The sequence below is a fragment of the Malania oleifera genome, chromosome 8 (genome assembly GCF_029873635.1).
Source record: "Malania oleifera isolate guangnan ecotype guangnan chromosome 8, ASM2987363v1, whole genome shotgun sequence".
Taxonomy (NCBI): domain Eukaryota; kingdom Viridiplantae; phylum Streptophyta; class Magnoliopsida; order Santalales; family Ximeniaceae; genus Malania; species Malania oleifera.
Window position 1 is genome coordinate 5,593,874 of NC_080424.1, and position 72,089 is coordinate 5,665,962.

General features: G+C 35.7%; 1 protein-coding gene across 2 annotated transcripts; it reads left to right on the top strand.

Annotated features, from left to right (window-relative positions):
* Positions 1-22,297: 22,297 nt before the first annotated feature.
* On the top strand, positions 22,298-51,214 carry LOC131161649 (TOM1-like protein 4). 2 transcript variants are annotated; one of them, XM_058117565.1, is made up of 11 exons: positions 22,410-22,695; positions 22,815-22,844; positions 23,327-23,482; positions 33,009-33,087; positions 36,683-36,781; positions 36,871-36,984; positions 43,724-43,869; positions 44,911-44,992; positions 46,068-46,153; positions 46,241-46,429; positions 50,244-51,214. In XM_058117565.1, exons 3-11 carry the CDS (start codon positions 23,373-23,375, stop codon positions 50,905-50,907), a joined length of 1,569 nt encoding a protein of 522 aa, XP_057973548.1. In that variant the 5' UTR covers positions 22,410-22,695; positions 22,815-22,844; positions 23,327-23,372; the 3' UTR covers positions 50,908-51,214. The 2 variants fall into 2 exon arrangements, with proteins under 2 accessions (XP_057973549.1, XP_057973548.1); XM_058117566.1 differs by lacking the exon at positions 22,815-22,844 and having other exon boundaries at positions 22,298-22,695.
* Positions 51,215-72,089: the final 20,875 nt, after the last annotated feature.

Below are 72,089 nucleotides of genomic sequence, written 5' to 3' on the forward strand. Positions count from 1 at the left end.
TACCACGCCTCTGATAACGAGATTTTTAAGGCCCTCTAATAATAAGCTTATCCAAAGCTTTCTTAGTAACAAGCTTACTAAGGTGGTTCCAACATCATATATTCAATTTATAATAAAATCATATTAACATGTTTTCATTTCATAAATTATTTATGCAATTCTAGTATCTTTCACAATCTCATTCATTTATTCTTTTATACTTTCATTCTTTCATTCATTCATTCATTCATTTTTTCTTTCATACATTCATTCTTTCTGTGGTATAAATCGACACATATCCCCTCGGTTTAATCCTTACATACATTGTTCTCGGAATCTAACCAACATCTCTTTTTTGCATTTCCTGATAATCATTTGGAACTCTCGTTCCCACATTTCATTAACATACTTTTCATTTTAGTATAATACCATTTCATATCACATATCACACTCATTTGGTCAAATTATGCTATAAAAAATATATGGCTCGTAAAATATCATTTAAATGGAAAACAAGGATTTCAAGCATCTCCTACTTTAAGTTTAAAGCAAATAAAGAAGTTTTGAGAAGTTTTGAAATTATATGCTAAAACCCTAGTTTTTACCAAAACCGTAAAATCATAAAATCGACAATTTTACCCTATAGAATTTTCCAGATGAATAATTATAACGTACATATAAACATAAACTACAGTTCTACCAGTTTAGTTTTCTAAAATAGCTAATGTAAACAGACCCCCTTACCTTTTTACGTAAAAACGAACTCAAGAGGCTTTAAGTGGCAATAACCTAGAACTTCAATCTGGTGAAAACATGTGTACTTGCTAGACCAAGGGGTGAGAGAGACAACCAGGACCCAAAACAGAGTTCGGAAAGGCTTTATAGTGAAAAAGTTCCGAAACCCTAGGAAAGAGAAGAAAGAGTTCGAAACTTTAAAAAAAAAATGAGATTCTTTCTATTTATAGGTGAGTAGGCTCAGAGGAAAATCGGCGCCAGTTTCCCCTGTCTCTATAAAATCGTCGTCGGTTTTGTGGTTGACCCGCCTTGTTGACCTAAAATCGGCGACTGTTTTTCTGCTACTTAGAAAACCGTCTACGTTTTCCCCCCCTGACTTGCCAAATTGCTTCTCTTTCTCTTATTTTCCTTTATTTCTCTCTTCTATATTTTTTTATTTTATTTTTCGGGTTCAAGTTCCTACACTAACACCTTAAATTTTTCGCTCCTCGACGTTCCCAACTCAAAAGCCTAAAAATCACATTTTTACCAAATCATTCAACTCATTTCCCACAACAATTTTTGAATAATACTACCTACATTTCCAATACTTCAAATAAACAATAACACCTTAAAATCTCTTACTTACCCTAATTTTGGGTTGATGCCCCAAAACTCCAAACTGAAAATCTACTCTGCCTATGTTGCAAAGAATCTTCTCAGGAACCTCGTGGCAGTTCCGGATCATCAATATGAGCCTTAGTGAAGCTAGAAATGAAGAGATAAGTGAGAGAGACTCATGGGTCTAGAGAGAGAAAGTGAAAGATAGAAAAAATGCACATTGAAATGACGAATTTGCCCATTTATACCCTAGCATTCGTCGACGAATTCAAATGGTTCGTCGATGAACCCATGAAGGAACTTCGTGGATGAGGAGGCTATTTTGTCGACGAACTTGAAATTCCCTAAACTCTCTTGGTAATCTCTTGTCGACGAGACACATGTACCTTGTCGTCGAAATCTATGGGACGTTCATTGACGAAGACCCTGGATTCGTTGACGAAGCCCTGTTTTCCCCCTTTTTAAAATTTCCCTCCCCCTTCCCTCTCCTTTATCATTATTATTTCCCTTGAATAAATTTTTCGGGTCTCTACAGATGCTTTCTCGTTATTGCCAAGAGTGCAAAGGCAGCAAAATTTCTACACTTGACGCAGACACCGTTGACAATATAGTAGTATGCAGTTAGATTCATTGAACTATCTCAGTTTGCACCGTATTTGGTACCAGATGGGGAGAGGAAGGTGAGAAAATTTGAGGAGGGCCTGAGATAGAGTTTGTTTGAGCAGTTTATAAGCTTTCGGGCCCAGACATTTGTAGAGGTAGTGGATAGAGCTGTAGTGATTGAGGGTGGCCTTCAGAGAGGGTCCATAGGGCAAAGTCGGGGGAAAAGGTCTATACCTTCAGACTTTCAGGTAGGGTCCACCCTAGGGCCTTGGAAAAGGTAGGATAGGAGAGGAGGATGGAGACAGGTCAAGGAGGTGATATGTTATTAGTGTCGTCAGCCTGGGCATATGGTGAGGGATTGCCAAGCACCGCCAGTTGTTACGCTTGCTTATAGACCATACCGAGGAGGTCATCAGGCACCCTGAAGCGAACAGCAGAGGAATATCACCCCAGTACGAGTCTATGCGTTGACACCAGGGGATACTGAGGCGGCTGGAGATGTTGTGACAGGTACAATTTCAATTATATCATTTACAGCTACTATTTTTTTTTTATTTAGGGGCGACTCATTCTTTTATCGCCCAAGAGTTTGTTAAATTTTGTGGGTTAGAAACACAGCAATTGGATGTCAGTTTGTTAGTGGCTACGCAGACAAGGGCGGTAGGGATATGTTAGAAGGTACTTAGGAGCTGTGCAGTATACATTCAGGGGAGGTCTTTATTAGCTAATCTGGTGGTCTTGGATATGCATGGGTTTAAGGTGATACTGGGGACGGAATGGCTAGCTACCCACTATGCCAGTATTGACTGTTATCTGAAAAAAGTAGTATTTATACCTCCAGGAGGACATGAGTACAGATTCGTGGGGTCTTGTGTGCATACCCCACCATAGTTGTTATCCCTCATTCAGGTGAGGCAATTCTTTTTAAAGGGTTGTCAGGGCTATGTGGCTTGTGTAAAAGAGATATCATAAAGAAAGTTGAGGTTAGTGGATATCCCGATAGTGAGGTATTTTCCTAATGTTTTCCCTGAGGATTTGTCAAGACTACCTCCTGATCATGAGGCAGAGTTTACTATTGATTTGGTTCTGGGAAGAACGCCGATTTTGAAAGTGTCATACCGAATGGCACCGATGGAATTAAAAGAATTAAAGGACCAATTGCAAAAACTGTTAGACAGGGATTTATTCAGCCCAGCGTGTCATCTTGGGGAGCGCTGATATTGTTTGTGAAAAAGAAAGATGGGTCAATGATAATGTGCATCAACTACCGAGAAATTAACAAAGTGATTATCAAGAATAAGTACCCGCTTCCCCACATTGATGATTTATTTGATCAGTTACAAGGGACACATACTTTTTTGAAGATAGATCTATGGTATGGGTATCATCAGGTATAGGTTAGAGTAAAGGATGTGTTAAAGATGGCATTCAAGACTCAGTATGGCCACTATGAATTCTTGGTTATGCCATTTGGACTGACAAATGCTCCTGCAATTGTTTATGGATTTGATGAATCAAGTATTCCACCAGTATTTAGATTGGTTTGTGGTAGTGTTTATCAATGATATACTGGTGTATTCAAAGAGCCTAGAGGAGCATGAAGAACATCTGTGGATAGTACTTCAAGTGCTGAGAGAAAGAAGATTGTATGTGAAACTCAAAAAGTGCGAGTTCTAGCTAGAGCATGTTACCTTCCTTAGACACGTGATTTTCAGGGGTGGTATTTCAGTAGATCCGAGTAAGATTGAGGTGGTAGTAGACTGGGTAAGACTGAAGAATGTGCAAGAGATCAGAAGTTTCCTAGGATTGGTTGGGTACTACCGCAGGTTTGTTGATGGTTTTTCTAAATTGTCAGCTCCTTTGACGAGATTGACCAGGAAAGGGGTGAAGTTTGAGTGGTCTGATGAATGTGATCAAGCTTCCAAGAGTTGAAGCAGCGACTCATCACTACATCGGTGTTGACGATTCCTTCAGGTGAAGAGGGTTTCGTGATTAACATTGATGCATCACATAAAGGGCTTGGTTGTGTTCTGATGCAGTAGGGGAGAGTGATAGCTTATGCCTTTCGATAGTTGAAAGAATATGAGAAGAATTACCCTACTCATGATCTAGAGTTAGCAGCATTGTTCTACGTGCTGAAAATTTGGAGACATTATCTTTATGGGGGTAGGTGTGAGATTTTTACTAACCATAAGAGTTTAAAATACTTCTTTACGCATAAAGAATTAAATATGAGGCATAGGAGATGGTTGGAACTGATAAAAGATTATGACAACACCATTAGTTACCACCTGGGAAAGGCTAATGTAGTAGCTGATGCCTTGAGCTGGAAATCAGTGGGTGCATTAGTATCTGCAGTGGCGATACAGCATATGATCCAGATGGATTTGGAGAGACTTGGGATAGAACTCGTGAAGGGTGATCATCAGGCATTTATTGTCAATTTGGTGACTCTACAGGAAAGAATTAAAGCAGCTCAAAGGAGTAATGTAGAGTTGGTAGAGATTATAGGAAAAGTACAGGATGGTTAGGAGGCAGATTTTAACATCTTAGATGATGGAGCTTTGATGTAAAGACCCGAAAAATTAAAATGATTGAAATAATAAAGATAAAAATAGATACAATAACAAATAAATAAATAAAATGAATGACGTGGGAAAAAGAACGGAAAAAAATTTAAAAAAAATTAAAATTAAAGAAATTAAATTAAATAAAGATAAATTAAATAATTAGTTATTAAATTAAACATTTTTACATTGATTTTGAAAAAAAAATTGAAATAAGAGAATATATATATATATATATATATATAGAGAGAGAGAGAGAGAGAGAGAGATAAGAAGAAGAAAGAAGAAGAAGAAAGAAGATGCAGAAGTACACGCCCCCCCTCCCTCTGCAAGTTCCTGCGGCCATGCTCACCTCCATCTCCGTCTCTCTCATTCTCTCAATTTCTTGACGAGTTTGTAGCGAATCGAGAAACGGAAGGCGCCGTTGGATTCTTGGTTCTGCTGCCGACATTTATATTAGAGCAGATTTTTCATGGGAACGACTTAGGCACTGCTCCTGGGGAAAGGTAATTTTCCTCATTTTCTCAATTTCGCTGTTAATATGCGGTTAAATCGACGATCGGGTACCACCACGTGGTCCTAGTCGTCGTCGTCATTTTGACGTAGGTAATTTTTCAATTGTGATCTTCTATGCCCTACTCCAAAGTGAGAGTGAGATTTGGGAAATTTGACAAATTAGTTAAATTTGCGAGTATAACTGTTAAATTGAAAATTATGACCCTAGAAAGTATTTAAATAGTATTTTATTTATGAATAATTTAAATGGAATTAGGGTTTTTGATTTAGGGTTCGGGTGAGCGCTACAAATGTAATTTTGGGCCCCGCAGGCATAATTTAGAAAATTAAGTGGGAGTGTTAAATATTAGTTTAAATGTTAATTTGAGGTGTGTAGAGCCTAGGGAAGGCTAGATGGGTAGTATCTTGGGGAAATGAATTAATTAATTAGGAAAATTTGGTAATTTGGCTATATTTAAGAGTATATTTATTTATTTAGAATTTATGGGCCTAGAAAATATTAAAATAATATTTTATTCAGGATTAATTACATGGAACTAGAATTTTTGATTCAGGATCCGGATAAGCGCAGCAGATATTTTTCCAGAGTCCCTGTTGGTGTAGTTCGAGAATTCAGGTAAGGGGGAAATTTATATATTAAATCATGTTTTTCATTAATTAAAAATGACTATGTGTTATTTATGTATATATGTTTTTATGTGGGTTTAAAATGCTAGCCATGAAATTTATGTTTTCTGAGCTTAGGATTGTCGATATAGTTGTGTATATGTGAAAGTGAACGAATGGAAGTGAAAAGAATTTTTTGATGAATTAAATAAGAAATGAAATGTATTTTGAGCATGTAAATGTTAAATATGAGTTGGCTTATTTTATGAGAAATATGTATGAATTTTACTACTAAATTGTGTGGCATGAGAATTTGTGCAAATTATATGTTAAATGTATGAGATACAGACTAAGTAAGGAAATGAGAATAAAATATGATATGGACAATGTTGCATGTGTATGTTAAATGCAATCATGTAAAGGTACGACAACTGAAAGCCGAGTTAGTAGATTCTAGCACATTTTTATGTGGACTAATTGTAGCAGATTCTAGCGCATTTCTATGTGGACTAACTAATGACGGCTAAAGAGCGGCTGTAGTACAAAGGAATGAAATGAAAATATTATGAAATGAAATGACAAGGAATGACAATGCAATGAAATGAAATGTGAAATGTGAAATGTGAATGATACAAATGAGAAAGAGTCACTTAAAGTGAAACACAATGATATGTTAAATTATGAACAAGAAAGGATGTGAATGATTGAATAAAAATAGAAAGAATGATGTATTATGATATTAGAAATATGTACGTATGTAGAACATGTTATGATTGGGCGAGGCATACCTTTCGCCTGAGGGCTTGCTGAGTAAGGCAAGGGCACTAACAGCTACAGATATGGCAGTAGCCGCATAACATACTAAGGCAGAGGGAACCTACTTGTATGGGTAGGTAGAATTCCTTATCCGTAGGGCCTTTGCCGGTAAACTAGTGTTGAACTGTGTGAGTACGAGATTAATCTACTACTTAAGGGCTTACTAAGTAAGGTAAGTGCTCTGGTATGTTTTAATTGTGACCTTAGGGTTACCTAAGTATCAGAGCAAAGGAGTGCTACTTGTATGGGCGGGTAATCACCCCTACCCTTGGGTAATCTCATGGGTTAAATATTTGCATGTGATTGTTTAAGTTCAGAAAAAGATTTCAATGTTATATGATGATTTGCAAATGAAATAAAAATGATATCTATTTATCTCATGTTAGCCACACGCTGTTTTAATATGTACGTTTCTTTCCTTACTGAGATATGTCTCACCCAAATATGATTATTTCTTTTTAGGACATCCTCAAGGTCGAGCTTAGAGAGCTCGAGGGTTGTTAGCCTTCTAAGGATTGTATAAAGAGAAAGGGTATATTTTTATATACTTTGGGGGAATGTAAATATTTATGTTTTAAGTTTTTATGTTTTAAGCCTGTTGAGAACGGAATGGTTGTGAAAATACTGAAATGCTTTTGGAGATGTATGTATATGTGGAAATGTAGGTGTTGGATGGATACTTTGGATTATAGATAGAAATTAGTAAACTCTGGTATTATATTATATTATATGGAGATTTTGTTTATGTTTTCCGCTACGTATGTTATGAATCATGATTTATCAGGGATTTTATTAGGTATAACGCGCCAGACTCGGGTTTAAGGGTTCAGGGCGTTATATTATGGTATCAGAGCAATGATTTTGGGATTTTGAGAATTTAGGAAATGATTTATACCAGAGTATAGGAATGAGTTATGACAAAAAATAGGAGATGGGTAGGTTAGGCATTGAGAAATAGGTATGGTGTAGGGAAGTATAGGATTTTGTCTTATAGCTTGGAGGCAGAAATCCCTTGGCGGACTTCTGTGATTTTCTGATTCTATCGACGGTTTCAGAAAATCACGGTAAATCCATCGACGGTGATGTTTCCTAGCCATGAGATTGGTCCTTATGTGGGAATTTTGGATTTTATTGGATTTAATTTAATGATTATGTTGTTTGAAGTTATGATATGGAATTCTTATCTCTTCTCTGTCCTTTTTCAGGATGGATTCTGGAGATGAAAATGTAGGAGTTGAAGAAAGGGAAGGTTCTAATACTTCCAGTGAAGAGGACATAGATACCTCTAAGGTGCTACGGGGTATAGTCCGCCAGGTTAGGGCAAAAATGAAGAAGGAACCTAAAGAACAGAACTGTTCACCTGCAAGTCAGGGCTGCAGTATTAAAGAATTTATAAGGATGAACCCTCCAGCCTTTACAGGAAGACCTGATCTAGTGGTTGTAGAAAATTGGGTACAGGAGATAAAGGAGATTATGGCTGTACTCACTGCACGGACGAGTGGAAGGTCTGTTGTGCTGCCTTCAAAATGATAGGAGAGGTAAAGTGCTGGTGGCGTTCTGCAAAGCTGCTAGAGGATCAGAGGGCCGTAAAGATAGCCCTTACCTGGGAGAGATTCAAGGAGCTGTTCTTTGATAGGTATTTTCCTTCATCTGTTAGGGAGGAAAAGATTGAAGAGTTCACCAGTTTGACCTAGGGGGATATGACAGTTGCAGAGTATGCAGCTAAGTTTGTAGAATTGTCATGCTTTGCTCCATTTCTAATCCCAAATGAAGCAAAGAAAGTCAGGAAATTTGAGAAAGGCCTGAGGCACAGGTTTTATGAGCTAGTGGTGGGGTTTCAGGTTCAGAATTTTTCAGAATTAGTTAATAAGGCATCGGTGTTGGAGAAGAGTATTCAAGGCACCACTGAGCCTTCAGAGCATAAGAAGAGACCTGCACCATCTTCTTTTCAGTCTGAAGCCAGTCAGGGACCAGCGAAGAAAGGGAAGGAAACGGTAGGCTCTGTATGTCCGAAGTGTAATAAGAGACATAGGGGCGAATGCTGGTATGGCACTCCAAATTGGTTCAAGTGCGGTAAGCCAGGGCATATCAGGAAGGATTGCCGGGAACCATTGCCTATGGTAGCTACTCAGAATCAAGACCGGGGAAAACAGCAGGTACCACTTGGAAGAGGCGGTCCACCCCGGCTGTACACACTTCAGGCTGAGGAGGATGCTATCAGGGATGCAGGTATGAGAGTATATTTAAGATAATGATGATTTAATTTAATGATGAATGATTGAATGATTAATATGATGATATGTATGTTGACTTTTTATAGTGATAGTTAGCAAATGAATTTAAGTAATATGAAGGGATGATTACTTAGTAAAATTTTGAGGACGAAATTTATTAAGGTGGGAAGAATGTAAAGACATGAAAAATTAAAATGATTGAAATAATAAAGATAAAAATAGATACAATAACAAATAAATAAATAAAAGGAATGCAATGGGAAAAAGAAGGGAAAAAAAATTTAACTTAAAGAAATTAAATTAAATTAAGATAAATTAAATAATTAAAGAATTAAATAATTAGTTATTAAATTAAACATTTTTACATTGGTTTTTTTTATAAAAAAAAACTAATTGAAATAAGAGAATATATATATATATATATATATATATATATATATATAAAAGATAAGTATAATATAAAGTAATATATAAAGCAAAAGAAGATAAGAAGAAGAAAGAAGAAGCAGAAGTACACGCCCCCCCCCCTTCTGCGAGGTCCTGCCGCCACGCTCACCTCCATCTCCTTTTCTCTCCTTCTCTTAATTTCTCAACGAGTTTGCGGCGGATCGAAAAACGGATGGCGCCGTTGGATTCTTGGTTCCGTTGCCGACATTTCTACTAGAGCAGATTTTTCATGGGAACAGCTTAGGCACTGCTCCTGGGGAAAGGTAATTTTCCTCATTTTCTCAATTTCGCTGTTAATATGCGGTTAAATCAACGATTGGGTACCACCACGTGGTCCTAGTTGTCATCGTTGTCATTTTAACGTATGTAATTTTTTAATTGTGATTTTCTATGTCCTACTCCAAAGCGAGAGTAAGATTTGGAAAATTTGGAAAATTAGTTAAATTTACGAGTATAACTATTAAATTAAAAATTATGACCCTAGAAAATATTTAAATAGTATTTTATTTAGGAATAATTTAAATGGAATTAGGGTTTTTGATTTAGGGTTCAGGTGAGCGCCGTAGGTGTAATTTTGGGTCCCGCAGGCATAATTTAGAAAGTTAAATGGGAGTATTAAATATTAGTTTAAATGTTAATTTGAGGTGTGTGGAGCCTAGGGAAGGCTAGAAGGGTAGTATCTTGGGGAAATGATTTAATTAATTTGGGAAATTTGGTAATTTGGCTATATTTAAGGGTATATTTATTTATTTAGAAATTATGAGCCTAGAAAATATTAAAATAATATTTTATTCAGGATTAATTACATGGAACTAGAATTTTTGATTCAGAATCCGGGTGAGAGCCGCAGGTATTTTTTCGGAGTCCCTATCGGTGTAATTCGAGAATTCAGTAAGGGGGAAATTTATATATTAAATCAGATTTTTCATGAATTAAAAATGACTATGTGTTATTTATGTATATATGTTTTTATGTGGGTTTAAAATATTAGCCATGAAATTTATGTTTTCTGAGCCTAGAATTGTTGATATAGTTGTGTATATGTGAAAGTGAACAAATGGAAGTGAGAAGAATTTTCTGATGAATTAAATAAGAAATGAAATGTATTTTGAGCATGTAAATGTTAAATGTGGGTTGACTTATTTTATGAGAAATATGTATGAATTTTACTACTAAATTGTGTGGCATGAGAATTTGTGCAAATTATATGTTAAATGTATAAGATGCAGGCTAAGTAAGTAAAGCAATGAGAATAAAATATGATATGGACAATGTTGCCTGTGTATGTTAAATGCAACCATGTAAATGTACGACAACTGAAAGCTAGGTTAGCAGATTCTAGCACATTTCTATTTGGACTAACTGTAACAGATTCTAGCACATTTTTATGTGGACTAATTGATGACAGCTAAAGAGCGTAGAACATGTTATGATTGGGCGAGGCGTACCTTTCTCCTAAGAGCTTGCTTAGTAAGGCGAGGGCACTAGTAGCTACAGATGTGGCAGTAGCCGCATAACGTACTGGGGCAGAGGGAACCTACTTGTATGGGCGGTTAGAATTCCCTATCCTTAGGGCCTTTGCCGGTAAACTATTATTGAACTGTGTGAGTACGAGATTAATCTACCACTTGAGGGCTTACTGAGTAAGGTGAGTGCTCTGGTATGTTTTAATTGTGACCTTAGGGTTACCTAAGTATCAGAGCAGAGGGGTGCTGCTTGTATGGGCGGGTAATCACCCCTATCCTTGGGTAATCTCGTGGGTTAAATATTTGCATATGATTGTTTAGGTTCAGAAAACGATTTCAATGTTATATGATGATTTGCAAATGAAATAAAAATTATATCTATTTATCTCATGTTGGTCACACGCTGTTTTAATATGTATGTTTCTTCCCTTACTAAGATATGTCTCACCCAAATATAATTATTTCTTTCCAGGACATCCTCGAGGCCGGGCTTAGAGAGCTCGAGGGTTGTTAGCCTTTTGAGGATTGTATAAAGAGAAAGGATATATTTTTATATACTTTGGGGGAATGTAAATATTTATGTTTTAAGCCCGTTGAGAACGGAATGGTTGTGAAAATACTAAAATGCTTTTGGAGATGTATGTATGTGGAAATGTAGGTGTTGGATGGATACTTTGGATTATAGATAGAAATTAGTAAACTCTTGTATTATATTATATTATATGGAGATTTTGTTTATGTTTTCTGCTATGTATGTTATGAATCATGATTTATTAGGGATTTTATTAGGTATAACGCGCCGGACTCGGGTTTAAGGGTTCGGGGTGTTACACTTGAGGTTCCATACTAGGTTGTGTGTACCTACTGGCCCTGAGATTATGAAAGTGATTCTGGAGGAAGCACACTGATCCCTGTATACAGTACATCCTGGTAGCAATAAAATGTATAAGGATCTTCGAGAGTCTTTTTAGTGGAGCGGTATAAAAGGAGATATCGCCGAGTTTGTAGCCCAATGTTTGACATGTCAGCAGGTAAAAGCTGTAGAGACCGGTGGGGTCATTGCAATCGATGTATATTCTTGAGTGGAAGTGGGAGCAAATAGCGATGAATTTTGTCACAGGATTGCTGCCGGCACTACATGGATAGGATGCCATTTGGGTAGTTGTAGATCGATGACAAAGATTGCTTATTTCCTGCCTATCAATATTAATTACTCTTTAAACAGACCTTAGTTCATCAACGAATTCATTACCTTTGTTTCGGTTCGTCGACGAGTCCACGTGTTTGGTCGATGAAGTCACATGGCCAGCTACCTATAAATATGCAAAAATCATATTTTTGGCGAGAAAACCCTCCTTCCTCCGTTTTATCTCTCTAAAATTCGAACTCTCTGACTTCTCTCTATGATTCCGGCTCCGATTCGCCCCGTTTCGATGATCAGAAGTTACCACGATGATCCCGAGGAGACTCTCTACAGCTTAGCCGAAGCAGAATTTTGTTTTAAAAAGTTCAGGCACCATCCAAAAATCAGGGTAAGTAGGTTATTTTAGGATTTATATAGTTAGTAGGTTTTTTTAGATCCATATCTTGTGTTCGATGGAAATATACTGAAGTCTGAGTTGATTAAACTAGGGTGTTGTGATTTGAGGGTTTGGGTTTCAAAACATCACAGGCATGGGTTGAGGATCCCAGCGAGTGTTGTCTTAAGAACTCAGGTAACGTTGATAAATAATTAATAATTTAGGAATTTATGGATAAAAGAAATATGTGAGCTTGGGGAAAAGGTGAGTACGATTGTTATTCTGAGTTGGGTTCATTGAATTAGGAAATGTATATTATTTCAAGGTTTTGGAGTTTGGTATGCTACGGGCGTAAGAATAAAGTAGGAGTCAGGCTTCCCAGTTAGTTAGGTAAGGGAAATATGCTATACCAGTTAAATCATAATTTTTTACCAGAAAAATATAGTATTTGTTTATAGGTTTCCAGGGTAAGATATTATACAGTTTTACAGATTATAGTTAATGAGTATTATTTACTTGTGTGGCATGAGAAATATTGGTATAGTACAATATTCTACATAGTTTTTACAGATTACGATTATATAGTTTATAGCATTATGTTATATAGTTTTATTCAAATATACAATTTTATTCAGATATATAGTTTCATAGTACCATGATATACAGACTACAGAACCATGATATACAATTATTACAGAACCATAACATACAGATATACAATTTACACAGATTAGTTTATTACAGCGTTATGGTCAACACAGTTTTACAAAATCGTGGTTATTACAGTTGAACAGAATCATGGTAAATCAGTAAGATATATAACTGTATTATATAGTATCAGACCCTGATGGAACATATCAGATTACAGAGCATGGTACCATAGCTATTATAATATAGAGTGCAACCACATATCTTAGATAGTGTGTGGATTATATGTATAGTCGTTCGTGCCTTGAGAGAGCTTGCAGACTCCCTGATGGTTTGGGTTGAGGCGATCGATCTAACGATAGAGGTTTCAATTGACTTATCCTGATAGGCCAACCAGTGTTAAGTCCTGCCTATAGGCCGCGCAACCCTATCATGAGGGGTCAAATCATGACATACAATTATCCATTCAGGAAAGTTTTCACAGCTATGTATATATATACAAATTTATAGAAAATAGTAGATATACCTATAGATACTAAAAGTATGAATAAATAGAAAGTTCAGAAACAATTATATTTTAAGCCACATAAGTTTGAGTTATATTGTATTATATTTTACATGTTATCTTAGTTTCAGTTAATTAAAAGTACATTATTCATGTAAACCCAGTTGTCACACACTGGTAATAGTATATTTCATCTTATTGAGAGTTATCTCATCCCAGTAATTTAAACATTTCAAGTGATCTAGCTAAACGAGCAAATCAGGTGGAGATAGAGGGGACATTTGTACTGCCCTGGTATGAAGGGTAAGTGTTTTTGGGGAATGTATTTACTAGTAGTTTCTAGGGGATCTAGTGGAGGATTTTTGGGAATATGTGTATATATAAATGTTTTGGGAAAAATACTGAATTCTGGTATTATAATTATGGTTTTATGATTTTATATTTTTCACTGCATAGGTATGTTATCTTATGAACAGGGATTCCTTAGTGCCCACTCTAGGGCCAAGATGTTATAGTAGATATTATCAGGGATATAGTTTTACAGCCTATAAAAAAAAGTATGAATTTTTGGGTCATCACATATGGATTCTTAGTTTTCGTTCAACACAACATTTTATCCTCAGTCAAATGGGCAGACAGAGAAAACAACATAGATATTGAAGGATATACTACGTGCATGTATGCTGGACTTTGGAGGTAGTTGGATATGCTATATACCCCTAGTTGAGTTTGCGTATAATAACAGCTATTAGACCAACATTGGGATGACACCATTTGAGGCATTATATGGCAGGAGGTGCCGATCCCAGTTATACTGGAATGATATTAGGGAGAGACAGATATTGGGGCTAGAGCTGATATAGCAGACTCATGATAAAGTTATACTTATCAGGGACAAGATCAAAGCAACATAGAGCCGGTAGAAGAGTTATGCAGATACTCGCCGATGAGAGTTAGAATTTGACACTGGGGACCACTTGTTTCTAAGGGTGGCACCGTTAAAAGGTGTTATGAGATTTGGGAGGAAGGGTAAACTAAGCCCTAGGTATATTAGACCATTCAAGATTCTGGAAAGAGTAAGTCCAATTGCCTACAAGTTGGCGTTATCGCCGGTTTTGACTAGAATTCACAATGTATTTCACATTTCCATGTTGAGGAAATACGTCCCCGACCCCTCCCATGTTATCAGTTATGAGGTACTGGATCTTAGTGATGTTTTGTCTTATGAAGAAATGCTAGTGCAGATTTTGGATCAAAAAGAGCAAGAGTTACACACAAAAAACATACATCTGGTTAAAGTTCTATGACACAATCATGCAGTAGAGGAAGCTTCCTGAGAATTAGAGGAACATATGCGCTAGAGATAACCGCACTTGTTCAATGGGAACTAATGTTAAGGTATTTATTTTGATTAGTATAGTATAGGATGTAATGACCAAAAAAAAAAATTTAATTTAAAAAAAATTATTATTATTAATTAATTAATTAATTATTATTAAGAAAATTAATTAAATTAGGAAATTTTCCCTATTCTCGAGGACTTTCGCCTGCATAAATATTATGTACTTGTGCATTTTGGATGTGTGTATGCATATGTTAGTGATGTTATCAGTGATACGTTTTCTCAGTTGTTATTGATGTTATATGAGAAGCAATTTATTTTGAAATATAAATATTAAAACTTAGTTGTCACACACTGTTATAATTTATTCCACCCTTACTGAGAAGTGTTTCATCCTAGTGGATTAACAATTTTTCAAGTTCTTTTGGAGACCGGGTTTGAAGGCCTAGGCTGGGATTGTATTTGGTGGTTTCTTTTTGGGGTATAGTGAGATACTGGTATATATATACATATGTATTTGTACTGGATTATGTTTTAAATGCTGGATTTGGATATGGATATCTGGATGTTGTAGTGTTCGTTTTTGGGTTGTTATATAGAATTCTGGTATTTATTTGAGGTTATTTATTTATGTTCCGCTGCGTGCATGTTAATTATGGTATCAGATACATGTGATTGGAACACATGGCACCCGGGTCCCACTTGGCGGTTCGGGGCATCACATAGGATAGGTAGAGTTTTAGTTGCATATGAATGATTTTGGGGAGAATTTTCTTTCAATGGTTGTAATCTCCTAGAACCCTCTTATGTAACCACGGTATTCTTCTGCCATAAGTGAGGATAATTAATAAAATGGTGGTGTTTTTCTTTAAGAATGGGAATATGATAAATAGCAAATTTTGAGAACAAATTTTATGAGGAGGGGAGAATGTAGAGACCTGAGAAATTTTAAATAATAAAGAAAATAAGAAAAAGAGGAAATTCGGTTTGGGAAGTCCAAACTGTCGACGGTCTGGTGAGGGTTGTAGAAAACCATCGACGATTTTTTATTTTTATTTTTACCGCGCGCTGGTAATGGGTAAAACAGTAAAAAGGGGCGGGTTAAAGACCAAACCGTTGATGATTTTTTTGAATAGTGAATAAAACCTTCGACGGTTTTCCCTACTGCGTGAACTAAAAGGGGGAACTCGCGAGTCATTTTTCATTAAAAAAAAAAAAAAGAAATCCTCTCACTCTCTCCCAAAACCCTACGAAGCTCCCTCCTTCTCTCTTTGATTCCGATTTCATTAAAGCTCGAATTGATAATAAGGAACCACCACGAGGTTCCTGGGAAGATTCTTTGCATCTTAAGCGGAGTAAAATTTCAGTTTGGGGTTCCGGGGCATCATCCCAAAACCAGGGTAAGTGGTGTATTTTAGAATTTTTAAGTTAATTTGGAGTACATGAAACCTAGAAAGTGTTAAACGGAAGTTATTCTAGGAGTTAAGTTGATCAATTTGGGGTAAATGTGAATTTCAGGCTTTTGAGTTGTGAACGCCGAGGAGTGTAAAATTTAGGGTGTTAGTGGACCTTTCAGTAAGCTAGGTAACGGGAATAAATTATAGTAGTCTTTTCTGAAAATTATTGGTTGAGAAATATGAGAAAAAAAGAAATATGATATTTTACCTGAAATTTATTATGATATGAATATCAGATGAAATTTGTGTGGCATATGATTTATACTGATATATGTTTAAAATTGCGTTAAATGCTTTACCTTGAGAAATATGAGTTTATAAAATATGTATTGATATATGGGATTTGAAATGTGGAAAATGATGAAAGTGATATGTACTGAAATATATATCTTCTGAGAAATGATGAATTATGGAATATGGAAAAATATTTTATTAATAAATGTGAATAATGTGAAATGAAATATGTAAATGTTAGTATGAGATGAAATGAGCATTGAATTGATGAAATATCATTGAAATGATGAAATGAGTTGTGAATGCAGGAAATGAAAGTAATGTAATGTAAATCTTGAAATGTGAATATTGATATGTGAATATGAGAAATTGTGAATATTGCAATGTTAATTCTACAATATGAATGTGAAATGAGATTACTGGAAATGTGAAAAAGCTACATTGTTAACTACTGCAATTGTGAAATATTGAGAATGTGGAAATGTGAACCCTGATGGATGGTTATGGAAACTCTAATGATGAATTGTGATATTGAGAACGGTACCATTGCTAATGGTATTAGTGCAACTACACGGGCTATTGGAGCATGTGGTGTGGCAGTCGATTGAGCTATTTAGTAGAATTGTTGTGCCCCCTAAGTTTGGGTCAGGGCTATAGGCCAGCCAGTCATACTACATACCGGGATATATGATATGATATTTTGATCTAACTGAGTTGGCCAACCACGGTTAGATCTAGCCTTCGGGCCGCACAACCCTATTCATGGGGGAAAGCATGACTTGGAGAGATATCCTCAAGGCAGCCATAAGTTACAGACACGGATGTATCGGTTACTGAGGACACTCATGAGCTAGATGTGAAATGGAAATGAAAATGTAAATGAAATGGAAATGAAAGTGGAAACAAAAGGGAAATGAATATGGGACTGAGAATGAAAATGAGAAATGAAGTAGTGTGAGTTAATAATATAAATAATTAAAGCGAAGTAAAACACTCCACCTGAGGGATTACTGAGTAAGGTGAGTGTTTTGATAAGTATCAGTTGTAGTTGTACCCGAGTTAATCAAGTAAGAATACAAACGATATCAGGGCAGAGGGAAGTTACTTGTATCGGTGGGTAAGCTTCCCAATTCTTGGGAACTTCGTTGGTAAATAAGGGTTACGTGTGAATGGTTTTGGAAATGGAATTAAAAGCTTATGAAAGCTTGTGTTATGTATATATATATATATATGATTATGAGTAGAAATGGTATGTTTTCTCAAAATATATTATCATTGAAATGGATATACATTATGATATCATGAAACTCATGCTGCCACACACTGTAGATGATTTATTCCGTCTTATTGAGATGTATCTCACCCAATCATTTAAATATTTCACGAAACTGAGAGAGACCTGATGATAGATGTTACGACCCAAAAATTCATACCATTTTTTTTTACGACTATAAGCTATAATGCTTTGATACCCCTGTAATATCTATTACAGCATCTCGGTCCCAAAGTGGCACCGAGGAATCTCTGTTGATAAGATAACACACCTATGATGCGGAAAATATAAAATCATAAACCATAATTACAATACCAGAATTCATTATATTCCCAAAACATATATATATATATATATATATATATATATATATATATATATATATACATCACTCTAGTATTCACCACTGTATCATCTAGTATCTACACAAAAGTACGTCTCCTAGCATACACTTACCCTTCTGATAGGGTAGTAATGTTCCCTCTATCTCCGAGCCTGATATACTCGTCTAGCTGGATCACCTGAAATATATTAAATTACTGGGATGAGACAACTCTTAGTAAGACGAAATATGCTATTACCAGTGTGTGACAATTGAGTTTACATGAATAATGTACTTTTAATCTACTGAAGCTAAAATAGCATGCAAAATATAATACAGTATAACTCACACTTATATGGCTTAAAATACATTGTCTTTAAACTTTCTGTTAATCATACTTTTAATATCTATAGGCATATCTGCTATTTTTCTATAAATCTGTATATATATATATATATATATATATATATATATATATATATAAAACTGTGAAAACTTCCCTAAATTATTGTATGTCATGATTTAACCCCTCATAACAGGTTTGTGCAGCCCGTAGGCGAGACTTAACACTAGTTGGCCTACAAGGATAAGTCAATTGAAACCTCTATCGTCAGATCGACTACCTCAACCCAGACTACTGATTAGCCTGCAATCTCTCTCAAGGCACGATCGAGTACTCATAAAATCCACACACTATCTAAGATATGTGGTTGCACTTTCTACTGTATAGCTATGGTATTGTGCTCTATAATATGATCTATTCCATCAGGGTCTAATACTATATAATACTCTTATATATCTTACTGTTTTACCATGATTTTGTACAACTGTAATAACCATGATTTTGTAAAGTTGTATTAACCATAACGTTGTAATAAACTAATATGTATAAACTGTAATAACTGTATGTTATGGTTATGTAATAACTATATATCATGGTTCATTAATCTGTATATCATGGTACTATGAAAACTGTATTTCTGAATAACACTGTATATCTGAATAAAATTGTATATCTAAGTAAACTATAATATCTGAATATAACTGTATATCTGAGTAAAACTATATATCTGAATAAAACTGCACATCTGAATAGCTGTAGCTCTGTAAATAAAATTGTATATTCCGTGAGACATAATTCTATAAAACTATATAATCGTAATTATGTAAAAACTATGTCGAATACTGTACTATACCAATATTTCTCATGCCACACAAGTAAATAATACTAATAACTATAATCTGTAAAAATATATAATTTCTTACTCTGAAAACTCATAAACAAATACTATATTTTTCTGGTAAAATATCTAATTTACTGGCATAACATATTTTCCTTATCTGACTAACCAAACTTGTTTACTGACTTCTAACTCACGCTTACGGCGTTCATGATTCCAAAACCCTGAAATTATACATACATACATATATATATATATATATATATATATATATATATATATTCCCCTGTCAAACAACTGAATATCTAGAATAATTTATCATACTCACATCTTTCCTGATCACACATATTCATAATTGCTTAAACTATAAACTATTTATCATTTTACCTAGGTTCTTGAAGATAACACCCGCTGGGATCCTCAACCCATGCCTGTAGTGTTTGAAAACCCCAAACCTTGAAATCACAACACCTTAGTTTTATCAACTCAGATTCCAGTATATTTCCATTTAACACAAAATCAGGGTTTAGAAAACCCTACTAACCATATAAATCTTAAAATAACTTACTTACTCTGATTTTAGGATGGTCCCTGAAAATCTCAAACCAAAATTCTGCTTCAGTTAAGTTGTAGAGAATCACCCTGGGATCATCATGGTAACTTCTGATCGTCGAACCGGGGAAAACGGAGCTGAAATTTTAGAGAGAAGGTGGAGAAACCGAATTTCTAAAGAAGAGAATAGGAACTGATTTCTCGCCAAAAATTTGATTTTTGCGTATTTATAGGTAGCTGGTCACGTGATTTCGTCGACAAAACACGTAGACTCGTCGACGAACCGAAGAAAAGAGTTTGTCGATGAAGGCCATGAATTCGTTGATGAACTTGAATGTCCTATAATTCTGCTCTTGGTATCTCTTCGTCGACGAGACATGTGTTCTCGTTGACGAGTCAAAGAAGTCTATTCTTTGACGAGCTTAGGGCACTCGTCGACGAATTCCTGTAAATTCTTCTTTAAAAATCCTTTTTCCTTCTTTAATTTTATAATTTAAATTTCTGGATCTCTACAATAGAGCTCTAAGGTAGAGGGAAGCGGATACCCAGAGTAGACAGGGTGAGTGTTTTGAGTTAGGGATGTTTGATTCCCCTAGAGTATATTGTGTTAGACTTGTATTTATGGATGATTGATACTCTGGTATGTGTATTCACTGTGATATGTATAATTATATAATGACTTTCGTTGTAAGGTTTGTATATATATGAGAATGACTATGTAATTCATTGAGATCATGAAAATACAATTTCAAACACTTTCTTTAATCTAAATTCTATAATGAACATAAGTTTAATTTTGTGCGTAAGTCAAATTTTATTTTTAAAATCTTTTTTTGTAATTTTAAAGCAATATTTATTTCATAACATTTTATTTAAGAAAAAAATAAAATACACATATATATACATATATATATATATATATATATATATATAATATAGATAATAGACAATATATACAAATTTTAATATGTAATATATATAATTATTTATTATTAATATATACTATTTGGTTAATTTGGTTAACCAAATTAACTGAACTCAAAAATCAAAGCGAAAGCCGAAAACCAAAATTCAATGAGAATGAAAATCAAATTGAACCAAATAAATTTTTAACCGAACAAACAGACCAAATTTACTTGGTTAATTTGATTTAACCGAATTATGCTCACCCCTACTCACTAGTATGCACAAATTGTCACTTTGTTTGGTCTTTCACTTGGTGTGGTATAGGGAAAGTTTGCATTTGCAAACCTAAAGGAAGTTCCATGAAATTTTTAAAATTAGAAGGAGATTCATGTCATTTTGACAAATCTCAAGGGAGGAATTTTTGAAAATTCAAACTAGGTTCACATCTTTTTCTTAAAAGCCCAAGGGAGGTTGATTAGCGTCTTTTACTAAAAAAATATAATGAGTTTATTAACATAAAGGGATTTTTTTCTTTTTTTGTAAAATAATCACTTTTTTTTTTTAAGGTAATCTCTATATATAAAAAGGGTGATGAGATGACATGAACATGAAATTACCCTTATAACTAAAATAGATGAGGTCTAAAATACATTTTTACCTTTTGTTAAATCATTGGGAAGCAAACACATAAAAATAAAGCAAAATCATCAAATTTTAAGCGAAATAGTCTTTAAGAGCATTCTCATATTTTTCCAAAATTTTGTACAAATAGTTAGAAAATTGGCAACATTATTTTTAAAAATTTTCTAGGATTTTAAAGATTTTTTCCACATTTTTTTTGGATATATATATTTTTGAGGCAAAATAACTCAAACATTATTTCTTATTTTTCTTGATTTTTTTTTAAATTTCAAGATTTTCCTTGATTTTTTCTTTTATTTTTCCTAATTTTTTTAAAATTTAAAATAAAAAATTAAAATAAATAAATAATACCGTTTTAAGAAATGAGACCGGTTGGGCTTGATGGGCCATGTGTCCACCCACAACGGTGACAAGTGATTCCTTTTTTTTTGGTTCATTTTTTTATTGTAATAGACTGACATCAATATGACATCACCCGCCACATGCATGACATATCCTGAGTGGCATAGATTATTTGAGTTAGTCGATTTAATTGAATCGAAGGATGGTCACCCCTACTAGTGAGCTAAAAAGAATCTAATGCTGCCTACAAGCCCATTGCCATGTTGTAAAACCATTTTATTTCAAACATGCACCACCAATAAGAGTTGAGCCATGCGGCAATGCCAAAACGGTCTACCATAATCATCCAACTATAATTAATCCCTTAAAAATAAAAATTTAAATAAAATATAAAGAAATTATGCAGTAAGTTCATTCTTATTCTAGTGGATTCTATTTTTTATTTTTATTTTTATTATATAGAAATTAGTAAAGTTTAGTCGAGCTAAAAGGAAACGACTCCAAGAAATAAATACACATTAATGTTATTGAATCCTTATAAACTTACATTGTCATTACGAGTTGGGTCCTTCAATCAAATCCGAACTCACTTATCAAATATGATGATTAAATTAATAAAAACATAAATAAAATATAAAAAAAAATATGATTAATTTAATTCTATTTTTGTGTATTTTATTTTTTAAGATGATGTTGTAGTAAGAAGCCCATTGCCAAGTTGTCAAATCTTCTTTATTACAAACTTGGCAGCACGGGCATGACTTGGGCCGCTGGCAAACCCAAAATGCTCTATGCGAATGCCATGGATTTCAATTCCCAGTTCACACTGGCTAGGGAAAGTCAACACGGTAGAATGGAAATGGCCAAACTGGAAGAAGGAAAAAGAATTCCGCGCCCTCCACCGCAGTCCTGCTCTACAGTGACAGACCAATCAAAATTAAGAACCTGCTGCCGCGGTCAACCTACTTCACCCCTCTTCCACATTGACGACGCCACTGGCTACGCCCTCATCATCTGATCTGAATGTACAAATACTCCACGCGTGACGGTAGCCTTTTGGAAGGAAAATTTGGGAAATAAAAGTCCCTCAAAGGGCCAGGCCAAACGCTCCCTTAAACCCAAATTCTTTTTCTCCTTCTGAGTCTGCAGTACGCACACCCACCCACCAACTCTGCGATTTCTCCTGATTCCGTTCTTATCAGGTAAAGCTTCTGAAGATCCCGACCCTGGTCTTCGAAATGTTCTACTGTTTTTTTGAATTTTTTTTCCTATTGTTTCTGCGCTTCGATGTAATTAGTAAATTGGGTTGGGTTTTGTTCAGTTCGTCAACAAGCCGGGCTTCAATTCTCTGGTATTTTGTTTTTTATTTTTTATTTTTATTTTTTTAAAGATTTTCTTAAGATCAGCATATGGGCAAGCTTATTTTCAACTTTGTTTGGTTTTTGTTTTAGCTCTTTGCTTTATTGTTGCTGTAATTTTGTCTGCTTTTGGCCTAAACTAATTGCGCTTTGATATATTCGGCAGAGATTGCTTGTGATATTCGGCAGAAATTGTTGATAGTTACTGGTCATGTTTTCACTCTTATTGTGTTAAATTCTTCTGGTTTTTTATTTTTCTTATAATTATTTTGATAGTCCTGAGTTTAATTCTGATTGGATTATGGAGAAATCAATGTGAGGACATTCTAAGACTAGCTAGAGAAAGTTATTGGTGATAATAAGTTAATCAGTATTGATTTGATATGCTCTTGTCTTGTCTTGAACAAATTTATTATTTGGCTTCTTATTCATGAGATGGATTGAGCTTTGATTGAATTTTGTGGTGGGGCTGCAGTTGTAGGAAAATTATAGGAGGGGGCTGAGAGAAGGGCAAGGTACAGATGGCTAATAATGCAGCGGCATGTGTTGAGCGAGCAACGAGTGATATGCTGATTGGTCCGGACTGGGCAATTAACATTGAGTTATGCGATATTATCAACATGGAACCTGGGTGGGTATCATTCTTTTTCTGTCTCATGTCTTTAGTTTGTCAGATTGATATCTGCACTTCAGTGCTTTTATGTGAATCAGTAGCTCCAGCCATGCTCAGCTGGAATAGAAATGATTGTGTTATGTTTGATTTGTGAAATAGAATATGGTAAGAATAGAATAGATATTATATAGGGATACAATAGTTTATAAAGAAGATATCTGAAGCCATTTTAAAGCAAATGATCATATTAAAGTTGGTGTTATTCCAACCAACATGCAATATTCAAAGAATGCGAATATCAATGGTTATATTTGGGACAGGTCAGTTCTTGTCTATTCCATATTGGTCTTAGAATAGTATCAACTTTTGCTTGATCAATTTTTTTAGAATGAAACCACTTTTTCCCATTCTCACCCCATTTCATTCTATAAACTGAAATCAATGTTTGTTTATTAGTGCTTAGTATTTGTAGAAACTGAATTGTCCACTTGATAATGGTTGAAAAGTTGCGATGCAACTGGGTAAGGAACTGGTGTGTACATGCAGATGCTGATTCCATGCGAGCTGCCTGGAAGGTCCGTCACTTGGACATAAACTCTTGGCAAAATCCAATTGAAATTATTATCCAGGTTCCTGAACATGCAGGAAACTGGCAAGGAATTTTTAGATTGATCCTGCGGTTCCACCACATTATCCTTCCTAAAATAAGAATGCCTCCTGCATTTTCAGAAGCTCCAAGAGAAATCCACTTGCAATTCTTTTTCCCTCTCATGCTGTTGATGAGAAAGCTATTCGCCGAGTCAGTGAAGACCAACAACGTTTCCTCTTCATTCCTTGATAGAAAAACTTGTTCGAAGTCCTCTAAGATATATCATAAGGCCCCTTACATTTTGTGATATCAATTTTCTCAACATAGGTTCACTGCTGCTTCCTGGGTGCTCTCCAAATCAATGGTCTCTCCATTCTTGTCATAATTTACCCAAAACTTCGATCTCGAGTTCCCTGTTTGCATCCTTATTCACGCTGTGATGTTTTTTTAACTATAAAACTTCCTTCTTCTCTTCTCTTTCTCTATTTCTTCAAATAAACTCATGGTCCTAGTTTCGAAATGTTCATAAGGTACTTCAATTGTCTTAGTAACCATCTTCATTTTGCAAAGGGCTGAGTTGGACACCTGATCCTTAAAACAAGCATCGGCAATGTCCAGCCCTTTTAACTCTTCAATACCAGGAGACGGAGGGCTGTCCTGTGTGTCAACAAAGCATGTAAAGGTGCTGCAACTAAAGCAGGAATTCTTCTTCCTCCAAAGAATTCAGGGATTGTAGGTTGAATTGTCAACAAACCTTTATTAGCTGCTTGAGCTGTTCCTGCAGTGGAGGGAGTTCCTGGAAAACTCGAGTGGGTTCCTAAAGCACTGAACATTGTTGGCGCAGGTCGGGCCTTGGCGGCAAAAGAGTTGGGACCAGGGGGCTGAGGAGGGAAGAGAGCAACAAAAAAAAAAAAAACCTCACCAGTGAGGCCCGCCCCTATATCCCCGAAGCAAGAATAGACCGTGGGCCTAAAGGGGGTTTGGCCCAGAAATTTTAAAAAATGATCATTTGGAGCTAGCTGTTCCAAGCGCTCCAGCCCAATGACATGTGCTAATGATTGCGTACTTTCGTTTGTGTTCTCCAAAGTTTTATTTCATTTTTTTTTTTTACATAATGTATTATTTTATTTGTTTAACTGGGGGAACCCTTACATTTTAATTCTATTTTCTGCCATTGTTAATCTATTTTGCAACAGAAAATCCCTTCAGATTTAGGGACACCTCAACATCCTCTCCAAAATATACGAGTGTCATTGCACTTTTTTCACCAATATTCTTATTTAAGTGTACCCATCGCATTCCATATTTTCGAGCTTGTGCGATACTGTGATCCTATTCCTGTTCCATGAACGAGAATGTTTCACTCTCTTGTAACATTAGTAGAAACTTGGAGTCCATTTCCAAGTGGAATCACTTGTATTCCCAGCTCTGCTGCTACATAGGAGATTTTGCTCCATCCTTTCTATTTGAAGCCTCTGAAAAGGCTGCCTACAGCCAGCCTCTGGCATCGAGGGCTAGGAATTTACTGAACCTATTCTTCTTGAGTTGGGTGTCAAGGTTTTCTCCTTGTTCCTGGTATGGCAAAGTCACGAAGAAGGCACAAGCCTCTCCTTTTCTGCAACTACAGAAGTCCTCTTCCTATGCAGCTAGGAACCACACAATATCTTCAAACTCCAGAAAAATTGAGATTTTCCTTCCCTTTTGGTATTCAGTAATTCTTAGGAGATTGACATGCTCATCGTTGAGAACCAGGTCGAAAGACTTCTAGGATAATTTCTTATTACAAATTATAATCTAGCCAATGTTGCTGAAAACTCAAGGTGTCCTGTTCCCTTAATGCCCCAAGACTACTGCCTCAGATGATCGAGGGGCTCATGTAAGTAAAAGGAGGCAATGGTTAAAAAATAGTTAATATTTTATGCAGAAGTAATTCATGTGGAAATCAATAAAATCATCAAGTTAAGACAAAAACAATAACCTCCCCCAAGCCTCCTTTTACTTACATGAGCCCCTGCTCATCAAGTTAAGACAAAAAACAACAACCTCCACCAAGCCTTAAATCCCACTAGGTGGGGTCGCTACATCCTTTTCTGCCAATTTATGAGATCTGTATGGGTGTTATACCTAAGTCATGGATTTGTTCATTCCTTAATTATCTTTTAGAGGTATACCACTTGTCAACCTTAGCATTCTCATTTTTTGGCAACTTTTTCTTTTGTTTTTGATTGAAAAGGAAAAAAATATTATTAAGGAGAAGAAGAAGTACAACAAGGAGCATAAGAAATCTTCCTTAAAAGATAAAAGAACAAAAAAAAAGAAAAAAAAGAAAAAATTCAAAAGAAATCAAAATAGCATAGCCAGCCAATCACGCTGTAAATTAGAAAAAAAAAAATAAAAAGGCCACGAGGAGGCTAGATACTAAATCCTGTCCCAAAGAATGATCTAAAACATCCTATTCCTTGTGAAAAAAATAAAAATGCAAGCATTCCTCTCCAACCAAATCCCTCACAAAACTGCAAGAATCACACACCTCCACAATGTCAAACCATCTTTACCCCTTCTGAAACCTGAAAGTGAAATAGCCAACAAATCCTCCACCAACCCCAGATACAGCCTACACTCTTCAAATAATCCAAAAAGTTTATTCAATACCCTCCATGAAAAGAAGCATTTAAGGAACAGGCTGAATTTTCAAAAAAACAAAGAGCATACATCTGGAGATAAAGCCTTGAAAGGCCTTCTACTCTGCAGGTGATTGTTAATGCTAACTTTAGTGGGAACAGCCAACCAAACAAAAGCCTTAATCTTAGTGGACACTTTAGCCTTCTAGATAGAACTATGAAGCGGGAAGACATGTTTTCATTGGTCAAATGCTCAAAAAAGACTTAAGGGGCATTTGGTAAATTAAGAGTTAAATGTTTAACACTGAATTCAAATTTTGATTTTGTGAACCAATTCTGTATTGAACTTGAACCGGTCAAAAGATCTAAAATCAGAATTATTTTAACTGTTTGGTTTCTAATATCTGAATACATATTGGTTTCATATATTTAACTAATAACTATAAATAAAAATAATATAAGTTATTGTTTGTGAAAAAGAGAAAATTTATTATTTTAATGAGTTTTTTTGTCATTTTTATTTGTTTATAAGGGATAAAATTGGAAAAGGGACCTCTGAATCTGAATCAAACATGTTTCCATGTTTGGTTTTATCAGAAGAATTTTAGGAAAATTTAGAACTGCCACCAAATATTCTGATGTCTAACTGGTTCACTTATTTAGTGAACCAATTCAGGCATAGCTTGCATTCATTGAAACAAACGATCCCATACAAGAACACTCCCTAGAAGAATCAAGAATGCTAATCTTTCTTTGTGAAAAGAAGCCTACTGCCCAACAAAATTAATGAGGGAAGCTCCATCACCTCCCTATCATTAAAAGCCCTACGAAAATGGAAATCCCAAGAGAAACTAGTCCCATTAGAAATGAAGAATGAAGAGATAGATTCATCGTGCAAAGGGGACAATTTGTACAAGCTTGGGAAAGATGAGCAGAGCGAAGAAACCCCACCCAAAGGGAAGACTCTTTTAAGGGAAAATGCCACGACCATTTTCCCATTAAAGCAATGTTCTTAGACATCAACTTTCAAAGACCCCCTTCCCTTCTTCTTCTTCTTTTTAGACCTGCAAACTTCCTCCCAACTAACCAAAGGATCTTTTCTCTCTCCCAACTTGGACTAAAGAAAGGCCCTCATAATTTTCTCAAATATTATTGGAAATCCTCACAGGAATTCTAATGGTAGACTAGAAATAAAGAGGAATGCTAGCATGGTAAGCTTGAAGAGTGTAATATCCCCATCTAGAGAAAGTAAAGCACCCTTCTATCCATCCAACCTCTTTGATACCTTCTCCACCGCAGGATCTCAAAACTCAACTGTTCTACCACTACCTCCTAGAGCAGACCTAGATAAATCAGAGAGTGAAGAATACTATACCCAACTAAAGTGGATAAATCCAAAGATCTAGAAATATTCAAATTAATGCAAGGTAAACGGCTCTTCCCCAAATTTATTTTTAAACTAGAGACAGTCAAACAATTGCGAAATATTAAGCACATTTAAAAGAGACTCCCTATGATCTTCCAAAATGAAAATAGTATCATGTGTAAACTAAAGATGAGAAACCACAACCCCATGAGCCAATATACTCAAAAACGTTTACTAAAAGAGCGAACAAAAATGAGAAAGATGATTACCCTGCCTAATTGCCATCAAAGCCCCTAATCGAGATTTAGGTCTTCCATTAATAAGAACAAGGAAAGAAGCATTAGACAAACAGCCCTTCATCCAAGACTACCACCTTTGACCAACCCTTCCCCGAAAAGACTTTATCAAGGAAATTCCAACTTCTTCTACGAATATCCTCAGTAACCTCTTTTGCTACAAAAATATCATTGAGAATCTGCCTATTTCCCCTGCAAAAGCACTTTGAGCCTCCGATATAATGTCTTTTATAAAAAAACTTAGCCTCTAAATTAAAACCTTTGCAATAATCTTATACACACTAGTCAATAAATTAATACGCGGAAAATCTGCAACTTTAATAGACCTATTCTTCTTAGCACTAAAGTGATGAAAGTTGAGTTAATGCTTTTATCCAAAATCCCATTAAAAAAGAATTTATTACAAAATAATTCACTGAAGATCTTCATTAAATCCCTCTAATGATATCGCAACAATCTTGAAAGAAAGCTGTACCAAACCCATTCGGACCCCCAGAGCCACATATTTTCAAATCCAAACGGAGACGTATTTTAAGTCTAAATAGAGTTGGCCGTAGTGATCTGACCATTATGCAAATGAAAAGACCTCAATCCACAATGCTTAATAAACTTACCAAAATTCTTCATACTCAAGGTAATCCTCGTGCCCCGTTTCTTTTTCCTGGGAAACCTCACCACATTAAAATCTCCCTAAAACCCCACTTGGGATAACAAAAACCATACACAGAAAATAACTCGCCTGACAAATAAGGTGTAAGAGCATGTCTAGAAGGACCATAGACTGACCAGAACCACCTGTCCCATTTCTTTCACTTCCAATAAGATCGACAAAGAAGGAAACCCCAAATACTACGAATCATTCCATCTTCACTCAAGTTCAGTTTCCTGGATGAAAACAATATCAGGAGAACTCCCTATTTATAATTTCCAATTAGGCCTCTCTTTCTCACAACCCCTATCTATAATTCACCGAAGCTGCTAACTTATTCAATTCCTTTTGCATCTTCTTTTTCTTCCTCTTATATCTTTTAGGGAAAACTACGGGTTTCATCTCTTTTCCGAAAGTGTTCACCATCTTAATTTCCGTCTTCTCAAGGACTTTGAGGGTCCTGGCGTCTTTGTCATGCCCTAATGAATAGCTCACAACCCTTCCCTAAAAAGATGTATCCTCTAGGCACAAAGAGCTAGGAGTAGAATTTGGCTAGCAAGTTATGTATAATATACCTCTTTGGGCGTGGGGGCCTCTTGATCTTCCGTGAAAAGGTCATTCCCAGCCTTACCTTGCTCTACTACTGAGCAGACCTATTGACAATTCGAATGGGATGACAATATCTTAAAGGAACAATTGGCAAAAAAAACCCCCCTCTTCAGCTAAGTTTTCTATCTAATTATCTATGCTCTTCAAATGGTCAACACTAGCCTGAGCATCTTTGGAGGCCTTTCAGAAACTTCATCCCATGTGTCATGCTGTCCATGACTCCATATAAGAAACAATCACTTAAGTCCATTGAGTTATTAGATTATACCTCAGGATTGGCAGATGGTACCTCACACTGTAGCCTATCTGGTGAATAACCCAAACAACCTTGTCTATCCCTTGTTCTCCATCAACTAGTCGAACAATAAACCCTTATAATGAAAATCTCCAAATCATCATCAGACTCATACAAGCTTTCCTTCAAACTTTCCATCCTCTTCCAATGAAATCTCCTTGTGCTGCTCATTAATTTTTCTCAGAACCATCCAAAGAAAATAATAGAGAAGACGTGGCTTTTGCACAGGAATAGTCATCTGTCAATTGTTAGGTTGCACACTTTTAATTTTTTATTTTTTTTCTCCCGCAATTGATAGCCCTTTGGTATCATCTTCAACAATCCCTCGTAGAACATCTATTCCAAGCTTATTGCTCGCTTTTTACACTATTCAGATCTTTATTACAAATATGCTGTTCTGCTTCTGCAATTGAGTGATCCTTGCCATTACCACTCTGTTTTTCCAATTGGGTTTCTTTTATCCCAGCAACTCCATCTTGAGTTTTTTTTTAACCACAGCCCAACTCCTCCACCTTTCCTTAGAAATAGGCCATACTAGTTTACCACAGCTTCATTCTTAACTTCATTAGGCTCAATTGTGTTAAGCTGATTAGGGCAAAAACCAGATCTTAACTTCTTTATAATTGAAATCCCCAGCCCAATCTGGAAATCCCCTCCCCTTCCCATCATTATGCCCTATGATTGAAGAGGACCCCAGATTATTTGCAATTGGGTGCCGGTGGTCATGAATCACCCCCTCGCCATATGAACATGGCACTCTTATCTGAGCTGATCAAAGAACTTTAGCGTCAGAAGTATTCGGCCTTTTCGATGCCATGGCACACCTGCTTTTCTCGATCCTTCACAGATTTGTGGATTCACAATCAGCCCAACAGAATGTCACCCCCTAAGCCTTCAAATTTCTCTCTTCTCAACCAACAATCATCTTCAAAGTACGGAAAATGAACAAAGCTGCCCTAATATCCCTTTCAGTACCTCTCTGAACACAAAAATCTTCCCCATATGTTCCCAAGTAGCTTTAGATGAAGAAAATCTCCTTCCACTTTGAGAAGTACACCCTCAATATATTTATTTTTTTGGATCAGAAGAGATTTCATTTTACATAAAGGACTAAAGGAGAATAAGACATCTCCCAATAAAATCTGGATCAAATGAGAACGAAAATCTAAGAATAGCAAAAGAAAGAAAAAAGAACAATTTAAACCACAACTCCCAAAATCAAAACAGCAGATTACTCCAATCTTGCTCAACTTCCAGAAAGCTCACATCATTGAAATACTCAAACATAACACACCACAATGATGCCAAATAATGAATCTTTTTCCAAATCAACAGCCAATTCAACTCCTCCCAAAAAGATCCGTGCATTACGCTGCAACCATTATCCCACACCACTGTAACTACATTTCCATAAAGCGGCCCCATCTTTCCTCCTGCCAACCCCCCCAAATGAAATATCCAAAAATTCCTCCAGCTAATCTGAACAAATCCAACTTCTCCCAAAACACCAAATAACTTGTTCCATATTCTCCATGCGAAATTACGATGCAAAAAAAAAAAGGAGAAGGGGAGATGTAGTCTCTAAATTATTATAACAAAGCACATGAACATCTGGAGAAGAGTCTTCAACAGTCTCATAATCTGCAACAAGTTGTTAGTATTGATTCTATTAAGCACAAGAAACTAAATAAATCATTAATTTTTTGGGGTACTCTAGCCTTCCAAATAATAGAATAGAGAGGAAAGGACGAATTAGAATGGGTCAAGAGCACAAAGAATGATTTACAAGAGTAAACTGTTAAATGATCGAAGGACCAAGAACAAAATCCCTCCCTATAGCAAGGTGACAATTATTCAATACTCGACAAGGAGGATAGCTCAATCAACTCTATCATTAAGAAATCTCATAAAATGAAAATCTCAAGAAGCCAAAGGACTATCTGAATCAACGGAAAAGAAATAAATAACACTATTGTTTTGTGAGCTCAAACGGAAGAGATGAGGAAAAGATGTTGATGAGACATCATTCCCCAACCAAGGGTCTTTCTAGAAACAAATTTGAGATCTCCAACCCACTATAAATTTAATGTGAGGACTGAGGAGTGATTTAGGGATAAATATAAGAGATAGATCCCTGCGGATTCTCTGAAGAACACTAAAAACTAGCATATGTAATCCACTCATTATCACTCAACCAACTTGCTTCTAATTAATCCATGCCAAAGGGTAGAATTATCTAGAAGAAAATACCACAACCATTTCTAGAACCCAACACCCATTATAATCTAGACCAGCACACCACATCCCCAGTCACTAATGATCCCAACTCCAGACCACAAGAAAGCTCTCATGATCTTTTCAATCTTGCTAGCTATCCCCACAGGAATCGTAAAAGTTGACAAGTAATATAATGGAATACTAGGCTCACGATGATGGTTACTCTACAATTTAAAGACAGCGTCACACAGGAGGTCCTAGTTTTACTGGGCTGAAGTCCGTGGTCTTAGTTGATTGATTTCAAAATTCATGGGGACCTTGATATGGTGATGAAACTTCTGCATGGTGCCATGGTAATAGCATTCTGTCTTTATTTTTTGTTAAAGTTTATGTAACATTTATTATTTTGTTAATAGTATGGGATTAGTTTCAATTATGTTATCACATAAATCTATATTTTATGCATTTGTTTAGAAGAATGAAATTTCATATTAAATATGCTCCCCACTAAATGAAAGTCTTGGATCCCCCCCTGATTCTGATCTTTTCCCTTGTTAGCTAGCTGTTCAAAAAATTCAATGCTGTATGGGATCAATTAATTTTTATAATAGAACTTTTGCTAATATTTTTCACTTGAATTTAGTATCATTGTGTAGTGAGGTTCCTTGTATGCTATGGTATATCCCAGCTGCCAGTTTTGTCATGGTTTTTAATATTTCTGCACTGCAATTTTTATTTGAATTATCAACTTTGAGATCTCATTTCTTGGAAGTTCCTGAGCTGTTCTCTCTCTCTCTCTCCCCCCCCCCCCCCCCCTGGCAGTTCCTGTTCTATGCTGTTTTTTTTTTAAATTATCAACTTGTAGTGATGCTGATACTCCTTTTTCTTTCTGCCAATTGCAGGCAAGCAAAAGATGCACTGAAAATATTGAAGAAGCGTCTGGGGAATAAAAATCCTAAAATACAACTTCTTGCTCTTTTTGTTAGTATTTCTTTCTTTTCACATCTGCTAAATTTATGTGTTGATTCATTTTCAGTTTGGGAGTAGAGCTAGAGTCTGTGTTCCATTAGCACATGGCATGCCAAGGTTCTGGGTGTCCATTGTTTTAGAACATTTCAGTCTGTATAAACTATGGAAAATAAATTGAGATGGTGAGTGCTAAAAGCAATAGCAGTACACAAATTAATATTATTCTAGTATGTAATGAGATCTTGTGTTGGTGTTTAAAATTTACAAAATAGTGACATTTCTATACCATACGCTAAAAGTGGCTACTGTTCTGTGGTGTCTTTGGCCTCTGGAACTCTATTCAAAATTTCTAGAATTTTAGAAGTTCTAATTCAAGAAAATACATTTGGCCACAACCTGTTTTTTGACATGCCTTTTCCACTTAATAAAAGATTAATATGTTTTTGTATTAATTTTATTGATAATTTCCATTCTCTAATTTCAATTTGATCTTCCCTAAATTTTCTTCTATGAAATCTTTGTTTATTTTTTACTTCTCTCTCTCTCTCTCTCTCTCTCATATTTTAAATTTAAAGTTAATAATAAGATATTCTAACATGGAAAGAAATTGATTTCTCAATTCCTTCCATAATGTAAAACAAAGTCAATTCCTTTTTCTATAATAAAGTGCAAATCTTTATTAAATAGATATGGATCCACTGACGGTGCAACCACAGAATTGTTTTCCAGTAGAACAAAATACTGTAGTTTGTATTTTTTCTCTTATGTGCATTTTCATTATTTTCTTATATTTAGTTGTTTCTTGGGATCAGTGAAGTGGTAACAATATCATTAAGGGTCACCATGGGGAGTCAACCCGTGAACAAAATGATTTACATGGCAAAAGATCAAATAGCTCAAGAGCTTCTGCCTGTCATGTCAAGTTAATTGAAGGTGGTAAAAACTCGGAAACAGCATGTCAAATGTTATCTTTCATGTTGGAGGTTCTGTCTTCTTTCAAGAATCACTTGTCTGTTTGTCTTAGCGATCTAAAACAAACTTTCCTTCCTGTTGTGAACTAGAATCATTTAACCTAATGAAGACGGGACAAAATGTTTTCTAGTTTTCTGTTTTTCACATAATGGTGCTCTGAAAGACAAATCAATTTAGGCATTATTATTGACATTTCTAAACAAGTAGAGGTACAAAAACAGTTCTCTTAGAACTCAATAGTGATGGAGAAAGAGAAGGCAAATTCATTGTCAGCAACATGATTATGTTGACAGTAATGGTATGGTTGGTACGGGAAATTTTTTAATGCAACAAAATTAAAGGCAAAGATCTACGTTGCAAAATAAAAATAGACAAGTCTTATTGAGAAAAAGGCAAAAGACTTCAAAGCTTGTTGATAGACACAAGAAAAGACTTCCTTTTTTACAATCAAGAATGCAAACTTGACGAAGAAATTAAATGGCTGGAAGGGGGCCCTTTTCTCTCTTGGGGCTTGAATTATGCTTATCCAGGCCCGTCTTTCTAGCATTCCTCTGTATTTCTTGTCTGTTTTTAAGATTGCAGTAGGGATCGATAGTAAGCTTGAGAGAATCATGAGAGATATCTTGTGGTCTGGTGTGGGGAGTCGTAGGGGCCATTTAGTGAGTTGGGTGGATGTTTTGTACACCTGAAAAAGGAGGGGGGGGGGGGGGGGGGGAGGGGTTTGGTGTCTAAAAACACCACACTTTTAGCTAAATGGTGTTATAGCATTTCCCCTTAGAAGAAAATTCCTGTGGCATAGAGTTATACAAAGTAAGTTTGGGTTGGATGAGAATGGGTGGAATGCCAATGCTAGTTTTAGATGTTCTTTGGAAATTCGTGGCGGTCTATTTGTCAGTTATATCATCTATTCCTCACACTAAATTTTAGGTGGGGAGAGGTTCCTAAATTCGTTTTTGGGAAGGGATGTTCGTACTTGGTCTCTTGATCATTCGGGGGTGTTTACTTTCAAATCATTCTATGAATTCTTGCCCTACTCCGATTCTTCTTTTCCTCTATTTTATTATTTGGAAGGTCAAAGTCCTAAAAACAGAAGCTTTTACTTATTTGGTTGTGCTTAGCAAAATTAATACCAATAACTTGCAATAGATTAGGAGACCTTTGAAGGCTCTATCTCCAGATGTTTCCATGCTCTGTAATAGGAATTCTGAGACAGCATACCATTTTCTTTTGCATTTGATTTTGCATGGAGGATTTGGAAAAAACTGTTTGGTCTTGTGGAAGAGAGTTGGGTTTGTCCTGATTTAGTGGAAGACTTGTTAGCCATCTCACTTGCTCGATCTGGGAGAAGGATAGGGCAGCTCTGTGGAAGAGTGGCATTTGCTGTCTTATGTGGTACATGGATGGAGCGTAATGGCTGGATATTTTCTGGGAAGAAGTTAAATTGGTCACTAGTGTGGGAAACAATTTAGTAGATGGCTTCTTTATGGTGTATCAGGTTTGGAATTTTCAGGGAAGCTAGTTTTCATGATTTACATTGAGATTGGAGGAACTAGTTGGTTTGATGTTTCTATCTTTTTGTTGTTTTATTTATTTTTTCTGGTTTGTACTAGATTTTCTTCGGGAGATATCTTTTTCTCCCTCCTTGTAAACTCTTTCCCTATTAATGAAATTTCTTTTGCTATAAAAAAATAAAAAAGTTATTAAATAGTGCCAGAAGTTCTAGTCTTTTTTTAAAAACGGAAGTTCAGTAAGTAAATAATGTTGGAGGGTGTGGAATAATCTTTTTGGCTTATTTGGAGAGGGTGGGTGTGCTCGGTTTCGATAGGAGTTTTTTTGGCTATATCATTTTCAGGTTTGGGAGGAGTAAAGATGGTTTGGCATTGTGGAGGTGTGCTATTTTTGCAGTTCTGTGGGGGATTTTGTTGGAGAGAAATGCTCAAATTTTTACAGAAAAGAGGATGTCTTGGTCATGCGTTGGATGGGATTCAGTATCTGACCTCTTGTGAATTTCTGCAGCAGGATGTTTCAAAGGGTTTGTTTTTCTGATTTACAGCATGATTGGCTGGCTGTGCTTCGATTTTTTTAAATTTTTTTTTTTTATTGATCTTGTAGCTTTTAAGGAGAATTTCTTATGCTCCTTGAACTTCTTGTTCTCCTTAACAAAAAAATTCTTCTTTTTTGATATATATATATATGTGTATATTTATCACGTCAAATCAGGTTGAAGTTAGTAATGAATTTCAAATTTCTTCAATTTTAGCCCTTGTGTAACTAGCAATCTCTCAAGTTTAGGGCTGGTCCCTTAAAACTTAGAAGACAATTCTCCATCTAGTCCTCCCTTTATTCAAGAAATAGAACTACAACTGAAAGCGGAACTGCTTCTCCTGTCATTGAATACCCCACCTACCTTTTCAAATCTTAATTAGACTTTGTACAAAACCTCTTTTAAGTTTGCAATTTTAGTACAATTCTAGCATCTTATCAATTATATTCCTGCTGTATATCCTTCCAATAATTTTTTGTATTTATTATTTGCATATTGTTCTTCGCTAAATGTGTTCTCTCTCTCTCTCTTAAGTATACAAAAAATGCAACTATTATGTAAGATGTGTTATTCTGGAATTTTCCATTGCAGGTATTGGAGACTCTCAGCAAAAATTGTGGGGAGAATGTATTTCAGCAGATTGTTGAACGTGATGTTTTGCATGAAATGGTCAAAATAGTGAAAAAGAAGGTGCCATTTATCTTCATAACATTATGCTTTAATGTTATGTTCTGATGCTAATCTTCTCTCTATGGCGTTCTTTTAATTCAATTTTACAGCCAGATTTGAATGTAAGGGAAAAGATACTAATTCTGATAGATACATGGCAAGAAGCTTTTGGGGGGGCGGGTGGAAGGTATCCTCAGTACTATGCTGCATATAATGAACTGAAGGTAGTTTCCTTTTTAGTTTCTCTCCATTTCTTTTGTTTAGCATACCATATGTTTCTTCTTCTTCATCTCCCCCAATTTCCCCCCTACACACACCCTCCCCTTCCCGCCCAGTAGAAGTATCTACGTGTCTTTTGCTATGCTGAATACTAACCATGGTTTTAACTAGCAGTAGTGTGTTGTGTAGCATAATGGTAATGGAAGTAGTGGGAAGTAGGGATGGTGGATCTTACATAATGGAAAGTGGGTGTAACAGCCATGATTTTTTATTTTTTTAATACATACACAATCTTATGCATATTTGTATATTTACATGTTTTTAGCTCTTAATCCTTCTTTATAATTTTTTTTAGTTATTTTGGATCCTTTAGTTTGAACATTGTTTAGTGAAAGCATACATTTTAGTTTTGATTTAAATCACTTTTGTCAGAATTTGTTTTTCCACTTTTTTGTTAACCATATGTGATAAATTAATTAATGAAAAAAATACATTATACACTCCATGGATCTATTATGCTCATAATCTATTCAAAATTTCAAATAATACTATGAATTAAGCAAGTTCTATTATTTTATTGTTTAAATTCAAATAAAAATCTAAATAGACTAACAAGTTATTTCGTATACCTATAACCCAAGCTTCAAATTATATAATCATAAATTTATTATAAAAAAATAAAGTACTTATATGTAGAGAAGAAATATTAAAATCTAGAGAAGAAAAGAAGTTTGAAATTGAAAGATATAAAAAAGAATATCAAATTACTAACATTATCAAAATAAGTATTTTCTTAACAAAATAGTGTGAATATAAAATTGTTACCTAATGCATCTCTTCTGCATATTACGCCCAAATAAAAATGTATTATTATCATCCTCATTATAATCTGCACACCCTCTCTTCACATAGCTTATGAAAAAATATTGAAAAATAAAAAATAAAAATGAAGAGAAAAGTGAAAATAAATAAATAAATTTTGCTGTCACAACAGTCCTGTGGCTGTTATATAACAGCAGTATTGGTTGTTAGGTAGCAGCATCTATATGGCTGCTGTGGCTGTGATTTTTTCATCCACAATTTAGCAGTGTGTGACAGTATCAGGAACCCAAGAATCTTATAACCATTGCTGGTCACTATTTAAAAACATGATAGTCCACAATAGATCTTGTTTGTGCATATGGGAAGACGTCTATGTACATGACATGCACTAATTGGATCGTGATTGAAATCACTTGGTGCCACCTCCCTGAACCACTGCATGGAGGGATATGGTTGGAGTCTTGTAGATGATATTTAAGTTAAAATGCTCTTGTTACTTTCTGATTTTTTTAATATTTATTTATAAAAAAAATATCTTCCAAGTAGAGAGTGTGGCGAGGTTTAGATCATGATTGTCATTGAGGGATTATAGTAATAACAACATTAATCCTCAACTAAAAAGGTGCCAAGGGGTGACTTCTGTAAAAATGTGAAAGCCTTGTTGTATAATGTGTAGCCTTTTTGGGAATTGATGTTTTAGACTGAGCCTCAAGGTGTTTTAGATGTGTCTCATCTTGAGGTGAGCCTCAATTGAGCCTTTTAAAACATTGATCTACACAAACAAGCAGAAGTATCTTTTAGCACTATGATGGTAGCATACAAAATGATGCGAAGTACATTTTTGAAGACCAAAATCAATCGTCATTGTATTGAATATGTTAGATTACCACTTACTTAAAAACTTAAGCTATTAGGTTGTGGGCCAACAATGCATATCAAGCTTTGACACTCCCCTGCACTAACAGCCCGACAGCATGTGGAGAGATAAACACATGATAAATAACACCCATGATAGGGAAAACAATAATTTTTTTAAACACACACAATAAACAAGGGCAACGAGGCTAGAACCCAGGATCTCCTAGTAACCAACTTTGATACCATATTAGATTATCACTTTACCTAAAAGCTTAAGCTATTAGGTTGTGGGCCAACAATGTATATCAAGCTTTAACAGAGTCTACCAAACCTTGCTTTGGATGACTACTTTAGACCATACAAAGACTTTTAGGCAACATACCAACCCTGACTGCTGTCTGCACAAGCAACAAACCTAGCATTTGCTCCATATATGCCTCCTCCTTAAGATCACCATTTAAGATGGCCTTCTTCACATCCAATTTGTATAAAGGCCCATGAAATGTAATGGCTAAAGAAATAAGCAGACAAATGGAACTGAGTTTTGCACAGGATATAACATGTTTAAGTAATCTAAACCATACATGAGTATAACCTTTAGGCACTAGTGTTGACTTCAAGCAAGCAACGTAGCCATCTGGATTTACTTCCACAGTAAACACACAATGACAACCAACCGCAGACTTATTAAAAGGAAGTTGCACAAGTTCCTAAGTATCATAAGCCTTTCGAGACGTGCATTTATTCATTCATTGCAACTCACCACCCAGAGTGGGACAAGGCTTCATGCTCATAATTCGGAACAGAGATGGATACATAGGCAGTCAGATCATGTGTTGAGACACTCAATCCTAAGCACTAGAATCTGGAGGGGTCTCACCTGCAAGTTAGGACTATCTAGATGGCCAGGCTGAATGACACTCTTATCCCCCTGTTTTAGTTGACAGTATTCCAAGGGAAGAAGCCATTCATGCAAGTCAATTACTGGAATATAAGAGCTTTACATAATCCCAGATCTTCTTACAAATAAGAAACATACATATCCTGGAAATGTGGGGTTCCATTGAATTCCACAGCATATACTGATGCATAATCTATATCTTCTTCCTTTGTCATCCCTGGTCCAAACTCCAAATATGTTTAGACTTTGTTAAGCCCATCATGTAAATCTTGAGAGCCTTGGGCCAGTTTAAGTAATTACTACCATTCAATTTTGCCTATTGATTGGTGACAACGTAGAGGGAATTAAGCTCTTGGGGGATCATGGATTCCATCCAAAGGGAAACAACTGAAAACAATGATAAAAGAGGATAACACACCGACGGCTCTTCAGTCATCAACAAGGAGTCATAGTGAAGCCAACACTACATCAAAAACCAACCAATCACCAACATAGAGACATACTGCAGAGTCTTACTGCCCTTGCCTGGATCAAGTGCCCAAAACCTTGAGGATACCAGACACCACAACCTGATCTTCACTCTTTGACTGTGAAGCATTACAAATCTCGATTCTTGGTCAAGTTAATTTGTAAACCATCCTTTTAGCAAGGCTGATTGAGGGAATTAAACCATCACAAGCAGAGAGGTCCAAAGAAGCCTCATGTGCTAGTGTATGGTGTTGGAGCTTCCGGCTTGAAATCAGTGCATGTGGGTGGGTGGGACAGTCACCAGAGATGGTCGTAGGGGTGAGCAGATCAGCGAGTTATGAGGGTGACTGGTGTTGGCTTTTGAAAAATAGATGAGAGATTGTTCAACAAAAACTGGCAGCAAGTTAAGACATCCTCCCAGCAAGGCTGACAGTGGTTCTGGCTTGCTGGGTACAGCAAACTTGCCTAGGATGAAACAGAAGTGTGGCATTGAGAGATGCAGATTTGGTGGCGGTGATGTGCGGTTTTAGTTCACGTGTCTTTGCTCCAATACTATGTTAGAAAGTTGTGATAGCTGGAGAGCCTACTGAATAGTTAGGACTCCTATTCTATTTGTAGCATTTCCAATATACCATAAACAATGCTAATACCGTTACTAACAATCTAGCCTGTAACAGACACTTTGTGCCATCCGTGTGAGCCAAAACCCTCTGGGAAGCCTATAGATTTCCAATTGTCTGAGTTGATTTTTGTGTGCATGACTAATCTGCCCAAAATATTTCCTCTTGAATTTGAACAACAGAGTCTTTCTCCATTTCTCATCTCTTTCAGCAATGGATGGGGTTGGTCTTTAGCCCAGAACTTGATTCATTAGTTGTAAAGCTCAACTACTTCATCCATGAGCCACCGCAATGAAGATAGAAGCCCTGTGACTCCTGCCATTTTCTGTTACTCTTGAGGTATTTGGGCACAAGGTTGAAGGATATACTACCCACTGCCATTGTACTGCTACCATCTTTGTTTATGAGAGAAAGAGATCTATTTTTAATGATCATAAATTAGTATCAATGGATCAACCTTAAAGACAGATTTTTCTGGTTTTTTTCCCTGTACCTGGGCCATATCAGGTCTGTGGCCTTATTTTTGTGCTCAAGCCTGCCCAGCTATTGAGCTGTGACTGTCAGGCAGGGCAGGTAACGAGTCCATGCCAAGGTCTATTCCTGCAGATTCAGATTTGATTTTTTTATCTGGTACACACTACTTTGATTTGCGGTAAAATATCTTGTCAAGTTTGATTGTTTTTCTAGAGTAAATTTTTTTGGATGAATTTTATTTTAGCACTGGGTGATAATATCCATAAGCACTTTCCACATGCCAGTGGTCTTCTGCTAGACTTAAGCAGCATATATATATATATATATATATATATATATATACCTCCCTGAACCCAAAGCCAGCTAATATATTATTGTAATTCAAGAAATTTTCCCTAATGTAATGCCACTGACCTTGCTTCCCCTCTCCCCTTCCTGCGAACTACTTTTTTTGTGTGTGTGTGTGTCTATTGAGAGGCCTATTTTTTGGCTTGAGCAAGTACCCCATCCTCCTTCCCAAACCTCACCTCCTTACCCTTTTGACTTGAGATTTTATCAATCAAACCTGTGGGTGTTCCCTTTTTCTTTTTTTTTTTAGTTTATTGTGGAGTGTTTCATGATTTTTTTTTTTTTACTTCTATACTAAGGCTTGACCCTTCGATAAACTCGTTTGTATGTACCAGAATGACATATCAATGAACTAATATCGTGGCAGTGACTTTATTTTATTTGTGATTGACCAATCCTAATGAAAAATGACACTTTCTCTGAAAAAAAAAAAAAAAAAAATTTTAGAAGATATTTATTTGCCAGTGTTTGGGTTAAGAAATTCTTGTCATGCCTGTATGTGCCATGTGTATTATCTTTACTAATATTGTTATCCTGTAAGTAGAACAGATTCTCTTCTTATGGTGATGTTTAAGGTGAACTATTTAAAATTGGAAAACTGAAACAATAAATCTATTTTTTTGGATAATATCTGGTGTGACCTTGCCAATTATGTTTCTCATGCTAGTATGCTGCCCTTTGTGATCTTTGGAAAAATCTGTTAATTTGATAAAATCAACAATTAAAATTGTGAACTATTAAAATTGCTGACCTTGCCAATTAAAATTGTGAACTATTTAAAATTGGAAAACTGTAACAATTAATCTATTTTTTTGGATAATATCTGGTGTGACCTTGCCAATTATGTTTCTCATGCTAGAATGCTGCCCTTTGTGATCTTTGGAAAAATCTGTTAATTTGATAAAATCAACAATTAATGCATTTTAGAATTAGTGTTTATTAAATCCTTTTCCTTATCAAATCCTACTTCCAGTCTCTAGGCTGTGTTTGTGCTGTTTCTAATAGCACTTCTGTTGAAAGTTGAAATACATAATAGATTAATGTTATGGGTAATTAGTTTCCCCTGGGAGGACTACTGTCAAGTAGTTGGCTTATTTTGGATGCACTGGTTTTGTTATAATGTAGAAAACTCAATATGCAAACAGCAGTGGCTGAAATGACAATAGAACTCAATTTATTATAGTAGTCAATTAATTGATGATGATTCTTTTAACACTTGGTAGAGCCTTCCCAATCTGAGCACACCATGTGATCTACGGCACAAATGTACATCTGCGCTTGGTAAAATTGTGGATAATACAAAATTATCTCTTTGCATTCATGAAGTAGACAATTTTTTAATTCAAATGCTAAATTCTGTTGCTGACTAGATCACCTGGTTCTGATCATTGCGATCCATATGTGAGTTTGTTCCTTGTTCACCTGCTAGGCTTTAAAAAGTATAGGAAAAAAAAAAAAACAAGCAATATGTTCTGCAAACTAAGGTGTAACAGTTTTTGACCTCTCTTGGTTTAGAGTGGCTGTCATTGCATCTAGATGGTATGATGGAGAACTTGTGGCTGGAGTTTGGGGCTTCTCTAGCTATGATGAAAAATGCTGATGCTTCTTTTTCATACTTAAAAAGTTTTTTGGTGTTCTTTGCCGAATATAGGAGTTTTTCCTTCTCTATAGGGAATTTTGATGTATTAATTTTTTTTGTTTGTCCTTCCATTTCCTGTTTTCTCTTCTGAGAATGAAATCTTCCCTTACTTTTACTGTCTTATTTTCTTTTCCAATAGATTTTCTCTTTTTATTTTAATAAAAATATTTCTATGGATATCCCTTTTTAAAAGTAATTTAAGGTTTTCTATTTTATTGCCATTTTTTTCCTAGGGTATTGATTACTGAGCATTCTGTTTTGTTTAGCATTCAATTGTGATACACATCAAGCAATTTCACTGAGCCAGAGACTTGGGCTCAAGTCTTTGTCAGATTACTGCACTCACCTGCTTGCCCTTTTTAAGATAAACATCCTGCAATTGTTTTATACTAAATTCTTTACCGTTATTTCTCTTGCATTTGAAATGCATATTGTGGATATATTTTTACTTGGGTTTTGGTGGTTGCATTTATTTCTTACCTGCTTTTTACATGGAATATTGTATTATTTAAAAATTTGTGTACAGAAATATCTTACTTCAGGTTTCTGCTGTTATACTTAAAAAAATGATGTATTAATTTCATCAATAATAAACTGTTATTCATATTTGACAGTCTGCTGGAGTAGAATTTCCTCCCCGAACAGAGAACAGCGTCCTATTGTTCACTCCACCCCAAAGCCATCCGATAGTTCCCCCAGCTTCAGCATTTGAGGATTCCACTGTTCAGGCCTCTCTTCAATCTGATGCTTCTGGCCTCAGGTATCATTCGAATTGAAGAAGATGATCTGTCCTTGAATCTCTGTTCATCTGTTGGCTCAGTATGTTTGTTGACTAAAGTTTTTTGTTGGTCATCCATTAATATGTTGTTTCAAACAAATCAATTCATTGACCCTGTGTTTGAGAGAGGCCATGGATTTGGATAAGATGATAGAGGTCTTGAATTTGGATAAGATGCAATACAAAACTTTCTTGAAATATGTCTGACTCTACCAAAATCCAAATCCAAAGCCTGAAATCCATGCTCCCAGATGCAGCGTTACTAAATTTAGCAGCTAGATGATGAGTGGACTTGAATAAGTGGAGAGTTGGTGCATTACAAGTGAATAAAAGAATCCTAAATGTGAATAGTTGGATCATTAGACCCCCTTCTGGTTTTCAAAATGATGCTAAATTTTGACTTTGTTAACCTTTGTTAACTGAAAGTTTTGAAAAGATCAAAATACCTTGCACATAATTAATTTGGATGTGGATGATCTGACGGGAGCTATTGAATAATGACGGGGGTTATAGTAAACAGTTAGACGGTGATCATTTAAGTGCATTTTTCCTGAGATTGGGATTTACACATGGTTCTTTAGAGGTTTAAGGAAAATTAGAGTGATAATATAAAGGGCATTTTTGTTCAAAAAATAGAACATGCATCTAAAGTATTGATTTCTGTTGAGAAAACTAAATGAGTTTAAATTTTGCATAGTTTTGAAAACTACAAGGGATGATCATATTAAAACCAGAGAGTCATTTTTTTCTGGTTAAACTACCAGGAAAGTTTCTTTAGTTTTCCCTTAATATTTTTTATATCTAATTTAAATACATATTAAAATCTCTCTTGAATGTTTATCTTATTTGTTTTGCGTAAATTTTAGACACACCTAATGGCAACTGACCGTAGCCTACTTACTGCTTATTTTTAAATATAGATTTTTGCCGAAGTCACTTTAATATCTAAGTCAAGCAGCAATATTTAGTTAACTCAGTACAATGCTTCAATAAATGTTAATACAATAAATGTTCTTATTATAGTTTGGCAGAGATTCAAAATGCTCGGGGAATAGCTGATGTCTTGATGGAAATTCTTGGTGCCTTGGATCCTCAGAATCCTGAGGTAACATATTCTTCTTATCATTTTCTCTTTGAATTGTAAATCCACACTGTGTAGAGTCTCTGCTATATACATTAGTAACGTAGATGCCCAGTTGGCTTGATCTGTCTGCTTGGAGGAGTGGGTGGATGCATTCTTTTTATTTCTTCTGCATTCATTAACTTCCTGTTCGCTTTTAGTTTTTTAATACACACCATGGATTTTCTATTTGGTTTTGGGCTACTACCATAGGATAAAATTTAGGCCCTATTCACTTGTAGAGCATGTATTATGTTCCATTTCCAGTTTTCCAAATAATTACAGAAATGCCACCTTGTTTTCTAGTTTTTCAAATTTCTATAGGGAAGTTGGAAACAGTTTTTTAAAATTTTTTTTTTCTAGACCATAGGATAAAATTTAGGCCCTATTCACTTGTAGAGCATGTATTATGTTCCATTTCCAGTTTTCCAAATAATTACAGAAATGCCACCTTGTTTTTTTAGTTTTTCAAATTTCTATAGGGAAGTTGGAAACAGTTTTTTAAATTTTTTTTTTCTAGATTTCCTATATAAATCTTGAAAAACTGGAAACAAAATGGCATTTTTATAAAAATTTTGAAAATTTGAAATGAAAAATGGAAACTGTTTTCCACAACTAAACAGACCCTTAGCTCTTTCAAAAATGTGGATATTTGGAAATCTTTTCTTTCTCAAGGCGTGAGCTTTATTGAAACTGTTACATATTGTTAGTTATTACTTATTTCTTTTTGCCATGTTTGTGATCTAGATTAATAAAAAATTTTGAAGTTTTATAGGTAATAATTATTGTTAATAGTGCAAATTATGCTGTGGAGCATTAATTTATTTTGACTGGGACTTCGAAGGGTAGGTGGCCTGGCGGGAGTGCATCAAGAATATTGTAACTATTTTGCTGCCCTACATCTTTGTCACAGAACAGTGTGTGTGGTTCTAGAGTTAATACTGGACCAAGACATCTCTCAAGCTTGTTAGCGGACTCACATCACATTTCTCTGCAAGAAAGAATAATGCATGCCAAGTTACCAGTTTTACTGACTTCTTATTGTTCTATGTAATGGCAGGGTGTAAAGCAAGAAGTGATTGTTGACCTTGTTGACCAATGCCGCTCTTATCAAAAACGTGTCATGCTTCTTGTGAATGATACCGTGTAAGGATTTGATATAAGTTGTTTTTGTTGAGACTTTCTTCATTTAGAACTGATGATTCACAGTGGTGGTGGTTCATTGCCTTTTAGAGATGAGGAACTTCTTTGTCAAGGATTAGCATTGAATGATAATTTACAACGTGTGCTTTGCCGACATGATGATATAGCAAAAGGAACCACCACTGTAGTAGGAATGCCCAAAACATCAGTTGCACCACTTGTGAATGTGAACCACGAGGATGATGAATCAGAAGATGATTTTGCTCAATTAGCTCACAGGTATTTTAAAATGAAATTTCCTTTCTTAAAGTTCTATATTTAATCTTATCCATTTGCTTTACTTTTTTCTCTCTCTTCAATCTCAACTTTTTGTACGGGATACAAATACTGCTACATTTACTTTGTGCAAGTAGTTTGTTTAACTGTGCAATGAAATATATATGGACAGCAAAGAAGCATATATTGCAGTGACCTCTTGAAATGCACGTTGGTCTTCATTCTTACCTTTTCCTAAATCTTCAATTTTTGCATTATTAATTAGTTATTACCCATCCCAATGCTACATTATGGCCACCAGAATTTGAAACTAACTGAAACCTGATTTAGAGTATCCATTTCAGTGTATCTTAACTGATATTGCTTCAGCAGTTGTGAGGATACCATGATGGCCTCTGCTTCTCAATTTATTGTTATGTTGGTTTATTTTTTGGGTGGCACCACATTTGACTTCTTGTTTTTGCATTGGACTCCTACACCATGATCATCTTTATTACACTGTTTTGGTTTTTTTTGACCACATATTGGAAAAATAATACATGGTTTTGTTTATTGTTGGGCTAACTTTAGCCATTCCAAATGTGGAATATATACTTCAATGTTTGAAGTCTTCCAGTTATGTTTGGTTGGACTGCCTCTTCAAGTTCTGGATTATTTCTAAGTTGATCAAATTCATGAAATTTAATGGAAGATTAAAACCATGTTTTAGTATTATATCCATGTTTTGAGGCAGTGCAACTCAAGAGAATGTGATGATTTGAAAATAAATTAAATAGTTGAAGAGAGACTATTGTATATGAAGAATCCACATTTATTTTGTGTTTTACGCCAACCTGCCCTCAACATATCCCGAAATAACAAGTAGAAGTTGCGGAAATGAGGCTGCTAAGGTAGATAACTAATAGAAACGTTCAAAGATAAATTAAGGAATGATTACATTCATGGTAAGTTATGCGTAGCACCTACCCAAGATAAGGGTATGATGATTAAGATGGTTGAGGCACTTGCAAAGTAGGTCAAATAATGCACCATTGAAAAAGAACTAATTAATGTTTGTAGCAGTAGGAGGGAAAAAGCGGTGAATCCCTCCTATTATCAGAGGATATTGCCTTAGGGGATTCACATAGCTGACCCCACTTAGTGGGACTTGGTGGTTGCTGTTGGCATTTGGCAACCTACCTTCTGCTAACATACAAGAAATGCTTGTTGGAAGTCCCAGCCCGAAGTATTTAGTTTAGAGAGAGAGAGAGAGGGGAGGGGGGGGGGTGAATAGAATCTTTTCGCGGAATACGTATTTTTCTACAAAATAAAAACTCTTGGAAAGATACAAGAAATTATATCGCAATATAAATATAAATCATGCACAAGATTATAAAATAAAAAGTGTAAGGGAGAGAAAGAACAACACCGGTATTTTTACGTGGTTCGGCACCAAGCCTACGTTCATGCCTTAGCACCAAGTCAAGGATTCCACAATTCACTAGAGATACTCCTTCACCGGCGGAGAAGCCTTACAACTCGAGAACAAATCACTACACTCGGGAACAAATCCCTATCGCGCTCACCAAGAGCCTTCGCTTGGGTTTACAAAGAACCTTACAACATTGGTTCACAAAGAACCTTGCAAGAGATTGGAAATACAATTTAATGCTCCTTAAATGAACCAATATGAAATACAACCAAATCCTCACTCTATTCTCTCAAGGAATGAATCTTACAAGATAAGTGAGCAAGTGAGGATTGAGCACTTGTGAAGAAAAACTAAAATGCAAAGTGCTTAGGTTTTGGATAAAATGATATTTTTCACAAATATGATCAACAATGCTCAAAACCATGTTAATACAATTCTAATAGCTTGTATTTATAGCCCAAGAGCCAAAGGAGCCGTTAACTAGCCGTTGGGGGGAAGAAAAATTATTTTATTTGGTAAACTAGCTGTTTTCCGCCCATTAGAGCGGTTCTGCCCGTTGGACTCGTCGACGAGTCCCGACTCTCATCGACTAATCACACACTGCCACTCGTCGACAAATCCCCTATGATAGTCGATGAGGTCCCTAAATCAGAAAAAGTAATCAACATGAAAGTTGTGATATTTTGTCTTAGCTTTCCAGAGACACCAAGATCGTCCTTTTTGGACTTTTCTAGTAAAAGTTATGTCCCAAATACTGAAAGGTGTTCAGGACTCAAGGCTGCACTACGTTAGTGACGATTGCTTTGTTTTTCCTTGTCAAAAAGCATTTTAATGACTTAAAACATTCTTGGACAAAAGTATATGAAATATATCAAGCCTAATGAAGATCAATACTTGTACAAATGATTTTTCCTTGAATATAAGATATCTTGTTCTATGAAAACACACTTAAACTTATTTTGATATCTTATATGCTTCATATGTACTTTATAGAAATATGCTTGACTTTTAGGACTTTAGGACATACAGCTAGTTTTGGAAAATCGGGACCAAGTTATGAAAATGTTTATAACTCATATATTACTTAACACTTGTCCCATTTTGAAAACTTAATTGAGTATAGGATTATTTTGACAAACTCTTTGTTTTCACTTTGAAAATTATGAATTGTGAGTTTGTTACTTTTGTTAACTTTGAAAATTATGAATTGTGAGTTTGTTACTTTTGTGTAGATCATATATGCTCATGTGTCCTAGTATGCTTATGCAATTGCTCAACTCTTACTCAGAAATCATGCAAGACACACACCGATACGCACTCATTCATACAACCCTTATTACAATTAATTTATACATAATAAAAACTCTGGGATGTGCTTTGGTGCTTCCGAATCAGCGTCCTTCCAATCTTTCTTATTTGATGTCAACTCGGTCCGATCTTTGCTTCTAATTTGGTACTTCCGTGTATCCGACACTTTGTACCTGTACTAGATAAGATCTGCAAGGATGGAAAATACTAGGAACAATAAATAGGTTAATATCATCAAAACATATAAACTAAGATAGTGTAACTGTCAGGGCTAACAATGCTGCTCCTTCACATTTATGTAGTGTTTGAGAGCATGAATTTTAGACTTTAGATTTGAATGTGTGGATTTGCACGAAACTCAATGTAATTTTGTATTGCATTTTAATCAAATCCATACAAATACAAATCTAAGGTCCAAACTCCATACTCTTGAAAATAGGATTAGTTTTGTTATGGTGGTTACCCCTTGTATCTTTGCATTTTTCCTTTTTCACTACTGTATATGAGGCGCAAATAATTTTTGTTTTGTTTTGTTACAAATCTAAGGTCCAAAATCCATAGTCCTGAACATAGGATTAGTTATGTTATGGTGGCTATCCCTTGTATCCTTGCATTATTCCTTTTCACTACTATATATGAGAGGCAAATAATTTTTGTTTGGTTTTGTTTATTATTATTATTTTTTATTTTTGTTGTTCAAACATTGTCTCATGCAGCCCCATGGGGCAAATGACTTTGAATAATAATGGTAGACTTCTAGGCTCGGTTTGAATCAGGATTTTGTTTGAGGGAAGGAGAGTAAGATAAGAAGAAAACATTTTCTATAGTATTTTTTCTCTACATAAAAAGGTATTAAAAATAAAAAAAAATTCCCATGATTAAAAATTAATAAAATTTAATGTTATTACCCACCATTTTCTAAGTATTTCTCAATTTTCCTGATAACCGACATTTAAATTTTTTTTTAATATATATATTTTTCTTTCCCCAATATTTACCCAGTTCCAAATGGTGCCTTAAAAGTATTTTATTTGCTTAGGCAAATTCAAGTTTCTGAACATTCCCATGTTTATGAATTTATAATCTTAAAATTTGCAGGTCATCGAGAGATAATTTGCAGGGACAGGGGAGGAGATATACAAATACCAATGCTGAACCCGCACGGATTAGCCCTCTTCTTCCTCCTCCACCCTCATCAAGAAAACCAACTACTGCAGAAGCTGGCATGATTGACTATCTCAGTGGGGATGTCTACAAATCTGAGAGATCTCCCGAAACTTCAGAATCCACACGGTTCACATCCCCAGTTCACTCTACCACTACAAACTCAACCTCACCATTGACTCCGACACTCTCTTCGTCCCCTCCCTCCCGTGCTACAAATTCCACCACACCACCAATGTTCTCTAGGCAGCCATTCTATGATGAACCTGCACCAATGACCAAATCTGCAGAGCAGCTCCCTCCAGCTCCGTGGGATGCTCATGCTCCTACCAGCCTCCCACCCCCACCTTCTAAGTATAACCAGAGGCAACAGTTCTTTGAGCAACAAGCTTTTTCTGGTGGCGCTTCTCATTCATCTAATTCCAGTGCTGGTTCAGGTTCTTCTTACGACAGCTTAGTAGGGCAGACTCAGAATCTCTCTCTTAATTCATCAACCCCAACCAAACAAGAAAAATCAGAGGATGCCCTCTTCAAAGATCTGGTTGATTTCGCGAAAGCCAAGTCTTCTACATCATCCAAACCTAATAGGTCACTCTAAGTGGTCTGAAGTTACTCGTACAGCTTATGAATGTAATTAGTTCATTATTTTGTTTCCCTTCCCTCTTGGTTTTTGTTGATGATTAGACCTATTTCTCTGAATAAGTATGGATGGGAACTTGGGTAATGGTTTGCCAATCTTGTTTAGTCAATGTATTGTGATTTGGACCCTCTGGGCTTGCCATTCATCCAAAGTATTCGCTTGGAGGAAATGAGCAGCATATTATGAGTTTGTGGATATATTATAGGAGTGGTTAGAAACTCTTTCCTTTGGTTGGGCAAGTTAATGGATGAATTATTTCATTAAACAGAGGCTCTGAATACTCAACCATCCTTGATAAGAAAATCTTTCCTTTGGGGATCAAAAATATGTTTGTGAAGTTTTGATTATTTGTACGGTTAGTTTCTCTCAAACAGCTGTGCAAAATCAACTTAATTTATATATTGTTTGCTCAAAAGAAAAGCAAGAGACGCAAATATGGAACCCTTTCTCAACCAAGGAAAATGAAAAAAAGTATGTTACATTTGGTTTATAAAATGTTTTAGGAATAAAGTGAGGATTTGATAGTTTAGGAAAAAAATGATATGATAAAATAAATAATAACGTAAACACTTTTATGAATCCATAGCAAAGAGCGAAAAAAGGAATGATTTGTTTGATTTTTCTGGTAGACAAATCAAGAGGCCGGAATGTCAATTTTTCTCCTGGCATAATTTACTTTAACATCCACGTTCCTGATCTTGATCTCTTTTATTTCTTGATTTGCCGATGATTTCAATCAAAATTATTGTTTTTTTTTTTTTTTTCCAGCTATCTTAGCTTGGTTAATCCCATCTTATTAGATTGTTTTCAAAATAATTTGGATCTCTTTCTTGGTAATTTTCTAGGAGAGTTTGAAGCTTTGATTTATTGTAAAATGGTGATCTTGATTATTTACGTATACCCAATTCACAAAAGGCCTCTCAGTTGAAGAGATCAAATTGTGAAGGGAATCTTTGAGTTTGGAGAAGTCATTTTGATCATCCTCGAGAACTTGAGCTTCAATTTTTTGAGCCTATTGTAGATGGATGAATCTTCACGAATCCTCGAAGTGAGATTTTTAAAATTGGAGAGGATAAATGGCACGACATTAATCGATCAATTTATAATAAACCTCCTCCCTTTCGGCATGTTAAAAGGCATTGTAAAAAAGGTTTGAAAAAGGGTAGAGATGGTGGAAATTCTTACTCTATTAGATGTTTCTCTTATTTTTAAAATCAAGAGTACAGTCAAGCTTGGATCTTAGACAGTGGTCCATGGTTTATAAGAAATTCCTCTATTTTATCCCAAGCTAGACTTCTATCGTTTAGAAGAAAAAACTGCGACTGGCACAATTCCTATGTGGGAAAAATTCTTTAACATTCTTTTTATGCATCAAACCTCGATTAGTCTAACTCTGCCAATTCAATGGGAACTCTCTTATACTTTGATTCATTCACCAGGTGTCATGCGCAAGAATTTGTGTGGAGGTGGATATAAATCAAGATTTTATGGAGTGAATTGAGGTCTTGACACCAAAAGGTGATTTCGTAATTTTAGTTCTTTAATTTACATGTTCTAAATGCTCAGTGCTAGAACACCTTGACAGAAGAAACAAACTGCTCAATCCACTTTTTTGTACCTACTGCAAATTTTTCTTCAAGTTCGATAAAAACTGTCGAGGATGGAGAAGATAAGGTGAGCCTTATTGCTTCTTTTAATTTGGTTCAAAATTGGGATGAGGATTTTAAAGGCTCTGCTAACGAATGGAGATCCTATAACTACTGTTGAGGCTTGGAAGATCTTACTGACACAACTGTTGACTCTATTGATAGAAGCCCACGGAATGTATAAGTTGCACATACTACTGACAATCCTAAGAGCTTGTTAGTCTCAGAAGACAAAGGAATACTAGAGGGCACTGGAATGGTTCTACTGAGATTTAATGGTTCTAGTCAATAAAGGGCACTGGAGTATCAGGGGTCTTAATGACCTCCATGAGTAGAAGAGGTTATCAGTTTAGTTAAAATGAAATATCTTAGCATAATGGGCATTTGTGAGAAGAGAGTAGAATAAATTTTCAATTTTGCAAAAAAACTACTTTATCCATTCTTAAAAGTTGAATTTTTCTCCACAAATATAGCGATCACGAACAGTAGAATTTGAGTGGGTATGATTATCTCACCTTTGAAGCTATTGAAGTTATGGCAAAACCCAAACACACCAGTCTTTAAAGGGCAATTTTCCCACTTCCCTGGTGCTGCATATTTGGTACGTAGAAACATAATAAATCAGAAGGGGAATGTAATCAAATTTATCATTTGATTTAATCATGCGCTCCGCTCAAATTTTCATTCAATTCCTTTCCTACCCCATTCTGTATCCGAAACCAAACATGATGCTAGCAGTGTAAAATCTATTATTGAAAGTTCTAGTTCAATCTCTACTACTAGTCGAGTTGGGATAGGAGACTTCAAAGATTTTTTGTTTTATAATGGACTAGATGACCTCCTTTTGCTAGTTGTCTAACAGAAGGGAGGAGACTTCATTTCTAGAGAACTGAACAGAGTCTAGCCTCTAGCTCCTGTGCAAGGATTTACCCAATTTGCTTGTTGACTTCATATTTTATTTCTTGGAGTGCTAATCACTGCCATACTAAGCTCAGCTTATGTTCTGAAGCTTTCCATGGGGGATCAAACTTCCCATTCAAATTCTTAAACTACTGGAAAGATCATCCAAATTTTTTAGCAGTTGATAAAAGATGCTTAGAACTCTTCTTCCATGTTTGGTACTGCATGTGTGTATTTTTCAACTAGCTTAAAGTTCTTAAAATTGTCTTTAGGAATTCTAACAAGGAGAAATTTTCTAATACTGGGAGGCAGAATTAATGCAGCTAAGAATGATGTGGAGAGTTGTATATTTTTCATGAAAGTGCTTGCCAAAGATCCTCAACAAGGCTACTACTCAAGGTGAATTCAAATATCACAGCAAGCGCGACGAGCTAAGCATATCCTTTGCTGATGACTGATTGATTGATTTTCTCACATGGGAAAGCTGAATGTATAAACAGTATAAGGAATCTTTTATTCCTATTCTACATTTTCTTTGGTCTCCAATCAATTCCATCCAAGTCCTCCATTTTTACCTCGAGGATTCTTGAGCCAATAAAGGGATGCCTCGGCTGTTGAGAATTCCACTTGTGAAGTTTGTCCCATATTGGAAAAAGTGAGCATTTGATGGGTGCTTATATATATGGTATAGCCCAAGACCCAATAGGCTTAAGTTTTTGGGTCAAGTTGGTGTTCACCCATGTGTATCAAACATACCTATGGACTCCTCCGAATCAAACATCAACTTCCCATTATTTACCAAGAAAATATAATACACTGTGTCTACTTCTGCAGAAATTTTTTTTGCATGCTGCTGTTATTACAAGTATTAAGCAGAGACTCATGTCTTTCTTGTGGAAGGGAGATGATTACAATGTAAGAAAACTTTCATAAATATATTGCAGCCAATGATCTTCAATTATCATGAACTTCACATTAATTATTTTATGCGGAAAATAAATAAATCATAAACTGTAAACTTTACATACCGGAATCGGCCATATCGAACCTATCGAGAAGAACACCCGGAGAATACGAAGAAATCATTTCTCCAACTTCTCCTCTTTCTCTTTCCTTTCTTCACTAGATCTATGAGATCTCCTGATAATTAGAGAAGTAGAGGCAAAGAGAGGACAATTCCTTTCTTCCTATCTTTTCTTTAATACTAACACCACCATGTAGCTAACCCCTTAGAACTTAACTTGATGTATAGCATACCTTTATAGCTACACCCATAATAGTAGCTAATATATATATATACATAATATTTGTGTATAGGAATCTCTTCATACTTCCACCATTAATTTCTCATATTAAGTAAGCGAACCTTTTAGTTAACCCATACAACCATTAATTCATATCCTTATCATATGGGACACGTTTCTTATATGTGGGACCCACATCATTCATGTGGGACATATCCTTTGGGATATAAATCCTACATTCTCCTACTTGGCCCATATGAATGATATTAATATGGATTAACAAACATCCATAATGTGCACAAAACATTAGTTTATTTATATTTTTCAATGAGATTAACATAATATCATAATCAAGCAACCCATTAGTACGAGTCATAGCGGTAAATATCATTAGAGCGACATCTTCCCTTCCATGTACCACAAAACTAATAAACCACTTAACTATGATCTATAATAGGAAGTTACCATACTATCCTTGTAATGTTTTTGTTAAAGACCATTTCTCTTTAATAGTGAACCATCTCCATAATCACGTGATTTATGATAAACAGAAATAATGTTCAGAAACACTTTTATTGATATCATTATACATATTATAGAACAAAACATAAAGATCTACTATTATACATCAATGATTACAACAAAGACCCATGTGATTAGCATGTTCTTTAAATGCCTTTAGTGTCAATCCTTTCGTTAAAGGATCGGCTATCATAAGCTCAGTCCTTATATGTTCTATAAGTACTGTCTGTTTCCAAACTTCCTCCTTAACATCCAAATACTTGAGCTCCATATGCTTAGCGCCATTAGAGTATTTGTCGTTTTGGGGAAAAAGACTGCTACGGAATTATCACAATAAATTCTTAACAGCCTGGCTATATTGTCGACAATCCCAAGTCCCGAGATAAAGTTCCGCAACCACAAAGCCTGAATTGTGGCCTCAAAGCACGTCACAAATTCAGCTTCCATAGTAGATGCTGCTATGATAGTCTGTTTGGCGCTCTTCCATGATATTGATCCTCCAGCTAATAGGAACAAATAGCCATACATTGACTTACGACTATCAACGCATCCAAAAAAAATCTGACTCAGAGTAGCCAACCACCTCCAACTGATCTGTTCTCCTATAGCATACAATGTCTGGTTCCTTTTAAGTACCTCAAGACTTTCTTTGCAGCTTTCCAATAAGCATCCCAATTGCAAAACTAATATCTGGTCTCGTACAAGTCTGCACATACATCAAACTCCCAACAATAGATGCAAAAGAAATATTTTCCATACTTTTCTTTTTGAATTCATTCTGTGGACAATCTTTTAGACTGAACTTGTCCCCTTTACAAATAGGAGCAGGAGTTGGTTTACAATCAGCCATATGAAATTTTTCTAGAACTTTATTAATATATCCTTTCTAAGACAACCCTAACAATCCAAGTGATCTGTCTCGGAATATTTCAATTCTAATCACATAAGTTGCCTCACCCATATCTTTCATTTCAAAGTTCATAGAAAGAAATCTCTTGGTATCATTCAATAGGCCAAGATCATTACTGGCAAGTAAAATATCATCAACATATAGAATCAAAAAGATAAACTTGCTCCCACTGACTTTAGATACGTCAACCGATCAACAGTGTTTTCTTTAAAATCAAAGATCGTGATGGTATCATGAAATTTAAAATACCATTGCCTGAAAGCTTGTTTAAGTCCATATATTGATTTCTTTAATTTGCAAACCATGTGCTCTTTTCCTTTAATCATTAAACCTTCAGGAAGATCCATATATACCTCTTCATCTAAATTCCCATTTAGAAAAGCAGTTTTCACATCCATTTGGTGTAACTCTAAATCAAAATGAGCCACTAAAGCCATAATGATTCTAAGAGAGTCCTTTTTAGACATAGGAGAAAACGTCTCTTTATAATCAACATCTTCTCTCTGAGTGAAACCCTTTGCTACAAGTCTAGCTTTATATCGTTCAATGTTGCCATTACAGTCGTGTTTGGTCTTAAAGACCCATTTACACCCAACTATTTTAAACCCTTCAGGCAAATCAACGATGTCCCAGACTTTATTCTGTTCCATAGATTTCAACTCATCATTTATGACATTGATCCACTTTTCAGAATCATCACTTTCAATGGTTTGTGAAAACGTAACTGGATCCTTACTAGTTCCTAAATCATAATCAGCCTCTTGCAGATATACTAAATAATCATAAAAAATAGCTGGTTTCCTTACTCTTTGAGATCTCCTTAATGCTATTTCTTGTGATTGTTCTGCAATTGGCTCAATGGTGACATTTTCATTACCAAGTACTACATCATTAGATTGTTATTCAATGTTATCATGCCTTTCAACAACTAAATGAACAACAATGTCTGTTAAAGGTCTAGATATCGGTATAAAAACCTAAATTTCTTTAATGACCACATTTCGCGATGTATCACTCCCACTGATTTCACTATTTTCAAGGAACTTTGCATTACCAGATTCAACTATTCTCATACTATGATTAGGACAGTAAAACCTATACCCTTTAGACTTTTCTGGGTATCCAATAAAATACCCATTCACAGTCCTTGAATCCAATTTCCTTTCATTTGGATTATATACTCTAATCTCTACTGGACAACCCCAAACTTGAAAGTGCCTTAAACTCGGTTTCCTTCCCGTCCACAGTTCAACATGAGTTTTCTGAATTGCCTTACTAGGAACCCGATTTAGCACGTACACTATTGTATTAAGGGCTTCTATCCATAATGAAATGGGTACTGAGGAATTACTCAACATACTCCTAACCATTTCTATAAGAGTACGATTCCGCCTTTTAGCCACACCATTCTGCTGAGGCGTACCAGGCATTGTGCATTGAGCACAAATACCATGTTGTTCTAGGAATTTAGCAAATGGTCCTGGACATTATCTTATGCCATCATACCTACCATAATACTCACCACCTCTGTCAGATCTAATGATTTTCACTTTCCTATCTAATTGTCACTCCACTTCAGCAACATATGCCTTTAAAGCATCCATTGCTTGAGACTTTTCATGCAACAAATAGATATAGCCATATCGTGAAAAATCATCAATAAAGGTGATAAAATACTTTTCTCAACCTAAAGAAGGTGAGTCAAAAGGTCCACATACATCAGTATGAACAATTTCCAGTAGATTCTTACTTCTTGTGGCTCCTTTCTTTGTATGTTTAGTTTTCTTTCCTTTAATGCAATTAATACATACATCGAAATCAGTAAAATCAAGGTTTGTGAGAACCCCATCCTTTACCAATCTCTCCATTCTTTCCCTTGATATATAACCCAATCTTTTATGCCACAAGAAAGAGGAATTCTCGTTTATTCTACTACTCTTAGTTCCAATATTATGATGCAGAGTGAAGAGTGTTTCAGCAAACTTTTCATTAAGATTAAATTTATACATCCCTTATGCAAAATATTAGAGCCAAAACATAAGTCACCTTTCATAATACGGAAACCTTTATGTTCAAAATACAAACCATAACCGTAATTATCTAATCTAGATATGGAAATTAAGTTCCTCGAAATATTTGGAACATACAAAGTATGAAACAAGTCTAAACAATGACCCGATTCAAGATACAACCGAACAGTTCCAACACCCATAACTGGCCCTTGATTTCCATTCCCCAAGACTATCATGTGTTCATTTTCCTTTACGCTCTAGATCGTAAGGTATCCCTGCATTGAATTGGAAACATGAATAGTAGAACCAGAGTCAATCCACCAAGTGTTAGAAAGAACTTGTGTCATGCTTGATTCGAAACATACATAAGCTAAATTTTTCTTTAAATGCCCATAGCCATGACAAAAGTAACACTTGGGACCACAATGTTCCTTCTTGCGAGCCTCACCACCATACGAAGTACTCGCCACCTTTAATGGATCTTTCTTTAAACCTTTCTTTATTTTCTTTCCTTTACATCTAGCTGCGTGACTCATGACATTTACTGAATGTTGTCCCTGTTGTTTGAGTCTTACCTCTTCTTGAACTAACATGCTTGCCAATTCATTCACATTACATTTTTCTTTAATTGTGTTATAGTGAATCTGAAAAGGCCCGTACTGAGGAGGCAAAGAGTTCAAAATAAACTGAGCAAGAAAGTTTTCATTATCATTCATTCCCAAAGTATTAAGTCTAGCAGCCAGATTAGACATTTCTAGGACATGTTCATTCATTCCTTTACTACCATCAAATTTCATTGTGGTTAGTTCAGCCATCAACCTTCCTGCAAGGGACTTATCAGCTGAACGAAATCTATCTTCCACTGCCTTAAGATATTCCTTTGCGTTATCTAGTTGAGGGAGTGTTGATTTAATATTATTTGTTATACACATTCGCATAAACGTCATACTTAATCTGTTCGACCTTTCCCATGACTTATACAAAGCTTGCTATTCCGGACTGCTAGTTTCAGTAATAGCAGCTAGTTTATCCATTCGCAGAGCTAAGTCCAGATCCAGAACACCAAGGTGAAACTGAATCTGTTCATTCCAGTCAGTGAAATTTGTCCCATTAAAGATTGGAACAAAAGAAGCCAGCGAATGCAACGAAACAGGAACAGACACTGCAATAACACAAAATGCTCACTACATTAATGCTTTGAGTTTAGAACATTTCATTAGTAAATTGCGTTCAATATTTGGATCAACTTATGTAATATACTAATCCTTACACTTACTGGTAATTTTCATTCATCAAGACATAATTGATAACCTTTATAAAGTTTGATTGGTCCGTCACCTTTGGGTAGACATCCCAATCTCACTATCATTCATTAATTATCATGATTAAATCAATGACTATTTGAAAGTTGGTGTACCTTTGGGTCAGCCATAATATTCAAATAATAATTCTGTAATAATTTTTGCAAGATTATATCTCAATACAATGTTTATAATTTTTCTTAACAAAATCACTTTGGTGATAACAAGCTAATCATAATATAAACATTGATTGACTCCATACTCAGCAAAATTAATCCAAGTTTAAAGCAGATAATTAATTTCTCACAATGACAAATTTACATAAATTAATATTATTTTATTTTATGTAAAATCTGGCAGCCCATGAATTAAAAACACTGCAGCTCGTATATTAAAAAAAAACTTACAGCCACTGGAAGCCCATGTATTAAAAACTGGCAGCCCCCATATATTCAAAAACTGGAGGCCCATGTATTAAAAAACTAACAGCCCATATATTCAAAAACTGGCAGCATATACATTTAAAAATTGGCAGCCTATATATTAAAAAACTGCAATTAGTTTTTTTTTTTTTAATCTATGCCATGTTTCATATTCATCTCAAAGTTCATTTCAAAATACCAATCCATAATATACAACAGATAATCAATTCTCCAATATAAGAATTTTACTAACTTACTTTCATGCAAAATTCTCTAACTTATGCATGTATATCATTCAGCAGCCTTACTTTAATATCACTATATAGGGGAAAACCGTCAACGATCCACATGTAAGAAAATTTTCAAACCAACAAAATACCCCATAAATCCATCAAATATCACATATATTTTCAGGAATCATTTATCATATGAATTCTTCAGTTCGATTCCAGAAAATATCATGAACACAAATTTTCACACGAACCCATAACAAGATTGTAAGAGGTTAAAAGAAACGATCTTTATCATGAAAGGAAGATCATGATAATTTCATACTTGTCTCTGATACCACGTGTAAGAAAACTTTTATAAATATATTGCAGCCAAGGATCTTTAATTATCATAAACTTCACATCAATTACTTTATGCGGAAAATAAATAAATCATAAACTGTAAACTTTACATACCGAAATCGGTCATATCAAACCTATCGAGAAGAACACCCGGAGAATCCAAAGAAATCGTTTCTCCCACTTCTCCTCTTTCTCTTTCCTTCCTTCACTAGATCTATGAGATCTCCTAATGATTAGAGAAGTAGAGATAGAGAGAGGACAATTCCTTTCTTTCTATCTTTTTTTTAATGCTAACACCACCATGTAGCTAACCTCTTAGAGCTTAACTTGATGTATAACATACCTTTATAACTACACCCATAATAGTAGCTAATATATATTATATACATATATATCTATAATATTTATATATAGGAATCTCTTCATACTTCCACCATTAATTTCTCATATTCAATAAGCTAACCTTTTAGTTAACCCATACAACCATTAATTCATATCCTTATCATATGGGACACATTCCCTATATGTGGGATCCACATCATTCATGTGAGACATATCCTTTGAGATATAAATCCTACATACAACACCCAAGGTTGTAAAGTAAGTTGGGCCACTTTTTGCGAGCCTTAATCTAAATGGGTTTGGTAAGAATGAGCTGTATATATGGTGTAATAATTTGACAGATTTTGTGATTAATCCTAGGAATCTAGTTAGTTGACCAATCTTGTATGAATATTTAGTTTCCCTTAAAATAGGATTGTTTCCCACTTTAGTATCTATATATCGTCTTCGACTTTAAAAAAATATACAAGAAGAATTACGCACAAACACCATTTTTTAACATGGTATCAGAGTGGTTCTAATCTTAAAAGAACTCTCTAACACGAATCAAATCTCGTATTCTTAAGCCCATACTTGAAAATCACCATCACAAATTTTTTTTCTTTCTTCTTCTTGTTCTTTTGAAACTACATGACAGATCCCAATCCCATTGTTCCAACCGTACCAAACAACCCAATACAACCAATTATTGCCACTACGACAATTTTGTGTTCCCTACCAGTATCACACTAGAGACCACTGACTCATTATGGTCTCAACTCATGGAGATGCGCATTGACACTTGCAAAAAGGCTAGATATCTCACCGGAGAAGCAAAAAAATCCTACACTTGGAGATCCCAATCTTGGATCAATGAGCGTTTTCCCACAACCAAGGAGATATGGGATGCTGTATCGAAAACTTTCTATGATGGATTGGAAGAAACCAGTATCTTTGAATTGAACCAGAGATCTTTTTCTACCACACAAAATGGTCAACCATTATCAATATACTATATTGAACTTGTTACTATTTTCTAGGAAATTGATCATAGGACTATCTCTTAGGAAGGAACAGTTGGAGGGGTGGTCTAGTTGCATTCTGCGATGGCTAGGCTTTGAGTTCATATTTTTCTAGGTGGACCTGACTTTGAATTTGATCAGGTCCGTGGACAAATCTTATGAAAAGATCCAAAACTTGATTTGGAGAGCACGTATGCATATGTCACAAGAGAATATCAACAAAGACGGACAATGAGAGGCTCTCGTCCAATCTCTGATAGCTCAGTCATGCTAGCCAACCAAACTTGGCAAGGACCATTATTTGGCTCGTTGGAGAATTGAAACAATCAATCAACTAGAAAGTCTGGCGGCTTGGTATGTACTCATTATAGTGAAATAGGCAATTTGAAATAGCGATGTTTTGAAAACATTGGCTATCCTGAGTGGTGCGACTTCACAGAGAAACCTAGAATGGAGATTGCAGGGAAAACTATGGTGAAATCTACGGAGGAAGACCAATCGCTGCCTACATGAAACGTCGCTTACCCAAGTATTGTTGGTAAGGCATCTGTATTCTCTACAACTGCTAAGAATTGTACTTGGATTATTGATACAAGTGTATTCAATCATATGACTAGGGACTTCAGTCAGTTACAATCTGTTCTCCCTTCTCCCTAATCTGTTATCTTCACAGCTAATGGTAGTACCTCTCCTATTATTGGAGAGGGACCTGTCATCTTATCTAATACTTTTACATTAGATACAGTCCTTGTTGTTCCATCCTTTGTATATAATATTTTGTTTGTTAGCCAAATTACCTCCACTCTTACTTACACTGTAACTTTTTTGCCCTCATTTTGTGTTTTTTGGGATATTCTAACTCGGAAGATTCTTGGTTAAGGTGTTAGGTAGGGCAAACTCTACTACTTGGAGTTGACAGAAAATGGGGACCAAAATTCATTCAGGTGAATCAAACTAGTAGTGAAGTCGACAAAGATTGAGCAACTATATGGTTATGGCACTGAAGACTAGCTAGGACATCTTTCTTTTGGTTATCTTAGAAAATTACAACCACATATTTTTTTAGGTCTAAATATTGATTTAGATTTTCTCTGGCTAAGAACCATTGTATTTCTTATTTGCTAAGTTTGAGTAAAAGTTCAAAACATTTTGTGGTTATTCACTCTGATGTTTGGGGTCCTACAAAATTCCTTTCTTTTTCTAAAGCTCGTTACTTTATTACATTTATTGATGAACGCACTAGAATGACTTGGGTGTCTCCGCTTCACAAAAGGAGTGAGGTATGTACAACATTTCAAGAATTTCATAGTGTAGTGGGCACTCGGTAGCAGAAGAAGATTCGTGTTCTGTAATCCGACAATGGTGCTGAGTTTGTAGATATATCCTTCGGCAAGTTTCTGAGCCAAGATAGGATTTGTCATTAGACCTCTTGCACCTAAACTTTGTAGCAAAATGGATTGGCGGAGAGGAAGAATAGCCAACTATTGGAGGTGGTTCATGCCTCTCTTTTTGGCATGAACATGCCTTGGTTCTATTGGGGAGAAGCTGTGAAATCCATTGCTTACCTCATTAATCGAATACCTTCTTGAGTGATATACTTTCAAGCCCCTAACAAATGATGCAATCCTTACTTTTAGTTCCCCATCTCCCAAATCTTGAACCACGAGTCTTTAATTGCACTATATATGTTCACATCCCAAAAAATCTGCAAAATAAGCTTGATCCATGTGCAAAAGGATGTGTCTTTGTTGGCTATTTTGATTTTCAAAAACTCAAAAATTACATATGACCTATGTTAGCTTTACTATAATCCCAAGAGAGGGGGGGGGGGGGGAGTGAATTGGTATTTTGAAATTTAATCCCCTAGGTCAATCCACTAACAAGAGTATTACACAAGCCTAAGGTCAATCTAGTGTGTGTAAGATAAATCAAAATAACTATTCAATGAAAATTAAACTAAACTAGTGATTTAACTAAGCATGAACGATAAAGTAGTAAATATAGACAACACCAGAAATATTATCGAGGTTCGGCAAACTGCCTATGCCCCCGCCTTGACTCACTAGCACAATGATTACACTATAGGCTCACTTAACAGGTGGAGCGGCACCTAAATACAACCAGGTCAATTGGCACAGGGCTGACCTCAACCTTTACAAACAATCCTTCCAAGTTGGATTACTGTCCCCTTAAGCCACACCTGGAATACAACAGATTTCACAATACAAGGTGCGTACAAATATAATGCTTCTCGATCAAGCAGATATGTACTAGTAATAATCATAACACACCAAACATGTAAGAACAATAAGCTCAATGATGTGAATGTGTGCAATCAACACTCAGTATAATATGTATTCTAAGATAAGCACAAGAGTATTCAAACAAGCTAATCTTTGAAAGCAAAGTATATCAAATCTCAATATTAGATTAGTGTTTCAAAGAAGCTAGCAACAATATTCAAATGAATTCAAAAATATTTTGAAATCAAGCTTTGTAAAATATTTTGCATATAAAGAGAATGCTTAAGGAATCTTGCAATATTAATGTAAAGACCCTAAAGCAAATGAGTTTTTCTCACACAAGATTTATTTATTCAAATCAGTGGAAAGAACTCTAGCCAAATTCTCAAGACAAAAATCAAGCAATACAAATTTCAAATAAGAGTATAGGGCAATTTAGAGTGAAGCACAACTAATTTAGACTTTCTCTCTCTAGGCTTGAATAATCAAGGAATATGAAGTAGGAGAGTATTTGGGAGTATTTGAGAGTAGTATGGAAAATATAGGCTTTGAAATTTTTCAGAGGATTTCTCACTAATCAATTTGCTAATTATCGGCTAATCCTTGCAAATGAACCCCTACATATAGAAAAGGTGAAAATTATAACCGTTGGGGACATATAGGGTATTCTTAAATTTGTTTTAAAAAGGTTTGGCCAAAATAACCCTATTTAACCATCTTAGTTGTGGTAAAAATATAAAACAACCTGAGAGTTTCGAGTGGCTGATTCAAGGTTCGATTTCCTGAGTAGACTCAATGAAGAAAGCTATTTTTCGAAGTTCGGGTGCCCGAGTCAAGATTCGGTTGGTTGACCAGAGGCGATTTCCACACTGTCCATGATTCGGGTGCCCGGTCCTGAGTTTGGTCTTCCAAACTTATGTGTTCGATAGCCCGAGGCAATTTTGAAGGTGAAGTTCGGGCTGCCGAGTTGGTGGGAAAAGTTAAAAATAAGGTTTGGTCGCTCGTGGACACTATGTTCAAAATGGTTTGTCACCCGAAACCAAAGTCAACATTTTGACTTGTCAAGGGTTCGGTTGCCCAAGATGTTTTGAAAACCAGGGGTTCGGTCACCCGAAACCTCACATTTTTGCCCTATAAATCTATTTTCACTTCATATAATTCCCTTGATATTATAAGTGATTTTGGGGACATCTTATGTTCTTGTGCATGGACCTAAGGTCTTTTTAAGGTCTTTTTGAGCTTACTTATTAGAACTCACATGCATGATATATAGAGATTATTACAGACCTTTTTCCTATGCTACTATTACAGACCCGAATAGATCAATACTATAGATTACTATAAAAAAGAAATCTTCTAGGTCATTAGACTTGGAGTCTTCATATGCCATCAAGTGATCTTCTCATATGAACTTGCACACAGACTTAATAGACATTAAATACCTGAGTATTTGTTATTATCAAAACTAGGTATGGCCTATAGGGTCAACATTCTCCCCCTTTTTCATGATGAAAAATAGACCATGGAAAAGTGGGTACAACCTTGAAAGGCTCTCCCTGTCAATATGCACACTGAGAATTTTGAAGGATTTACAAGTTCAAATATTTTTCAAAAAAATTCCCAATTTTGCCTCTTCTCCCTCTTTTGGCAACAGAAAAAAGTGCTATGATTCATTTAAATACAAGATAGATTTGGAAAAGTTTTTAGAAATTTTGACAGCATACCATTTGAAAATAGAACATTTTCCAAAAAATATCTGTATATAAATGACATGATTTGAGTTTTAAATTAACAGTTTATCCACAACTACTTAACTCAAACAGTCGAGTATGATCAAGACATAAAACATAAAGATAACGATCAATTCAAAGCACAACCAAATTCATAAAGTATAAACGAATTGTTAGACTTAAAATTGTTAGAAAGCTCCCCCTAAGTTTGTGCAATCTATCAAATATCTAGGAAGCATCTCTACCATGCATTAGACCTAAATCACGTCTAATCTATATGAATTTATCTTTTGGAAGTGGTTTAGTGAAAATATCAGCCCACTGCTCATTTGTGCACACAAACTCAAGTGCCACATCCCCTTTCTTCACATGATCACGAAGAAAATGATGTCTAATTTCAATATGTTTGGTTCGTGAATGTGAGATAGGATTTCTAGAAATGTTAATTGCACTAGTATTATCACATTTAATTGGAATCGTATCGTAGTGCAATCCAAAATCCATAAGTTGTTGCTTTATATAAAGCGTTTAAGCGCAACAACTCCCAGCCACAATATATTCTGCTTTGGCTGTGGATAAGACAACTGAGTTCTATTTCTTGGAGAACCAAGAAAACAGAGATTGTCCTAAATAGTGACAGATGCCACTAGTACTTTTCCTATCAACCTTACTACCGGCAAAGTCAGCATTAGTATAACTAACAATCTCAAATGTAGTATACTTAGGATACCATAATCCTAACTCAATAATTCCAACTAGATACCTAAGGATTTGTTTAATTGCTAATAGATGAGACTCCTTAGGAGCGGCCTGAAACCTAGCACACATACATACACTAAATATGATATCAGGTCGACTAGCTGTGAGGTATAGAAGGCTACCAATCATGTCATGATATAATTTCATATTTATAAGGATTCCTTACTCATTTTATCAAGTTTGATGGAAGAACTCATAGGAGTGCCAAGAATTTTTCCATCTTCCAAATTAAATCTCTTTAGCAAGTCCCTAACATATTTAGATTGATATATAAATGTCCCATATTTAGCTTGTTTAATTTGCAGCCCTAGAAAGAAATTAAGTTCACCCATCATGCTCATTTCAAATTCACTTTGCATGCATTTGGCAAACTCATTACACAAATCATCATTAGTTGCACAAAAAAAAATATCATCTACAAAAAATTGCACAAGAAGCATATCATCATTTTTAGATTTGATGAAGAGTGTAGTGTCAATTTTGCCACGGGTAAACCCATTTTCTAATAGAAAACCACTAAGCCTCTCATACCAAGCTCTAGGAGCTTGTTTTAATCTGTACAAGGCTTTGAAAAAATGGTATACATGATCAGTGTAGAGACCGGAAGAATTATAGTAATTAAAAAATAAAAGAAAGCAGAGAAAATGATTTTTCAAAAGGGTTTTCAGTAGGGTCTCGTCGACGAGTGAAGAAGTGCTCATCGACGAGCAAGGCTCTGGCCTCGTCAATAGGGATGTATTTCTCGTCGTCGAGAAATTACCGAGAATACTGTTACTTGAACTTGAAACTTGTTGACGAGGAGAAGGTGTTCGTCAATGAGCTTCCTTCATTGACTTGTCGATGAGAAGTTGTGGCTCGTCGATGAGTCCATGTGGACAACACTCTATATAAGGCCAAAAGATCACTTTCTGTGGGAGAATTTCACGTGCAATAGTTTCTCTCTCTAGAAAACCATTCTCCTCTACCTTCACTCTAGATTTTTGGCCCGGTTCTTCGCCAGTTTGGCGACCAGGAGCTGCCACGCCACTCTTAGGAAGATTCTCTTCACATCTACTGGAGTGATTTGTTGGTCATGCCAGGTTGGGTACCATTCCAAATTTGGGTAAGTTGATTATTTTAATATTTATTAAGGTATTTGGTATTTCTGAGCTAAGGAAAGGTATTAGATGGGTTTATACTGAAGTTTTATTGGGGGGAAAACATTAATTTCAGGGTGTTGTGCTGGGAACACTGCGAGTGTAATTTTGGACTAAATTGTGGGCTCAGTAAGTCACGTAAGGGGATAAATTAAGTTAGAATTTTTCATGAAATTAATTATAATACTACAACATTAAATTTCAAGAAAATATGTATATTATAGAATTATATTTGGTAAATACGACTATGAATAGGGATATGGTTTAAACTTGTTTTATCAGAAATTATGATTTTATAACAGATTTTACATTCAGAATGTTACCCATTTTTGTGTGGCATGAGTTTAAATTTCCATGTAATTATGTATATCAGGATGATATGTTTTTCTCAAATCAAGTATGATATGATAGTTTTCAGGGCAATTATAAAATAATACAGGAACCGTGATTTTATGAATATAACATTATACACTACAGAGAAATCATGCTCAATATATTATGTTATGCCGGCACAGATGTCGTGATTCATGTTATGTTATGTTGGTGCAAATGTCGTGGTTCATGTTGGCACAGATGCCATAATCATGTATGATAAGACAAAATTTATGAAATATTATCATGTCAGATATTATTATGAAATATGAAACAGTTATGTTCAGTATATGAAATATATTATATGTTATCAGAACCCGGATGGTATGATTTAATTCAGTTTCAGGAGTACGGTATCGTAACTATATGTTCAGAATTATGATAGTACTACCACACGACCAGTAGTGTGGAAGATAGCAGTCGATGTGGTTTCAGTGTAGAGTGGAGTTGTTCCCCTGGCAGTTCGGGACTAGGAGGGGCAGACCCATCGTACTTGCAGACTTATGATTGATCTAGCATGGTCGGCTAGCCATTGTTAGGTCCCGCTTTCGGGCTGCACAACCTAGTTATATGGGGGGTAAGACATGACATCAGTTAGCTATCCATCCTGGGTGTTAATTTCAGTATTGTACAGTTATATAAGATGACTTTCATATACAGAAATCTAATATGCCTTATTATGATATGACAAATCACGTTTTGCTCAGTTTTGCTACAGACAAATTTTTACCAAATATTCTTACTATACTGTTTATATGTATAACTCGAAAATGCTCATGATGTCACACACTGATGTTAGTTTATTTCCATTACTGAGAGGTGTCTCACCCCCAATATTTCAAATATTTTAGAAAATCCAGGTAGAGGAGCAGATAGAGCTCCGCGACGGTAGAGTTTGACCAAGCTACCTTGTTAGAAGGATAAGTTGTTGAACTAAAGTTAGAATTATTTTTGGGGAGTGACCCTAGGTTACTTTTTGATATTTTGGTGGATGATTGTATATATATAACAGATCTAGTAGGACTTTGGTATTGTGGTTAGTTGGATGACATGTTTGTAAATTACGTTTCCTGCTGCTTAGGCATTAGAGTTATATGACAGGTTTGTCCCTAATACCCACAGGTCTAGGTTGATCATGATTATTTCAATTTAGTAGGTGTTAGAGTTATTATGAGTATTATAAAAAATAATATATGTATATAAGACATGGCAAATTAGGCTGGTCGTTACAGTTTGGTATTAGAGCCTAGGTTGCTAGGTTTTGTAGACTTTAAAGTGCAGTGGAAGCAATACCAAAGTATAGGAAAAGGATTTGAGGTTTTGTTCTGCAGTCTAGAGGCAAGATTTCCAGGATGGTTTCTATGACTTTCCTGGGGTGACGATTTTAGGAAAGTCATAGTAAACTATTGTCAGGTTGTGTTTCTAAAGTGTGGGACTAAATCTTGAATTAAGATAGGGATGTCAAGATAGAGGGATAATATGAGTTTTGGGTTAGATACGTTAATTATAAAGACAGGGTTTCCAAGCCATGTTCTTGTCTTTTCAGGATGGACCTTGGATGTAGTAGTGCTCATGCGAGTGGCAGTGATGGAGCTGGACCATCGAGTGTAGGTGGAGGTGATCCAGACGTCTTATTATGCATTGTAGCTTAGCAGGTCATGGCTGAGATTGCATAGAGCTCCAGAGAATAGGTAGGCTCATTTGGTCCATGGGTGCACAATAGAGAAGTTTACCAAGATGAATCCTCCGACATTCTTAGGAGGAATTGATGCTGCAGTCGCCGAGAACTGGATGTGGGAAATAGAGAAGGTTTTGGCAGTGCTACAGTGCACTGAAGAGCAGAGAGTCTTATATGCCACTTATAAATTGACAAGGGAGGCTGAAAGATGGTGGACTACAGTAAAATTACTGGAGAATCAGAGGGCGGTGCCTATAGAAATGACTTGGTGCCATTTTAAGGACTTGTTCTTTGACAAATACTTCCCAGCCACTGTTAGAGACGCTGAAGTGGAGGAGTTCCTGAATCTGAAGTAGGGACAATAGTCAGTCCAACAGTATGCAGCCAGGTTTATTGAGTTGTCCTGCTTCGTCGCGTTTATCATACCCGACGAAGCAAAGAAAGCAAGACATTTTGAAAGGGGTGTGAGGCATGAGATCTACAGGCAAATATGGTGTTGAAAATACAGGACTTTACTGAGTTAGTTGATAGAGCAACTTTGGCTGAGGCCAGTGAGCTGATGGGTGCAGAGGAGTAGGGATAAAAGAAGAGGTCCACACCTTCAGGCTTCCAGTAAAGCTTTGGTTGGGGTCAGTGGAGGAGAGGAAACTACGGCAGAGGTCAGAGGTAGGAGACTGGGGGCCGTGAGGTTCAGGGTGTTCAGACCTATATGTTAAATATGTGGAAAGAGGCATTTGGGGGAGTGTCGAGTAGGGAGAGGTGTATGTTATCATTGTGGAGGATTGGGACATATGACACGAGATTTTCCTACGCCTATTGATACCGCTCCTGCTCCTAGGCAATTCAGGGGAGGTTACCAAGCACCTCATGGAGGTCAGCAGAGGAATGTAGCCCCAGCAAAGGTTTATGCTTTGATGCCAGGAGACGTTGAGACTACCGCAGACGTTGTGACAGGTACCCTTACTGTTTTATCATGTCATGCTATTGTTTTATTTTATTCAGGTGCTACTCTCTTTTGTGTTTGCGAATTTCATTAAATTGTCTGAAGACGAGACCTAGTCATTAGATATAGAAATGTCAGTAGCTTCACCGGTGGGTTTAGTGGTAAAGTGTCGTAGGGTGCTCAGAAGTTATTCAATAGAAATTTAGGGGAGAGTACCACCTACCGATCTAATTGTACTTGACATGCATGAGTTCAATGTAATACTGGGTATGGTTTGGCTGGCAGTTAACTATGCTAATATCAACTGTCATTTGAAAGAGGTGATTTTCAAACTACCAGGCAAGCAAGAATTTAGATTTGTGGGGTTACAGGTGTGTTCCCCACCTTAGTTAGTGTCAGCTATGCAAGTGAGAAGGCTACTCTTGGATGGATGTTAGGAGTTTATGGATTTTGTAAAGGAGGTGTCAGAGAATGAATTGAAGCTTGGAAGCACACTAGTGGTTAAGGAGTTTCTAGATGTTTTCCCAAAAGAATTGCCAAGGTTGCCTCCCGACCGTGAGGTAGATTTCACTATCGATTTATTTTTGGGGACGAAACCGATTTCTAAAACTCCTTACCGAATGGCTCCAGCAAAATTGGGAGAATTAAAGGACCAGTTGCAAGATTTGCTGGATAAAGGGTTTATTAGACCTAGTATTTCGCCATGGGGAACTCTAGTGTTATTTGTAAAGAAGAAAGACGGGTCCGTGAGGATGTGTATAGATTACAGGGAAATTAAAAAGGTAACAATCAAGAACAGGTATCCTCTACCTCGTATAGATGATTTATTTGATCAGCTTTAGGGTACACGGGCCTATTCCAAGATTGACCTCAGATTAGGTTACCACCAGGTGAAAGTAAAAGTAGAAAATGTCTCGAAGATAGTCTTTAGGACTAGATATGGGAGTTACGAATTTATCGTTATACCTTTTAGGCTAATGAATGCTTCTGCTCTATTCATGGATTTGATGAATAGAATCTTTTACCAATATTTAGACCAGTTTGTTATGGTTTTCATTGATGATATACTGGTCAACTCGAGAAGTTTTGAGGAACATGAGGCACACTTATGGTTGGTACTTTAGACGCCTAACAAGATTGATGCAGTAGTGAATTGGGTCAGACCGAAGAACGTTCAGGAAATCAAGAGTTTCTTGGGGCTGATAGGTTATTACCATCGGTTTGTTGGGGTTTCTCAGCATTATCAGGGCCTCTAATGCGTCTGAATAGGAAGAATGTTAAGTTTGAATGGGATGACAATTTTGAGCAGGACTTCCAGGAACTGAAACAAAGGCTTGTCACTGCACCAGTGTTGATCATCCCGTCAGGGGGTGATGGTTATGTTATTTACAGCGACGCATCTTTGAA

Coding starts and splice junctions, on each gene's coding strand:
- LOC131161649 (XM_058117566.1), top strand. CDS start 23,373: ATGGCTAATAATGCAGCGGCATGTGTTGAGCGAGCAACGAGTGATATG. Junction 36,985..43,723: donor CTGCATATAATGAACTGAAG/GTAGTTTCCTTT, acceptor CATATTTGACAG/TCTGCTGGAGTAGAATTTCC. Junction 44,993..46,067: donor TGGATCCTCAGAATCCTGAG/GTAACATATTCT, acceptor ATGTAATGGCAG/GGTGTAAAGCAAGAAGTGAT.